Raw genomic sequence first — 60,948 nt, 5'->3', positions numbered from 1 at the left:
TTCATAACACATTCCTGCGGAGGGAGCTGGTAGGAACGTTGGGTTGCTCGGTCAATGGCCAGGGTCAACGGCGGCGTGGTGTATTCCGCAAATATGCCCGACTGAGGGCGGGCACAAGCCGGCGTGAGTAGGTTAAATGTTGAGTTTTATAAGGGCACCACGGGGTGACCAGCCCCTCGCCACCCAGCCCCACCCCTCCCATTTTTGGATGCACGACGGACGGACGGACACAATAATCCCGTGGGCTGGTGTAACCAGGAGGTTCCTACCAGTATTACACTCGCAGCTCTCAGCTTCGATGTACGTACTCCTGTACGTTGAACTTCTTTCGCACCGTACGTAGCCAACCGCGCTAATCGGAGATGCGGTGGAATAATAAACTGAAACACACACACACCAAAAAGCACTTCTGAAGCAATCGAGTTTTTCCAATCTCGACGATTTCATAGTTGGTGGCTTCCCCCATCGTCTCCCTCGCAGCCTCCCAAGGCTCGGAGCAATCGGAGCAAGAGCCGGGCGAGCAGCGCGGGCAGGAGCAGCAGGAAGAGGAGCAGCGGGAGACGCAGGAGCGCATCGCGTCCCCGGCAGGGCGACCCATCGTCGTCATCATCATCGTCCCTGCTGAGCCCCGCCTCGCTACTCAACTTGCACTACATCGCGCACGGGGTGCAAGACGGCCTCAACATGCGCGGCTTCGCGTGGCCCCAAGGCCCCGGTGCCAAGAAGGGGGCTCGTAAGGGCAGGAGGAAGAAGAAGAAGACGTAGCAGCAGCAGCAGCCACAACACGACGGTGTTTACGCGCGAGTGCAATAGCCGTGTTTATTTGCAGACACAGTAACAACGGAAATGTACTCGTCAAGATCCTCATGACGTGAGACGCTGTCGACGGGAAGTATTTCAATTTTGACGCAATCATCATGATAATTAAACATTTTCGGACAAATTGATACCCTCCACCTCTCCCCCCTCCCACCCCAAATCGCCCCTTTGCGCATTGTGTGACGCGTTTGATTCTTGTCCGTAAACAGAGGCATTGCTATTTAGTGGTTACACGCAAATGGGACCGGATTCGCTCCAACACGGCTCTGGTGTACACGTCGCGGTTCTTGTCATCGTCATTTTTTTTTTAGGAGCGAAACAATAAAGTCAGCGTCTCCTTTGCCTCGAATGCGCTGGAGAGCAACACGTTAAACGTATGTGCTGTGAAGGGCCACTGCCCGAAACGTCGCCTAACCTAGTACAGTATACACTTTTCATATTCAGAACCACGGCGCTATTGACGAGTATTACACTGGTCAACAAAACAAACATTTATTTATGGCCTGGACTTTTGCAGCTGTTTTAGACTGATTTCAGGGTGCTGATTCCAAATCTGGTCTCAGATTTGCTCTATCACATCTCATTTTTATGCTATCGGCATACCCCATTTTCATTGATTTTACCCGAAATTAACTCTGTCACTTATGATTGCAAGTTGTTGCGAGTCAGTGACTGCTTTAGTGTTAAAATATGGTGCTGTATTTTTAGGATAGTGTGTTTATAATATAATTTTATGTAGATATCCACATTTATTTAATATTTTTCTTCTGCAGCTTTTATTGAAAATGCAATATTTGATATCTCAAAAACCTAATATGATAGACAAAAACTGATGTCAAATTTGGAATCAGCACCCCAAAATTACCTTTACACCGTTGGAATACCTTATGCCAGAAAAAGTGTGTTGACCAGTGTTATCGAGCGTTTGTAATGCGAAATCCCCGAGCGTCGAAATGCAACCCACATCCCAGGCGCACCTTGTGACAAGCGCCGTCACGGCGGCCAGGACTCGGGGCCCACACGCCGTCCCCGTGGCACGCAGCTGTCCGCTACACGTCTTGTACAATCTTCACTCTCGACCGAAGCTTTGGAACCCGCGTCTCTGGTCGCATAGACGCCCGCGCAATCGCGATTCTGTCGCAACGCAAAGCAAGCCGAGCTGCCAAAGGTGCGTGCTCGCCCGCCCAGCACTGCCCCCACTGCGACACCACGAATTCACCATCACACGCCAAGCCGCGACACATTCGCAGGAGCCATACCCGATTTCCCCGAGTGTGTGCGCACGGCGATGTTATCCTACAATGTAATTTTCACGGTGGAGGGTTTTTTGTGCAGTGAATTACCGCAGGAGGCACAGAGCTTAGGTGTGAATTATTTACCAGATGTGGGGGCCTAGCAGAAGCGCTGGGTATATTGTCCGGTGCGTTGGGCCACGGTTTTGGACGTGTAGAATTATGCAATTTGCTGGTCATTGTCATGAGCAAGGTGGCTCACTGCGTGGCTCGCAATCTGAATGTTGCGAGTTCACACTGTGGTTCGGGTCTGTAAAACACTAACAACTGTGTTGCAAAGTCTACGAGTGGTTATCCTACGGAGAGACTCGCCTCCACCGTAGTAACGTGGAACTTCCACCACTGGCTCTGTAGGGCTGTAAACGAGTAGACGAGTACCAATGCCTCAATTGAGCTGCAGGAACTCTCCACTGGTAACCGTTAGTGTAGAAAGCATTATGCCAAGGTGCACACGCATGAGTTATGAGGCGCACCCCGAGTGACAGAATGTGAATGTTATTTGGCACTGGAAGCAAACCGGCGGATAACGCGTTACCAAAGCGCTGCGGATTGCTGCCTCTGCACACGTGGATGCTTGAAAGGGGGTTCCACTTTCATCCTGGGAATCTAGGACTAGACCTGGGTTTTCAAGCTTCAGTGTTGGAGCGCGACCGTGTCAGGGGCGCCCAGAAGCATGGGCCAAATATGAGAAATTACTCTGAAACCGACTCAACTGGGAAATACGGCGCGACTTTGCCCGACACTGCGAAAACACGACAGGACCCTCCTGAGGAAGTCTCGAGGCCTCAGTGAGGCTTTCCTGGGTAAACAAAGTGTCACAATTGATACGCTGTAATTATTACTGCATCCGGCAGTTTACGCGCGTTAAACAGTGGCGATTTAAATCCACTATGGATCGTGCGGAGCTGCAGCCAGGGGGCTGTGATAATGTTGGGGATGTGGCGGCGATCCCCTCGTGTGCGCGCACAACAGATGGCGAACAATAGACTCACGCAGGACCCTCATGCACGGACAAGGCTACAGCTGGGTACTGGCTGACGGGGAAGAGATGCGCGCAATTGCTCGCTCACGCCGCTGCTTGCCAGAATGGCCTCCACTCGAGGCAATTCTCAAGCGGTATTGATCTGCTTGTCCACGCCGACCAGACGTGTTTGGAAGAGGTGGGCGTGCCCACAATTTACCCCAACACACGCGACCTGCCAAAATCGACTGTGGTGCACCTATTTATACTGCTGGCCAGATTGAAACGGCCGTGGGAGGGATAAGAGAAACTTGCCACGTTGTTTCACCTGTCGCACCGCGAGACTGCATGGAAATGACGACAACTGGATTGCAATTCCAGCCTGTGGCTAACCAACGTGCAAGGTGCGATTTGATGGGAGGGGGGGGGAGAGGTGATAGTGGGGTGGTGATGGGGAGTTGGGGGTTGATGTGATGGGGTAGGGAGATCGGGGGTGATGTGATGGGGTAGGGGGATGGGGGTGATGTGATGGGATAGGGAGATGGGGGTTGATGTGATGGGGTAGGGAGTTGGGGGGTGATGTGATGGGGTAGGGAGATGGTGGGTGATGTGATGGGGTAGGGAGATGGTGGGTGATGTGATGGGGTAGGGAGATGGGGGTGATGTGATGGGGTAGGGAGATGGGGGGTGATGTGATGGGGTAGGGAGTTGGGGGGTGATGTGATGGGGTAGGGGGATGGGGGGTGATGTGATGGGGTAGGGGGATTGATGTGATGGGGTAGGGAGTTGGGGGGTGATGTGATGGGGTAGGGAGATGGGGGGTGATGTGATGGGGTAGGGGGATTGATGTGATGGGGTAGGGAGATGGGGGGTGATGTGATGGGGTAGGGGGATGGGGGGTGATGTGATGGGGTAGGGGGATTGATGTGATGGGGTAGGGAGTTGGGGGGTGATGTGATGGGGTAGGGAGATGGGGGGTGATGTGATGGGGTAGGGGGATTGATGTGATGGGGTAGGGAGATGGGGGGTGATGTGATGGGGTAGGGGGATGGGGGGTGATGTGATGGGGTAGGGAGATGGGGGGTGATGTGATGGGGTAGGGAGATGGGGGGTGGTGTGATGGGAGGGTGTGCGTTTCCCTCGTTGCTGCTCGTTACTGGACATTGCCGCCAGCCGTCGGGTTGAGAGCCTGGATCGTGGTCGAGCGCGAGGGTGCTTGGGACTAGCAGGTGCTGTAGTGTAGGGGCTGGCCAGAAGATGGCAGTACAGCAATGGATTATTAAATCCATCTGGGTGGAGCTTTGAGTGTGACCCACTCCTCTGTGCTGCCTTTTCTCCACGTTCTCCGGTTACCTCTCGCAAGAAGCCAAACTCTCGTTGCTGGAATTAACCGAACATCCCAATGTAGCAGGATCCTGCGGAAATTGTGTCTTGAGACTCTGCGAGGCTTCGCAAGCTAATATGCATCAGTATAATTAGTTCAAAGTGCGTATCCCACAGTAAGGCAATATAATTCACCTGCTATGTGTGTCATAATTAATATTGTTGCTATCAGTTATGTGTCAATCTATTATTGCACAAAGGCCTCCGGTCGTACCTCCGATGAGCACGGTTGGCTACGGAAGGTGCGAAGGTTCAGCACACATACGTGTTTAGTTTGTTGTCCTTCCCCGCACCTCTGATTAGCACGTTTGTCTACGTACGGTGCGAAAGAAGTTCAGCATACATACATGTTTAGATTGTTGTCCTTTCCCCGCACCTCCGGTTACCACGGTTGCCTACGTACGGTGCGAGAGAAGTTCTACATACGTACACACTGGAAATGTGACAAATTGCACCTTGTGTAACGTTGGTAGGGGAGAAGGGCAACTTGATTTGCCCTCAGCTTGCATTGACAGAAGGGTCGATTCGCTTCTCAATGCGAAACACAGCGCTAGCACTGAAGCGGAGACGCACGCTAAGGCGACACTACTCTCTACGACAACACGCGCACGTCGATGTGCTACATCTAACCGCGGAATCGTCAACGCGCGCGTCAGGCGTTTTCACTTTCTGAAAACATTCGATGATAAAATATTTTTCCCACCCCGAGGCATTTCTGCATATTCGTAATAGTCCCTGAAAATGTGATGAAATGTCGCTGTTTGAGTGAGAATAGGAATGATAATTGCTGTATTTGTAACGAGCGTCGTTACGGGTGCACACCGCGTCACGCCGCCGTGGAGAAACCCCAGACGAGCAGGAAGGCAGCCAGAATTGACAATTGCCCAAGCTCTGTGATCCTATATTTGGTTGTTTCGACAACTCCACGAATGAGTGTTGAGATAATAACAATATAATTCAACTTGGTTCAAATGTGTCTGGTGATATCCGGGCCACCCACTTTGTCCTGGCAGTAAAGATGAAAGGGTTTTCATTCAACACATATTCAATCGTATTCCACACACACACACGTCCTCTGTCCTGGCAAATAAAAAAACCTGAACACAAACCTCTCTATTGTACTAGCACAGTAGACGTCAGTGGTGCCCCGGGGGGGGGCCGCGGCTGCAGCAGGAAGGTGGCTACACGAAGCTGAATGATTGTAACCACCACCAGGGGGCTCATGATTACGGTCGCCGACGCAGCACACCGTGCCGTGGAGGTCGCCTCCGCTGCCCGGCCTGGCGTCAGCTCCACCTCTTGGTCTGCGTCAATATCTAGAGACGACAACACACACGTGACTCTTCCCATCATCGTCAGCCACGATCTATCCACTGCTGGATGAAAGCCTCACCTTGGGGAGGCTGCCAGCTCTCGCGATCTGGCAAACCAACAATTCACCCAGCACCTGTTACACGAACCTCGGCGGACACTCTCTCGGCCACGTTCCATTCCCCGGCACATAGGAAGAAAATGGCTGTATTTGTAAAATGTCCTTTGTAACAACTCCTAGGTTGAAAATGTGATGTTGGTAACCAATATTTGATATCTTGACTTAAAGCTTTCGTGACTGCAGAAATTCATATTCATTGGGTCTTTCGGTAAAGCCACGTAGACAGAAAAAATCATACAAATATCACCACGTTTAGATCGCAACACAAGCAATCGTCATCAGGTGAAAGAATAGCGGGAGAGCTGCTGAGGCAGGACGTTATCAAGGTTGTAGATGGGTGTAGCCCAAGGGTCATAAGCGAAGTGGGCGGGGCTAGTGATGAAATTTGCATGTAAATGTCAGATCGGGTAAATTGGAGAGCTACCTCCACTACGAAGCTGCAGAGGTGGCCGTTGTATTGTGAGAGATTAGCAAGTCAATGTTAGATCGTAGCGCCACCGCCACATCGAGGAAAACCAGCAACGGTGGCAGCTGTGTTAGTGAGACATTTAACCTGTTAATGTAAAACCAGAGAGTCGAAAATAACTACTAACATCGGCAGGTAGGATGGAAACATCACAGCCAGTTATGACTTAAACTGGTTAATAACGTCCTTCCAAGTGACCCAAAGAGATCACCAGCGTCTCTGTGGAGAATGTAATAAAATCACTTCGCAGGCGACATCCTGCTCCACCCGTCTGTCCCGCCAGGTAGACAGACCGATCAGACGCATAGCATTCTGGGAGTGCATTATTTAGGAGCATTGGTTCAACGCGAGCAGTGGTGGCAATGCTGTTACAAGTGTTTAAATTAGGGTTTAATATGTGTCCTTGTGAAATAAACGACGCTGACCTGCATCCAATGCATCTATCTGTATCCAATGTGCCCGCACCTCCGATTAGTACGGTTGGCTATGTATAAAAGAAGTTAAACGTACATACAGACATTAGGCCTAACATTGCGTCAGTCACATGGACAAGGCTGGCATCAAAGGTCAGCAGCCAAAGTGAGTGATGCTCATGTTTACGGCCCTGGGCCAAGTGACCGTGGAATTGACACATTCCTATGATGGGAGCAAGTCGATCCACAGGACACAATCACCGTTGATCTTCTTGGCAAAGTGGTACTCAATTTACAATCCCAGAGGGATGATGGTCTGAGTCACCCCCCCCCCCCACCCAGGATATGAACTAGCAACCTTTCGATTATGATCCACCTGGTCGGGTTCAAGGATAAAACATCTATTGCACTCCAGCGACTGTGTGTGTGTGTGTGTGAGACACGTGGATCCTTAGCAGTGGGGAGTGGTAGTGTAGCGATTAGCGCGCTGCGCTACAAACCGAGCGAACAGAGTTCGATTCCCGCTCACGGCCAACACCAGTGACGATGATCTGAACCGGTCCTGGGCCTCCCGTAGGTCTACTCAGCCTCAAATTAGTACCTGGTGCGGTGTGTAAACATTGCCACTTGGGACACCCACCCCTCGTGCACCGTACTGGCCTTCATAGGTGCTGCTCGCTAACAGCACTAACCCCAACAGTCTGTTAAGGCCATACGAGCCGATCTATGGTTCGTGCATGTGCTGCCCACCTGTAATAGTTTGGCTTGAAAGGACCATTCTTGCTCATCCCCAGATACTTGGCTTGGTCGTCTGTGAGCTCTGTGAGATGAGCATCAAATGTTGGCAGGTGCAGACTCGCCACGTACTCGTCTGTGACACGGACACAGGTGATACACACAGTCTGTTGAAGCACCAACAATAACGTGCTTCCAATAGAGACCGATTTTCCCTTCACTTGATCAGGCCACATATTGCAATGTCTGGAAATATATTGGGGACTAATGTGGAACGGTGGAAGCGTGCTTGGGGATTGTTACAGAGGTTCGCGGTGCAAATTCGGCAGGCCGCCCTGGATTTGAAAAAAAAATTACCTGCAAATTACTTCATTGGGATGAACATAGCAATCATTGCCTCCTACCACGAAAATTTAGCAGCACCCTCCTGAAAGAGAGTGTTGAGACTCAGTGAGGCTTTCCTGGCTAAAAAACATTAAATAATATTAATGTCTAGGACGACATAGAGAGCTGTCTTTTGTTCACAATGCGGTGCCCCGGCAACAGAGTTCAATCACCGCTCATGGCCAACATCGGTAGCAAATATGTGAAGCAGTCTTGGGCCTCCCCCTCGGTCGACTCAGCCATATATGAGCACCTGGTGCGATATGTAACAATGTGTAAACATCGCCAGTCGGGAAACAAAGGTGGCTGGGCATGGTGCTGGCCACCCACCCCATCATAGGTGTGCCAGACCGGCCCTCTTATGTGCTCACGAACAACACTTGTGCGTTTCTGTGCATACAATATTTTGTAGAACAGAGTACGCAAGTAACGGCATCCTTTGGGGCATAATGCGATGGGCGAGCCTTGAGCGCTTTGCTCTGATCCTCCCAGAGATCATAACGTTTTTGAACCGTCTTTGGGATTCTGAAGCTCTTTGTCAGCTTCCCTCACTCATGTCTGAGCGTGTCCCGTAGGTGCTGGTCTAATGGGAGTACTGGAGTTTATTTGCGACGAAGTAGAACCGTGACAACGGCCACCGTACGAACGGCTGTGCAGCGCGTAACAAACCTAACGGTATTATGAACGCTGCAAATGTCAAAGAGTGAAAAAGAATGCACAGCAGGGATGAAGTGAATGTCTCACCCATCTTCTTCGGCAGTAAATACACATCCTGTTTGTAGCGTCCGTCTGGAGCATTGTACAGTTCAATTAGAGCCAGCGCCTGTCACACACACGCGCAGAGAACAGACCGTTGGGGCAAGTGCTGTTAGGGAGCACCGATGAAGACCGGCATGGCACACGAGGGCGTGGGTGGCCAGCACCACGCCCGACCACCTTTGTCTCCCAAGTAGCAATGTTTACACACCACATCAGGTACTCATTTGAGGCTGAGTCGACCTAGGGGAGGCCCAGGACCGGTTCAGATAATCGTCACTGGTGTTGGCAGTGAGCGGGAATAGAACTCGGGTCGCCGGGTTATTCGCGCAGCGCGTTAACCATTACACACACGCGTGCACACACAAGCACGCATGCACACATGCAAGTATTGGGATCTCATGTCATCACACGTTTTTTACGTTTAGCATATGCACACGCACACTTTCCAGAGCAAGAGCTTGACTTCTGGTACAATCAGCACACATCTGACGTGAGTGTGCTGGTGTGTGTGAGTGGGAGTCTGCGGCTGTGTTTGCGTGGTTGGCGAGTGTGTGTGAGTGGAGAGTATGTGCGAGTCGTGCGAGTGGCATCGTGAGTAGTATCATGAGTGTCAATGGTATAATAAGTGTGAGTGATATTGTGTGTGTGGTATTGTGAGAGTGGTGAATAGTATCGTGGGTGGCGAGTGGTATCGAGGGTGAGTACGAGTGATACCGTGAGCGGTGACTGAGTGGCATCGTGTGAGTGGTATCATGAGTGTGAGTGGTATCGTGAGTGTGAGTGGTGAGTGCGTCTGGCATTGTACGAGTGGTATCACTCGTGGTCAGTGACTGGTATCGATAGTGTGAGTGGTAGGGCGAGTGGCGAGTTGCACTACCAAGCACCGACGCGCACTGCGTGTCAGTTCACCTGTGTGGTGGCTGTGATGGACAGCACAAACGAGGGCACACTCGAGCTGCTACGGTTCAGGAGACGGCCCTAAAAACGTTCAGCAAAAACAGCAAAAAGCAAAGGAATTGCTTAAAAAAAATCACCAGCAAAGGAACAAATGCAGAGAGCAAAATAAAAAAGAAAGCAACGATACGCAGAGACATCAGCGAGGTCCACCCTGAAAGTACGGTTACTGAGCATCATGTCGATTAGGTGAACATGAAGAACGACATCCGATGATTTTGGCCAACTTCAGCAGCAGGCCACTATGCCAAACAGTGTCATAGGTAGCACCACAGAGGTCAATCATTGCTGTGCCGATTTTCTGTTGACGCTGGAAACCAGCCTCTATGAGGGTGGTGAAGGCAACGGTCTGTTTCGCAGCAGCTAAGGCTAGTTTGAAAACCGATTTTTTTTTGGGGGTTTATAATGAGTAAAGTCTGGCAAACATGGCACGTTCCATCAGCTTGGAGGTGGAGGGCCAGAAGAATGGTGATGACTTTGACCTGCTTCCATTCTTTCGGGAGTTTGCCTGTCCATATAGTACTCTTAGGTTTTTTCGGTAAAGTCACGTAGGTAAAAATAAATTCTAAAAATGATAGAAATGATAATAGAAATAAAATAATAAAACACGACGTTTCGGAGGCAACACAAGTCTCCGTCATCAGGTGGGACCGTCACAGCTAAATTTACTTGATACAGTAAACTTGATATAGTAAATTTAGCTGTGACAGTCCCACCTGATGACGGAGACTTGTGTTGCCTCCGAAACGTCGTGATTTATTATTTTATTTCTATTATTTTTTTAAAATACATTTTTTTATTTTTACCTACGTGACTTTACCGAAAGAACCTAAGAGTATGAATCCTTGCAGTCACGAAAGCTTCAAATCTAGAATGTCCATATAGTCCCAGATTATGTCGAAACGCAGGACACAGACCATTATGTCCCTTGTTGGACCTTGTTGCCCTGAGGGTCTCAAGAGCCAGAAAATCCTCACCGAGTCTCAAGACTCTTCTTCACGAGGGTCCTGCAAAGCGTTCACAGTAGGGGCCGATGATTTATTGCTCTGCGTGTTTCCCAATTGAGTAATTTGCGGCGTGTAAAATTTGGACCGTGACACCTGCACACAAATTCCCCACTCTTGCAAATGACGTCAGCCACTGTGACTAGTTATCAGCCACTGTGAGTGAAACTGATGGCACGTGGTATTGTATGGTTCATACACTGCAGTATTAACCAGATAAACCTCTTGATTTGAACACCCACGAACCTCTGCATCAAAACTGTTCAACCACCACACTGGAGGTCACAACAACACACCTACTCATTTACTCACTGTCCCACTCACCAACTCACTCAGCCATTCGCTCACCCACTCACATCTTCTTAGGCAGCCTGCTGGGCTGTGTTACTGATGTGGTTGTGTGTAATATTTTATCGTCCTATACCTTGTGTCATTATTTATCTGATGGGATTGTTTTAATTAAAGATGGACCAGGATGATGATGATGACACAAAATGTGTGTGAGAGCGGATTGGAATAATATAGGAAGTCGAACGTGATAAGGAAACGTGGCAATGTGCCCAAGACATTTTTAACGAGTGTGTATGACCCACTATGGTGACTGGATGAGGCACGTGCAGACTGACAAGTACAATGAAACAAAATATGAAAAGTGCGCAAAAAAAGCAAAGAGTGACGCATGCTGGGAATGACACCGAGACACAGGATGAACATACGGATCGGAGAAAATGCACAAGTTATAAACATCATGGCTTAATAACACGAAGGGGACTTGGGCCGGCCACGTCACGGCAAGACGACTAATTACGGAATGGCGGCCAAATGAGAGCACGCACCGACGAGGATGTCCCCCACGCAGATGGAGCAATGAAATCAACTCGTGTCCAGGAGCTAAATGGCGTGCGCATCGGCCACGGATGATAAAGATGATCGTGAGTGGTGGTCACAGCTTGGGGAGGCCTTCATCCAGCAGTGGATTGACCATGGCCGTACCTCGGCCAGCAGAACGAGGCGCTTTCCATCGGGCCAAGTCACATGGTCCACGTGAGCTCGCACTCGCTCCCACGTGAGATCAGGACTGCGCAGGCTCGCCTGCTCAGACGCACGCACACACACAGACGCATACATCGGCAAGAAAGTGCGTGTGTCAGTGTGTGTCAGCCTGTCTAAACAAGCATTCCTGTATGTGTCAGCATGTTCCAGCGAGCGTGTTCCAGCGTGCGTGTCATTGCGTGTCAGTGCCTGTGTGTCAGCGTGTCTGTCAGCGCGTGAGCATGTCAGGGTGTCAGTGTGTGTCCGCGAGTGTCTCACTGTGTGTTAGCGAGCATGTGTCAGCATGTCAGTGCATGACGGTGTGTCTGTGGCAGCGTGTGAACATGTCAGCGTGTGTTAGCGGGGGAGCGTGTGTCAGCGTGTCAGCAGGAGCGAGCGCGTGTCAGCGTGTCGGCATGAGTTAGCGTGTCACAGCAAGCGATTGTGTGTTAGTGTGCGCCAGCGCATATCAGCGAGCAAGCGAGCGTCTGTCAGCGTTTGCGTGCCAGCGTGTGCCAGCTCGCGCTCACCACGTCGATCTCCGTGTTGGAGTGGCCCATGTTGCACACGATGCAGCCGTTCTTCAGCCGGTCCAGGTGCTCGCGCGTCACCACGTTCTTGTTGCCTGTGAACGGCGCGAGTGAGTTCGGAACGGGGGCCCTCGCGGCGGCGGTGGCGTGTGCCACCGGCCCAACGCAGCTCACCTGTGCAGGTGATGATGATGTCTGCTTGGCGCACGATCTCCGCGAGTTTCACAATCCGGTAGCCCTCTAAGCTGCATTCCCACAACGCACAACATGTGGCCTTTCGTTATTTTCATTTCGTCCTTTAAAACAGTTGGTGAGCAAAGGCCCAATATGTCAAACAGTCAGCCACAAACAGCACTATCGAAGTAAGAAAAGGTTTCTTGAATTGAGCAAGGGTACTAATAAGAGCTTTGGGAAAAGAGACGATGGGAGGGAATTACAAAGTGTAGCAGTGCGAGGGAAGAAGCAGAAAGAGAAGTGTTGTGACCTGCAGTGTGGTGACTGGTTGGGTGAGTGGGTGGAATGTGAGGGTGAGTGAGTGGGTGAGTGAGTGGGTGACTGAGTGCGTTGGTGAGTGGGACAGTGAGTGGGTGAGTAGGTGTGCTGTTGTAACCTGAAGTGTGTTGGTTGAACAGTTTGGATGAGATAAAAACGAGTCCTATATAGTCAGTGATTTCCTACTAAATTGAGCAGAGGCATTTTTGCTCATCTCCTGTTTAGGGCCCTGCAGAGACAGAAATGGAAATGACACATTCCTGTGACGGTGGCGAGTCCATCCAAAGAACAACTACTGTCGATCTTCCCCACAAAGTGGTACTCATTTTATTGACTCTGCAGAGATGATGGGCTGAGTGGACCCCAATCAGGATCTGAACTCGTAACCTTCCGCTCGCTCTCCAGCTGAACCACGCAGTATTATTGTTTATATGGAGACACAAACGTGTGCTGTCGGTGTATTTTGTTGACTAAGTGAAGTGATTTAACGCATAGCCCTCGCAGCCAGTATTAACGAGAGCACAGTAATGTTTTTACACCATTGGAACCTCCTTTGCCAGTAGCAAAATATAATTGTTTTTTTACCCTTTTATCTGGCAACAAAACTGACACCTTTTTTTACAAGGAGTCATGTTTGCATTGACCACAATACCTGCGGTCGGAATGCAAACAAAAAACACAACTCTGATAATGTATGCACAAATGTGAGACTAGGCTCTAAGAAAAGCTGTCTCGGGTGTGGACCAACCAATTTCAAGGACAGTGCATACATTATCAGAGTTGTGTTTTTTGTTTGCATTCCGACCGCAGGTATTGCGGTCAATGCAAACATGACCCCTTGTAAAAAAGGTGTCAGTTTTGTTGCCAGATAAAAGGGTAAAAAAACTATTATCATTATTATAGTAATGTTTTTGTAAAAGCACTGCCACTCTGTGAATGTATCGGTGCAGAGGACCCAACCACTCGACATGTTTACCAGGCCTGCAGGGCACATATTGGATCCATCTCCGTGACGTAAACCACGGCACCCAGCGCTTTCAGCGCGGAGCAGCAGCCCTTGCCCACCTGCACGCCACAAGACCAAGCGCTGTCAGCGAGCACCTCCGAAGGCGAACCAGGCATGGAGTGGCCAACACCATGCGCACTGATGTTCATTACATACCACACTGGTACTTATTTAAGGGTGAAACAGCCTGGGTAAACCACGGAATTATTAAAGATATTCGTTACCGACGTTGGCTGCCAGCAGAAATCAAACCGATTGACTGCCCAACTGCTGATGAGGCATGGAATATTGAAGACAATCCAAAGTTTGCCATTATGGGAACTTTAGGTGAATCACACAACAAGCAGCCAATAACATTTGCAAGATGGGGGGCACAACAGCCTGCACTGGGCCACAACACTCGCATTTATATATATTTTTTCTTAAACACAATTTTTTCTGAACACAGCCCCAAAGCCCTAAAACATCAAGGGGCCGGCAACAAACAGCACAATCAAAGTTGTGATTAGAGTTAACACGTTTCTTGAATGGAGCCAAAGTTATTGCAACAACTTGGGGGAAAAGAGACGATGCGAGGGAATAATCAGAAAGAGAAGTGTCGAGACCCACAGTGGGAGCATAGATCATTGAGTGGCTAAGTGGCTGAGTGGATCACCGAGTGAGTGGTTGAGCGAGTTGTTATGCCCTGCAGTGTTGGTTGCACACAAGTGTGGATGAGATGAAGCAGTCGGTGTGTGGGAGACCGAGTCCTCAACACGGGTGCAGGAATCAACGAGTGAAGTTCATGAGAACATTAACCACGACAATTGCATTTGCAGAAGAGTGACACGGAGGCGACTGACCACCGGTGAGCGAGCGATGGGAGTGAATCAATGAGTGTTGGATCATCCTTCACCCTGACTGCTGTTCTACTCTGAATTCTATTGAGTGCAGTTTCGGTAGGAACTGGGTGCTAGACCCCAGATAAGTTTGCATCAGACACAAAAGCTCACCTCTCCATATCCGCACACCACCACCTGCTTACTGCCAAACATGATGTCTGTTGTCCGTTTGAGACTGCACAAGACACGCGAGGTTGGGCGACATGAATATATAATAACCGGATGGGATTTTCACAAAGTAGAGACCAGCAGCGATGAAAACAACAGCGCGTGCTTGTAGCGCGTGCAGACGAAACCACGTGATTCGAAGCATCATTGTAATTGGGCAATAATGACAGCTCTGACCGGAGCGCATTAGAAGGTTCAAAAAGTAAATTAGCAGAGTTTTAGCCTTGTAGATATATTGATACAGTACATATAAGCTGGGCTTACGAAAATTTTGTTGTTGTTATAACTACAGGGATATTTTTTTATTAAAAAATAATACATTTCTGCTGAAACACTGCACAAAAATGTTATAGACAGTCATTGTGGTGTTACCCCCTCTTATGGTGTCACCCAGTACGGTCCGCACCCCCCACACCCCCCTAGTGACGCCACTGCGTATGTGTAAAATCATGAGCATATAATTATTATGGAAGACATAGTGCACGCTTCCATGCCTGTGAATTATTGCAATGAGTAGCAACTGTTAGGCACCCTTGTTATATATGTGGCCTGCTTTCGATTTCTAGGTATATGTGTAGCGCGCTATAAAGGGGCTACGTGTACTTACCTGCAGTAGCAGACAGGGCCCACCAGGGGCAGTAACTTGGACCGGCATAACGGTCGCTACATTCCCCAGCCCCAAAGCAGGGAGGGCTGCGGGGTGTTCTAGGATCCCCCGAGACCCCTCCCCCCCTGGAACTCTCTGGAAGGGAGGTGTGGCCAGGGGCTGGGAGGTGTATAAAAGCCGGACCACTGGACGGGTCTGGGGCCAGTTGAAGACTGAAGCCCGACTAGCTAGGACCCTGGGACCCACCTGACCCGCCGCCCTTGTAAGGGCCGGGTCTGAGTGGGCCAGTGGTGCGACCCTAAAACCCTCGGGGCCCGACGTCCTTGTAAGGGCCGGGACCGAGCAGGCCAGTGGTCGAAACCTGTACCTTGGCTGGGTCGGGTCAGAACAGCCTCCCCTAGGTCACCCCTAGCCGGAGGGCTCAGAGACCGTGGCCCCAGTAGTGGGGCACGTCAGTGCGCAGGCGGTACCTTCTTAGTCAGCGGGTGAAGGGGCCGTAACCCCTTCGAGTGTTAAGGGTTCGCTACGCGCTGTATCGTAGCCTTGTGTTAATAAACCGTGTTGCCTCCAAACGTGCGTCTCCACCATCGTGAAACCCACACTACATATGTACGGATGAGTGTGCATGTTTATATGTTGATGTGTGTCTTTGTCTTTCAATGGGGAAAAGTAGCATAGCGGTTTGCATTTGATTCCCACTCACGGTCAACACCAGGTGACGATTATCTGAACTGGTCCCGGACCTCCCCTGGGTCGACTCAGCCTTAAGTGTGCCTGGTTCGGTGTGTAAACATCGCCACGAGGGAGACAAAGGTGGAGGGTGTAGTGCTGGCCACCCAACCCTCTTGTGCTGTGCCAGCCTTCATTAGGTGCTCGTGAACAGCATTTGCCCCTACAGTCTGTTAGCACGGTTGGCTACGTACGGTGCGAAAGAAGTTCAACCTACTTAAGTATACGTGTATTCTTTAGGTGTATGTCTTTGACGTTTGCTATGTATGTGTGTATGGATATTTACGTGCAGTAAAACCTTTTCATTTGTGGAAGTTTTCACGAAATTCGATTATTCACAATTTCATATTTGTACAGTAAAACCTTGGATTGTGAGTAACTTGGTCTGCGAGTGTTTTGCAAGACGAGCAAAATGTTTAAATAAATATTAATTTGATTAACGAGCGAGGTCTTGCAATACGAGTAGTACGTGCATACGCTTTGTCTGCCGAGCGCCACGTGATCACAACTGATATACGAGTGCTTTGGATTACAAACACATTTCCGGAACGAATTATGCTCGCAATGCAAGGATTTACTGTATACTGGTTCACGTTACGCACCTATCCACCTCGACTATTTGCGATTTAGCAACGTGGCATCATGGCGGAGTGATGCTTGCACAGTTGTGGATTGTGGCCCCCATGTGGGCGTACCCAAGCCGTTGTGTAACACACACACACACTCGACGTGCTCACACAAATGTGCAGTACACACATTGCCTTGTGCAGTACACACATTGCCTTGTGCATCTAGCCGTCCACTCGTTGAGGTGCCATACGGACGCCTAGTTGGTGTATCGTTAACGTTCAAGTGTTGAGGTAAATAATGTATTATATTTTGTTGTATTATTTGTGTTATGTTCTATTTGTATCATTGTACAATTTAATTAAGTATATGGATGCTATGTATGTGTCGAGTACAGGATGAATATGTTGAAACGTTTAAATTCTCTCTTGTATGTTGTCGGACACGAGAATCTAACCCCCATTTTTCCTTTCTAAACATACCGTATCTACAATCGCGAATTCTACTATTGCCAGTTTTTAAAGAACAAGGCCTTACCGTATTTACCATATTTGTCATTACGTATTTGCTATGTATGCATCCCTTGACACCCTGGACACCCTTGCAAACGAGCCGTTCCATCTCAAGGGATATTTTCCAGGTTAGAGATATATATATACAAATACATAGAACACACAACACGCGTTAACATTTATCAGTGTGAGTTGCGCACAGAGGCCCTACGCACCCATCAAGAATGGACTCCCGGCAGCTGTACAGGTTATCAAACTTCTGCTTGGTGACTGAATCATTAACATTGACAGCTGGCACGCACAGCTTGCCGGCCTTGGACAGCTGGTAGAGCCTGCACACAAACACACGGCAACCACCAGAAGGAGCATTCAACAATCGCGTGCAATGACACGGTAGCATTCAGCCAAGTTCAAGATGGCGTTAGGGGCAACGTCGTTCTATGGAGCAGCAACATAGCCCAGTGGAAGTGCTTTCACCTGCCTGTAGCAGAGATTTGTGGTTTGAATGCGGAAGGCTACTCTGGTTAACACTTAGGATCAAGTTGTCATGGTGCACGAAGACGCTGACGCCACCACACCTCTCTGGCTACCGACGCTTTCTACTCAACGCCAAATCTCGCAGCCGCTGCACAGTAGATGCGCAGAAATCTCCAATATCTACCCAAACCATAACGCACCTGCCGTCCACTCGCAGTGGACGTTAACAATCCGGTGACGTCATGCGAATAAGAGGAGGCTGTTGTGCGCCGGCGTCAAGGTCCAAAATTGTCAAATTTGAAGAATTACACTGCAAATTACTCAATTGGGATGACACAGAGAAGACGATCATCGCTCTTGACTAGCAGAATAAAGCCCAATTACAGGTTGCTGCAGTCACCTTGTGCGGAAAAGAGACAAACTGCAATTAGGAGGGAGGGGCCTTAGGCAGAAAAAAATACTTAAAAAAACACAGAGCAATCATCGTCCCCTACCAGATACAAACTTAAAGAGGACCCTCCTGAAATTGAGTCTCGAGGCTTGGGCGAGGCTTTCCTGAATAAAACAAGCGTAGCAGTCGTGATGGTAATGATCTGTATATTTCTATTGCAGAGGCAAGTCTGCCAATAGGACGGCCACCATTGATCTTCCTCACAAAGTGGTACTCGTTTTTATCTAACATGCAGGGATGATGGAATGAGTCAACCCCCAAACAGGATTATATATTGTAACCTTCCGATTGCGAGCCACTCGTTCTACCACTGAGCCAGGCGGCTAAAACACAGCACAGTAAGGGGCACAGGTGGTGCATCGTCCAGTCATCTCAGTCATTCAACCCATGGCACCTGGGTCTGTCCCGTGAAGCCCTGCCAGCGGGCATTCGACACTTAACGTGGCCTGAAAGTGCAAATAGCCTGGCACAAGCGCCGTGTTCACATCACCGCCACTTAGTGGCGAATGGCGGTTGTTGTTGTTGTGCATGAAGCACCTGTGCACGCCCGTGACACTCTCCTCCACGATGCCCCGCACGGTGCGGAACATTGACGGGTACTGCTTGTACATCCAGTGGGTGAGGTCCCCGCCGTCATCCAGGATCTGTCGGCACAGGCGTCGCCATCTCACCGTCACCGCGCGGTAAAATACGCAAAAAAACATCGCTGTCACACCCAACCAGTTGGCAAGTTCCTGCTCAAATGAGCATTTGAAGGTGGAACTCATCTCCTGTCCCTCAGCCAGCGGTGAAAATTTCACATTTCTATTGCAGAGGCAAGTCTGCCCATAGGACAGCCACCATTGATCTTCCTTACAAAGTGTTACTCGTTTTGATCGACCATGGAGGGATCTTTGTCTTTATTTTGTCTTTCTGTGTGGGGTGTGTGTGTGCGGCATGTGTCGTGGTGTGGGTGTGGTGTGTTGGAGACCATGTTCGGTTGCCAGCCCTCGACGTTAATGCAGCGGTCGATACACCACCAGAAGTCATCCTCCGCCTCTCCCTTCCAAGCAAACACCGAGAAGCCTGCGAGAGAAGAACATGCCGAGTCACTCTGGTACCCAACTCTGTTCCCCCACTCCCTTCCTTTTAAAATAAGAAGTTGCCATGCCAATGCCATTAAGGCTGTCTTTGTGTTGTATAAAATAAACATTTGTAGATTCTCATGGTACAATATTCCAAAAAGTTTGTGTTTTGTTCATAAACACGTCAGGACAACTGATATTAATCAACCTAAAACAAACCTCGTCTGATATTTCTATACTTTTTTATGGGGAGTGACTTTGTACAAGCTACTCTTTTACCAAGTGTTTTTGTATCAAATAATAATAATACAAATAAACGTGTTTACACAAGCCGCACCCTTCGCTGTGGCTGTAAAGTTCCCTTGACGTCATTCAAAATGAAAACGCCACAGCAGAAATCATCATCGCCTAATGGCAGGGTAATGCCCACATGGTGCAAGGTGATTCGGGCAAAGAGCGAACATGCACACAAAAGAAGCATGGAGAGATGCACGCACACAAAAAAGGAACACGTGGATTAGAGAAACGTACACGGGTTAATGAGATCATTAAAAACTGTGAAGCAAAATGGGCTCCGGCAGGACAAGCTAGTCGCGGGGTGACGGTCGATAAAATAACAACGAAATCGGTTAGTGTGCAGGTGCTGGATGGACTGTTGCATCGTGGGAGGTGGCGGCGGCTTGCAGAGGCCTTCATCCAGCAGTGGATTGACCATGGCTGATGATGATGAAAGGGAACAGTATAAGATTACACCCAAGTTCACAGTAGCCACTGGCGAGCAGGCCATCTGGCTTTTGCTAGCAGAGTGATGATGATGGAGCCCGTGGGGGTGAGGACAGAGGAATCGATTAATGTTGTAGCAGGGATGAAATTCTCCCAATTTGTATTACTGTTATTCTTACATGTGAAGTATTGGAAAATGACGGCAGGAAACTCCTTGACGGGAACACACTTCTTTTATTAAATCTTGACTTGTAACAATACAACGCGTGGCCTCTCTTCTTCACAATGCGCTTCTCTTGACTCTGGATTCTGTGCTGCCGGCTCTCTGTGCCTCGTGTAGACTCCGCGCCTCGGCTACACTCCTCTCTCGCCTCGTGTAGACTCTGCGCCTCTGCTACACTCTCCACTCGCCTCGTGTAGACTTTGCATCTCTCTCTCTGGCTACACCGTATGCATACTCGGCTCGTGTAGACCTTCCTCTCTCGCTGGCTACACCGTATGCATACTCGGCTCGTGTAGACCGTTCTCTCTCGCTGGCTACACACTATACATTACTCAGCTCGTGTAGACCGTTCTCTCTCGCTGGCTACACACTATACATTACTCAGCTCGTGTAGACCGTTCTCTCTCGCTGGCTACACACTATACATTACTCAGCTCGTGTAGACCGTTCTCTCTCGCTGGCTACACACTATACATTACTCAGCTCGTGTAGACCGTTCTCTCTCGCTGGCTACACACTTATACCTTACTCTCCTCTACTCTCCATTACTCTCCTCTCCGGGCTCTATCTCTGCACCTTCGTCTTCATTCTTAGATGGTTCCACTTCCCCCCTGCTCCTCTGTGCATCACCTTATATACCCCTTCTTCCCGGGAGACGGAGCGGATGCGGACCTCAACGTCGGCACCGCTCCTCAGTTACCCAATCCCCACGCGCTATCCCTACGATCCGGTTCCGCTCAGCGCGTGTTTCCACTCCCCGACCAATCACACCGCGCTGCTACCCGATCACTCCCTCTGGGCGCGTCACCGGCACACAGCCAATCAGCAGCACTACCCCCACCCGCGCACTGACGCCTGCTCCTCCCCGTCAGCGCGCGTCACCACACACACACCCGTACATACGCGCTGGCACACGACATATACACCCAGCGCGTATCACCACTACATCACCCCCTCCCACATAGCTCGCAGCCGGCCCGGCTGCTAACAACAACCAACCGCGACGATAAAACGACAACCAACAAAAAAAAACCCCGTAACTCCCCGAGTGTGCCCCGTAACATAACACAACAACAACAACAACAAGAATAACTATGTACAGATTGACAATGAACCCGAAAAGTCGACAATAACACGATACGAGCAAATTCGAAACGAACGTGCCCCACGTCCCTGCGACTACACGCAGTGACGAGGCGCTCCAACTGCCCCGACTCCTCACGAGGCAGGTCATGCAAAGTAGCACGACCTGGCGCGAGTCCGTCTGGCTGGTCCATCGTATGGGGCGGGACACTGACGACCGTCCGGCGGTTCCGGCTGCTCCAGACGGCGCGGAACGGGCCTGAAAGGGCCGGCCCCGCCGCGGAGATCCGGCCGCCGGTGATCGGCAGCTGTCAGTTCCGAGACACCTGGGAGCAGATCAGGCGAAAATACGTGTGGATCAGGCAGAGACATTTCCCCCTCTGGGTCGCCGGTCACGTCACACGCCCGGCCATCACGACACAAGGGGAGGCCATATGGAGGCGAGAACGGTTTCAGTCGGGAGGGGTGAACGTACCACCGGCGCTTTCCCCACTTTATCTGAACGCACTGGGGCCGTGCAACGCGCACGACCTCCACGGGTCCCCTCCACGGTCTCAACAATTTAGGCGACGTAGCCAAGGGTGCCTGAGGGCAATGCAGCCAGGCCCTGTCACCTGGTTTCCATTCGTGCATGGACACCTTCCGTGCCCGCAACCGTTCATTAGCAATTTGGCGAGCCCGCGAATTAAGCCGCGCGGCCTCCCTCGCCTCTGTCAGCTTGTGAATATTAAACTTAATATGTTCTGCCAAATTAGAATTAGTTCGTGGAGCGGACAGGCCAAGTTGCGTTTCTATTGGCGGGTCAGCTTCCCGACCGTACATCAAATAGAATGGGGAAAACCCCGTAGCTGCATGGGGGGCCATTCTATACGCGGCAAGGACTCCCGGGACCTGCAGGTCCCAATCTACATGTGCCTCGCACACCTGCTGGCACAGCATGGAAGTCAAGGTTTTGTGGAGTCTCTCCACCATCCCGTCAGTCTGCGGGTGGTACGGGGAGGTACGCACCTTCTTGGTACCCAACAGATCGCACACCTCTTGCAACAATTTACTCGAAAATTTTTTACCTTGGTCGGTCAGCAGGCGTTCGGGAGCCCCCTTGTCCAGGACATAGCCCTGGACGAAGGCATCCGTCACAGCCGCTGCCGACTGGTTAGCGAGAGGCCACGCCATAGGCCATCGGGTAAAGTATTCGACCCCCACTAACAAATATTTATTCCCTCTCGGCGTGACTGGGAAGGGCCCCAAAATATCGAGTGCAACGAGCTCGTTGGTACGCGAGACCTGAATAGATTGCAGCGGTGGATTAGCTGCCACGGCCGGTGGTTTACGCCTGGCGCACTCAACGCACCCCTTCAGAATATGCACCACATCACTTCCCATTCCCGGCCAGTAATAGTCACGCTGAAGCAGGGCAAGCGTCTTGTTAACTCCCAAGTGCAAGAGGCGTTCGTGTGCCGCCAAGACAACCCTCCCCCTCACAGCGGAAGGCACCACGAGTGCGTTCCGCCGGGACAAACTGTCCCATTTCAATAACACGCCCCGCTCAAGTACATAGGAGCCGGTACGCTCCTGGTCCCCCTCGGGACCCCCAACCTTGCGGCGCAATGCTAGCAGCGAGCTGTCCGCCATCTGGAGGCGGCCCCATTCGCTGAGCGACAGCGAGAGCAGCGAGTCCCGACCCTGAGAGGCAGTGGAATCATCCCCGATCGGTGCGCCCGCTGTCGCAGCCAGTGCCCCCATCTCCCCCGCAAGCGTCGGTTTACAGCGCGCCGAACCCGACAAACACGCGCATTCATCACAAGGCAACAACCGCGACAAGCAATCGGCATTCGTGTGTCGCAACCCCTTACGGTACGTAGTCGTAAACTGATAGTCCTGGAGGACTTCCAACCAACGCGACAACTGGCCCGAGGGCTGGGCGACCCTCAATGAATACTGTAGCGCCGCGTGGTCCGTTCTGACTGTAAAGTGACGACCATAAAGATATGGCCTAAACTGCTGCACAAAAAAAACAATGGCAAGCAGCTCGCGACGGGTGACACAGTAGCGCTGCTCCGCCGGAGACAACACCCTACTACCGTAGGCGACAACTCTTTCGACACCCCCAACGACTTGGGATAGCACCCCCCCAATGCCCGTGTTGCTAGCATCCGTGTCCAGCAAAAAGGGACTGGCAAAATCGGGATAACACAAGGGTGGGGCACCCACCAAGGCGTCCCGGAGGGAGCGAAACGCGGCCTCCTCCTCCGGTCCCCATTTGAACTTCACTCCCTTCGCCGTTAGAGCGTGCAAGGGTTTTGCAATAGTGGCGAAGTGCTCAACGAACCGCCGATAATAAGAAGCAAACCCGATGAAACTACGCACGTCGGAAACGGACGTAGGTGTCGGCCACGAACCGACACAATCCGTCTTCGCGGGATCGGTGGAGATCCCCGAAGAATCGACAATGTGACCCAAGTATCTAACGGACCTACGAAGGAGGTGACATTTGGCCGGTTTAAATTTCAACTTAGCCGATCGCATTCGCAAGAACACCCCTCTCAATCGCCGGAGGTGTTCCTCAAACGTTTTACTGAAAACAATGACATCGTCCATATAAATCAAGCATGTATCCCACTGCAAGCCCGACAAAACCAGCTCCATAAGTCGCTGAAACGTCGCTGGAGAGGAGTGAAGTCCCATGGGTAACCGGTTAAACTGGAACAGCCCCCCTGGAGTCCGAAATGCTGTCTTAGGTTTCGACTCTTCGTCGAGCGGCAACTGCCAAAACCCCGATAACAAATCAAGAGTCGAAAAATATCGCGCACCAGACAATGCATCGAGGGACTCATCCATCCTGGGGAGCGGATACGCGTCAGCCACAGAGATCTTATTCAGGCGACGGAAATCAACGCAGAATCGCAGGGACCCGTCCTGCTTCTTAACCAGCACAATAGGCGCTCCCCACGGGCTAGAGGAGGGCGAAATAATATCGGCTTCTAGCATATCGTTAACAGCCGACTGAACATGTTCCTTCTCCACGGGACTCAGTCGGAAGGGATTTAGCCTGACCGGCGCCGCATCGCCCGTTTCAATGTGATGGTGCAACAAATCCGTGCACCCAATGTCATACTTATGTTTACTGAATACATCAGAGAATTCAATGAGCAACTCGCGCAGCGCACCCAACTGCGCCGCCGACAAATCGTCCGAGGCGGCACATAACGAATGGACCCACTCAAGGTCTTCCCTTGGCTCAACGTTCCGCGCGGGGCTCGAGCCCACCTGCGCAACCAACCCATCATCCCCAGGGACCTGCGCCGCGTGAGCCAGCACGGTGCCCTGCGGAATGACAGCTGGTCGCGACCCCGCGTTCAAAACCATCACAAACGGATCCCTGTCAGCCCGCACCAAAGTGTGAGCCACCGATAAATCAAGACCCCCGACAGCCTTGTTAGAAGGACCCAAAAGCATACTCTGTCCCGAAGCCTCCCTCACCCATGGTTTCCGCAACCGGAGGGGAATCAACATCTGTGAACCCGGGGGCACTTGCACTGTCTGCGTCGCCACCGCTTGTATCGTAGCGCACGCCGTCCGAATGTCAGTAGGGCCCGTCAAAAATGAAATCCGGCGACCCGATGGCAGTTCAATGCATCGTTGATCGATAAGAATTTTAATGGGCATTTTAGCCAAAAAGTCAGTGCCCAAAAGACACGGAACTGCCAAAGAAGACGAAACGAAAACGGGTCCCGACAATTTGATATCTCCAATGCAAATGGACGCCCTAACCTGACCGATAATGCCCAACGATCCCCCATTAGCGGCGTAAAATGGCACATCCACTGGAAGCAGCGGACGACATTGGACCGGAAGAATATTATAAATGAGGTCCGATATAATAGTTGCCGATGCCCCCGTGTCCACTAACACCCTAATCTCAACCCCATCAATAGATCCCGTAACAACGGACGAACCCGCCGAAGCAGCCACAATTCTATGCCCCAATTCCGCCCATTCAATGTCTCCCTGGTCCCGGCCGAACCCCCCTCGCCGAACCGAATCCCCGAACCTTAACCGGCCCTCCTCCGCCGCAACGCGGCGTCCCATGTGTGCCGAATAAACAGGCCGAGCGTGTGAGGTGCCGCGACTTGCCGGGGATTGTAGAGATGACTTGGGCTCTCGGTCGTCGTCCAGCCGAGCTCCCATGGCGCGCTGCCGCGGAGCGCGGCACCCGGACGCCACGTGGCCCCGGAGGCCGCAGTTATAGCACGTGACGAGGGTCGGAGTAGATCTTGGTTGCTCCGACTTTCGGCCCGATCGCAGAGGCGACCGGGCCCCCGGCCTCCAGTCCCCTGGTCGTCCCGTGGCGAACGCCTCCTCTCGTGGGCTGACGACTTGGGGTTCGGTGACCACCAAACCCGGGGCTGCGACGACAGCAGCGTTGCAACCAACGCCTTGCTTCCGTTGCAGGGCCTCGTGCGCTTGAATACTCGTGGCGACTCTCAAAGAAGAAATATCAATCTCGTCAGCTGTGTTGATAGGGACCCCCAGGTCCTGCGCCAACTTGAGCAGCTGCTCCAAAACCATCGCGTCTTGGCCCTCCTCGTCCATCCGAGGGAACGCAGCATCAGCAAGAGCCAGCAACGCCGTGCGATAGGCCAGCGCGGTCTCCGTGGCCGCTTTCCGTCTTGCGTAGAACTGATGGCGGCACGTAGAGGGAGGCCCGTAGACCCTGGCCAACAAACCCAGCGCATCCTTCAGCGTGGAGCGGTCCGACTTCCGTGCAGCCCTGAAGGCCGCGAGCGCATCGTCGTCCAGCATGGCGGGCAATGCCCGCAGCGCCGTAGCATCGGACCACGCTGACATCTCTTGATGCGCCAAAAACCTTCGCTGAAATTGGCCCCAGTCTCCGCCTTCCGCCTTGAAGGCTGACAACGTGGGCAGGCGCTGCTGAAAAATGAAGTCATCCGCCTCGTGGTTCCTCTCCGCCTGTCCGTCGGTGTCTAAGATGGCGGCTCCAGCAGCAGACGTAAGATGGCGGACCCCCTCGCGCGCTGATGACGTCGATGCGCGCGCTTGGGAACCCACCACCACGTGGCGCTCGCCGTTCCCGCCAAAAGTAGGCCCAGGCGCAATGGCGGGAATCCCCCATTCGTTTTGGCGGGAATCTGCGGGGCGACCTTGTAAAATGTCCCCCACCGTCCCCGCTCCTCCCGACGAGCTGATCTCCGCCAAGATGGACGCGGCGGCGAGCAGCAGCTCCGCCAGTCGGGAGTGCGCCTCACGAAGCCCGGCGTCTGTCCCCGGTCGCTCGGCCGGCGCCGTCGACGGACCCTGCAGCGTGAGCAAGTCCTCTTCCTCACCCCCCGCCACCAGCGGCCCCGAGTCGTCCAGGTCTTCCTCGCGGTCAATCCCGTGGGTCCTACGGGTCTTCCTCGTCTCCATACTTGGAAGCCCGTTTCACTTCTGACGCCAGATGAAGTATTGGAAAATGACGGCAGGAAACTCCTTGACGGGAACACACTTCTTTTATTAAATCTTGACTTGTAACAATACAACGCGTGGCCTCTCTTCTTCACAATGCGCTTCTCTTGACTCTGGATTCTGTGCTGCCGGCTCTCTGTGCCTCGTGTAGACTCCGCGCCTCGGCTACACTCCTCTCTCGCCTCGTGTAGACTCTGCGCCTCTGCTACACTCTCCACTCGCCTCGTGTAGACTTTGCATCTCTCTCTCTGGCTACACCGTATGCATACTCGGCTCGTGTAGACCTTCCTCTCTCGCTGGCTACACCGTATGCATACTCGGCTCGTGTAGACCGTTCTCTCTCGCTGGCTACACACTATACATTACTCAGCTCGTGTAGACCGTTCTCTCTCGCTGGCTACACACTATACATTACTCAGCTCGTGTAGACCGTTCTCTCTCGCTGGCTACACACTATACATTACTCAGCTCGTGTAGACCGTTCTCTCTCGCTGGCTACACACTATACATTACTCAGCTCGTGTAGACCGATCTCTCTCGCTGGCTACACACTTATACCTTACTCTCCTCTACTCTCCATTACTCTCCTCTCCGGGCTCTATCTCTGCACCTTCGTCTTCATTCTTAGATGGTTCCACTTCCCCCCTGCTCCTCTGTGCATCACCTTATATACCCCTTCTTCCCGGGAGACGGAGCGGATGCGGACCTCAACGTCGGCACCGCTCCTCAGTTACCCAATCCCCACGCGCTATCCCTACGATCCGGTTCCGCTCAGCGCGTGTTTCCACTCCCCGACCAATCACACCGCGCTGCTACCCGATCACTCCCTCTGGGCGCGTCACCGGCACACAGCCAATCAGCAGCACTACCCCCACCCGCGCACTGACGCCTGCTCCTCCCCGTCAGCGCGCGTCACCACACACACACCCGTACATACGCGCTGGCACACGACATATACACCCAGCGCGTATCACCACTACACATGTATTCACCCAGAAACGCCCGAGTGTCAAAACTTTCTTTGAGGAGTGTCCCGCGACATTTATCACCAGTCAAGTAATTGTGCGGCTAATTTTTCAGCATTAGTATATTTTTATTTTATCTACGGGAGGAACCAGAGAACCCGGAGGAAACTGATGCAGAACAGAAATGCATGCAAGCTGGGAGCGGAATCCAGGCACTTTTTGCTGTGAGGCATGAGTGTCAGACACTGCCACCCTGTGTCGTGGTACCACGGTAGCATTGAGATGTTAACTACCTCGCCTGGCAAACAGGAGGCCATGGGTTCGATGTGAACCCTGATGCTTGTATATTTGGTCGCGTGTATTTTCTCTGGGTCCTCCGGTTTTTCCCTCCATATGTAGAAACGTGCGTTTAGAGTATTTGGCTGCTATAAATTCCCACAAAGCCACTTCGTTGAGCTATCATTTGTGATATCCAGGTCACTTCTGAAAAAGAGCTATATGTGGGCCTTACCTGGTAAAATATAAATAGTTTAACAGTCTAGTTGAGTAGTATGGGAGAGTGGGATTTGCTCGCATTCCCACCAGACTCGGCGAGTGCAGCCGCCACTTCATCGTGGGTGGAGAAGATGTTGCAGGCTGCCCAGCGACACTGCGCCCCGAGGGCACACAGAGTCTCTATCAGCACCTGCACATACACACGACACACGGTGTTAGTGTCTCACACGACACGCCATTCGCATCGCACATGACACGGCATTAGCATCACAAACCAAACTCTTTTAAGTACAAAAGTAAAGGTGCGGCCCTTAATTGCTTGCTCACGCCATTGATGAAGGAACTTGCGGTACTCTTCCACGTTGATCGGATGTATTGAAAGTGGGCACACCCATACTAAACGCAAACTGCTAGGTGGACAGAGGTGGTGGTGAGGTAATCAACTTATCCCCCATTGCTTCAACTGCCAGGGCCAGGCAGAGCCGTCCGATGGCAGAAGGTCGTGTCAGACGGAGCCGTCCGGTGAGTCATGGCGACCGCCACGGGCCCCGCGTTTCGACGTCACGGTATCAGATGTAATACTTCCAATTTAGTTTGAAAGGGTCGAGGGGCCCACACCTGCCTATGGACCGCCCTGCGGCCAGGAGATTTAAATCGAGCCAACTACTCTGGATTGCAAGTCCAGTGTCCTGACCGTTGCACTGCGGTGTTAGCTCCCGAGCGACCTAACTGACCATGGCAAACGTCCCCACTAGAGTAATCAGTGAATCTATAAAGCACTATTTTTTATATGAATGAACTCATTAAAATCAGTAACCAAATGCTCTTTTTGTAGGGGAGGGGTTTCATTCTAGAGCAGGACATTTGATGAAAGGTTTGGTTTTCAATTTTGGTTCGTGCAATTACTGGTTTACTCCGTTTTGCCATTTTTTTGGTTCGACCCCCTGCTGCTGCTAACTGTTCCACACCACTGTGGCAGCGTCCCTCAGAATCGGAATATACCACAAAACCAAAGACTCGACCACGGCCAACCTGAGGCCCACGGATGCCGTGTAGTTCACGTGAACTTGACGGCGAGGGTGTGGGCTCACCGCCGCCTGCGCCGTGATGTGTGTGCAGCCCACCACCTTGGCTCCAGCCAGGGGCTTGTCCCCCTGGGCCCGCTTCCTCAGCGCCATCAGAGCCGGCATCTCTGCAATGGTGCATTCATTCATTTTCATTGGGTGACAGGATGGCGGCAGCACCATGGTAAAACTTGCAGCAAGCAGCAAGAGGCGCTAACCATTCCGCCACTGACTCGGCCGCCTTTATGCATGGAATTTGTATGTCCTCTTTTTATTCTGCATGGGGTTTTCCTCCAGGTTTCTCCCATAGCTAAAAAGCATCTACACAATGTAACTGGTATTTGCCAAAACAGCCAAATGTTTAAAAATTACCTCCAAATTACTCAATTAGAATTACACACGGCAAATCATCGCCCCTCCCCCCTCCCCTACTGGCAGATACATACTCACTTGCTGATCAGGATCCGAGTTTACCTTGTGCCCACCGGGGCAGCTGCCATTGTGGGGGTGCCCTTTATTGCGTGCAAAGCGCTGAAACGTCCCGGCACGAAGGAGGGCGGCTCTATCAAGCACAAATCACCGTTGTCACTCTCGCTACGATTATCATTCCCTACCTTGCTCGGCAATCTCGATCTCTCTGCGGCCGAACTCGGCTTGCTTGATGTTCTTCACACAGAAGTCTGAGCTGCTCTTGGAGTTCGACTGTCGCTTCTCCCTCGGGGAAACCTCATCCTCGCTCTCCGAGAAAGACGCTGCAAATACAGGAACCAGCAATGAATCAGTCAACGCAGATGTTTCATCATTAATATTATCATGGCTTCACCTGACACACGTCATAGATTTTTGGGTTAGGCCACGTAATGATCTGGGCAATTTTTTTTTATCACGAAACACTCCACCACCAAACACAGCCAAACAAATTAAATTGTCACGTGTAGAAGCGTTTAATATTCCAAATATTGTTTCAATTCACTAAGTTAAAGACCAATTATCACAGCCATATTTTGCAGTGTGATACGCGACGTTTACTTCAAACTGCACCAAGCAACCTCAGAAGTCAGAATAACCGTGTTAATGACCTTGGGTTCTTAGACAGGCATTATGACATCATGGTCAATATCTGGCTTGAATCCGATTGGTTGTTCCTGTGATGCCATGACACCTATTTAGGAAGCCGGGCCCGGTTGCAGTAAACCGTGGTCACCGTTGGCGGCACAGGTTCGCTGATCGAACTCTGCAGGCCATCCTGGTTAATACTGCGAGTGGGTGTATTCACCTTTTCCTGTTCCGAGACGTCTGTAAGTTGCAGGGTGGGTCCCTTTTACCACTGAATCTCGGAATGCTGTTGTTTTTAAAGGAATTGTACTCGTCGCAGAGAACTGTAGTGACACGACTGCACTCTATGATAGCTAGCGCCAAACTGAGCCACACGCACTCCCACATGGCCTTGTGAGAGCCTCGATACCGATAAAATAATAAAAAACAATTCTTCCAATTTTATTACGATTCCGGAATCTGAAGAAAAACTGAAGACGGGCACGTATATCATCGTAAAATCGTAAAATACTACGTGCCGCTGTTTGCTCCACTCGCAGTGAACTGAACGCTTGTGGTCGGCATCATTAAACACAAAACTCCCCGTCCATTCATTCGCTGCCGTACGACTCGTGTGTCTCGCTGTGCGGAAGTCACCGGAGCTGTAGCTGTCCGCCGAAGACTGCGAGATGGAGCGTGAGTACGCGGCCACTCCCGTCTTCATGGGCCGCTTGCTCACCTCCTGCAGTTGGTCCGCGAACTGGATCTTCTAAAAACAGAAATGACGGAGGGCAAGAGGGGCCACATCGCACGGGCACGCGTAAGCAGTGATGCAGGGACGCAGCTCATCCTGACGTGGTGTGACGACGACGAGGTGTGTGCGAGTTACCTCAGAGCACAAGGGCAGAGGGGGTGGCAGAAAAATGCACAAGCGCCACTTGCGGACTGCACGCCACAATTTTTATATTTTACCAGGTAAGGCTCACCAAGCTATATCGCTCTTTATTAGAAGCGACCTGACCGCAAATAATAGCTCAACGAAGTGGCGTATTACGTGCCAATTTATAGCAACCAAGTACTCTAAACGCATGTTTCTAAATGTGGGGGGGGAAACCCGGAGGACCCAGAGAAAAATCCACACGACTACGGGGAGAACTCCAAATATACAGCGTCGGGATCGAATCCACGACCTTCTGTATATCAGGCGAGGTCGTTAAAATCTCGCTACCGTGGTTTGCTGCTTGTGAGCTGCTAAACACGTTGGCCGGGTGGTTCACGTATCAAATCACAACAATCAATGCAGAATAATCCCCTTGTTACGCAATCCCTCACTACACAAAGACCCCCCCCACCCCCCCGTAATAGCCTTAACATACTTTTTAGGACAAGTGCTGTTAGCGAGCACCTATGAAGGCCGGCACGACACACTAGGGGGTGGCCAGCACCACGTCCGGCCGCCTTTGTATCCCCAGTTGGCAATGTTTTACACACCGCATCAGATACTAATTTGGGGCTGAGTCGACTTAGGGGAGGCCCAGGAGCGGTTCTGATAATTGTCACCGATGTTGGCCGTGAGCGGGAATCGAACTCGGGTGGCCAGGTAAACACAGCTAACCGCTGCACCACCGCTCCCCACACACCAAAGACAAAGATCCCCCGTGTAGCCTTAACAGACTGTTGGGGCAAGTGCTGTTAGCGAGCACCTATGAAGACCGGCACGGCACACGAGGGGGTGGGTGTCCAGCACCACGCCCGGCCGCCTTTGTCTCCCCGAGTGACGTTGTTTACACACCGCACCGGGTTCTCGTTTGAGGCCGAGTCGACCTAGGAGGAGGCCCAAGATCGGACCAAATAAACGTCACCGTGAGCGGAAATCGAACTCTGCCCCGCCAGGTTCGTGGAGTGCAACTCGCGAACCACTGCGCCACCACGAGTCGCTCAGCCACACGGAGACCACCACCACCACGGGGGGCAGACGTCTCGCTACGTCTCCCCTGCGAGGCCTAGGAGCCTGCCCAGCCTCACTGACCACAAAGATCCCCCCCCCCCGTGTAGCCTTCACAGACTGTAGGGGGCAAGTGCTGTTAGCGAGCACCTATGAAGACAGGCACGGTTACACGAGGGGGGTGGGTGGTCAACACCACGCCCGACCGCCTTTGTCTCCCACAGTGGCGATGTTTACACACCGCACCGGTTACTCATTTGAGGTTGAGTCAACCTAGGGGAGGCCCGGGACCGGTTCAGATAATCGTCACTGGTGGTGTTGACCGTGAGCGGAAATCGAACCCGGGTCGCAGCGTAGCGCTAACCGCTGCGCCACCGCTCCCCTCATTGACCACGGCCACTTCGCGTCTCGCCTGCCCCGCACATCTCCCTCACCCCGCGCCGCCTTCTCTCCCGCCGCTACCTTGGGCCGCGCTTTGGCCTGAGCGGCTGCCCGCGCCGCCGCCGCCGCCGCTGCTGCTGCCGGCGTCGTCCCCTCCGCCTCCTCCTCTCCCCGCTGCTGCTGCTCCTCGTCCGCCATCTTGAGCAGGGATGAGGCCGACGACGACGACGACCTTTGACCCCTTCACCCCCCCCCAAAGGTCACCGCACCCCCAACCCCCCCTCCCCCTCCCGCCTGCTGCAACAGACTGCTGGGGCAAGTGCTGATAGCGAGTAGCGCCCGTGAGGTTCAAGCTACAAAGACAAAGATCCCCCAAATAGCCTGCAATGGACTGTTTGGGCAAGTGCTGTTAGCCAGCACCGATGAAGGCCGGAAGGGTACACGAAGGGGTGGTGGGTGGCCAGCACCACGCACGAAGTCAGACAAACGCCACCTAGTGAAAGACCCAACTCAGAAGATCACCTGGGGTTTTTTTTTATCTTCCACGAAGTTGCTCATGGTCCACCCCTACCGAAACTGCACCCGCTTGCCCAAACCATGGCGGAAGATGCGGATACCTGATACACAAATGGGAAATAAAAAAAATAAACTCTCCAGTAGTGTTAGCGACTGTGGGCATCCAGAACAGACCGTATCAACATATAACGACGCAATGCCCGATCCACAAACGGACGAATTGGCGGTACGCCTGTGCAACGTCACACACCGGTCCTCATAAAACACTTTGAAATGGAAATTTGAATCAGTAAACCTGTTTATCAGCCTTTCATCGACCCTGTCGCTAAGTTCGACGCGATTCGAAGGTGTATTCAGTATACGGAGACTTGTTTAGAAAAGGTCAATATTGACCATTGGCTTGGGTCCGAGGGATGCGATTTTTTGGGTCGACTTGTAAGGCGAGCGCCTGGAGCAGCAGCAGCAGCTTTCTTGCGTTGCCTTAGGAGCCTCAGGTGAGACTGGAGCATCATCTTCGTCGTCATCTTGACCCGCCGATGATAGCATGGCAACTAGGGATCGTTAGGGTTATGGTAATGGCAACAAATGAGGTCAAAATATAAAACTCGTGGAAAAAACCAAATGCTATTTAAAGACAGGGTTTTCCAATATAGGCAACATTGTTCATGTTTCTCTAACCTAACCCTCGCCAACCGACTAAGTCTCGGGCACGATTCAAAGCGCTGAGCCAAACGTCATCAGGCTGGGTGCTATACTTCAACAGACTGTGAAGCTTCGTGTCCAGCTGCTCATAACTTTCGTCTTCCGACTGCTTCGAGAACTGATTTTGACGCACTACCCCGCGAGATGTTCTAAATATAGTGAAAAAAATGTGGTAAACATTTGATTTTTTATTATTATTCCATACACCTTTGTACCGCCAATACGTCCAGATGCAGTTACCTGGCTTGACCACCTGAATGTGAAATTACAACTTAAAACTTTTATGGCTGCAGGAATTAATATTCTTGGATCTTTCAGTAAAGTCACGTGGATAGAAAAAGAAAAGGAAAAAATGCATTTAATTAAACATAAAAGCAAAAAACCCACGATGTTTCGATCGAAACACAAGCGTTCTTCATCAGGCCTTCATCAGGTGACTTTACCGAAAGAACCAAGAATGTGAAATTGTAGTTGTTGCTCTGCATCTACATCAGCTGTACGAGAGAAGAAGACGCCCTGGTGCGGTGGTCGGTTAGGGCAGCCGCTCTGGGATCGACCCATGAGCGTAACGAGTGTGGAGGCAGGGGTGCCTTGGCCAAGGGGGTGGCCAAATGTACGAGTTAGGGCCCTCTTGACAACCACCGTGAGATTTGTTTTCAGCAACAGTGGAAAAGAACACAACACTTTTACAATGATGAGGGTTAGGCAAGAGAAGCCACGATGTACAATATAGCCTTGGTGTGACTGTGCGAGACAAATCAAAGATTGGGGCCTCGCCTGACCGATCGACATACTTCCTGAGCTCATAATGTAGCTACTACGCCACTGGGTCGAACCGTGACTTTGTGCGCCCATGTGCTGCCACTCGGGCTAGGCAACCTTGCGGCTCTCAAAGGACCGCAGTGCGGCCCTTGAATTTCGAACAAATATGGCTCTTCTTGCTATTTTGGTTGCTGACCATGGAAGTCCAGTTCATCATGGAAGTCCGGTTTACCATGGGAGTTCGGTTTACCATGGGAGTCCAGTTATTTACTCAGGACCGTCTCGTATTCACCACGTCCATTGTGGCTCTTCAAATATTATTACATTACATTTACCCAATTCGAAAAAAATGGCTCTTCTTGTTGATTCGGTTTCCGACCCTTGCACTCGGCCGTGTCGCCGTCCTGATGCGTGGCTTCATCGTGCCACACCGCTGCTGAATATTACATTTGCCACAATTGAGCCAAAATACCTTGCTGATCTCGCCACGGAGCATAAACAATCACCCTTTAACACCTTCACGATTACACCACAATGTTATTAATAATTTCGCAATGTTTATAATATAATTTCATACATTTTGTTATTACACATTGAATATAACACTGCCAGAGGTCTTCTAATCATTAGCACTTTACAATCTGTGACTCCTGTAAACGCACATGCTGTAAGTTAAGCAACACACCACAAATATTTAAAAACAAAACATGACGTCACATTATAATCACTGCAGAAAACGTATTACAAAGCATTAATTTAATGGGTAATACAACTTTAATTCGCGTGTTTGTTCTTTCATAAATATTGTCAGGAAATTAAACGTTTGTAACCGTAAAAAAATATTTGAGCGGCAAATCACATGCATTTTTTTTGCATAAAGGTTAAAATACGATTATCGTTCATGTTATATCCTGCGACATATCGTAATATCGCAGTAACCGAAGTAACTAATGTTGCCAGAGGATCTCTTGTCAAAGTGTTTACTGCTGTCGATGCACTAATCAAGGCCCAGTTGTATCCATGATCAGATAACTATGGGGCATCGATCATCTCTGTTGGAAGCCACAAATCAGTCTTTGAAATTACACATTACTATAAAGTAAGTAAGATTTTTTTTAAAATTGTGCACCCTTATGAGTCCAGTCCATCACGAATGCGCATTGATCACACGTTGAAGTAGGCTCTCTGAAACAACAACAACAACAACACCGCTTTTGAGTCTGTTGCAGAACTGCAGAACTGGCTCAGAATTTGGGATGAATTCCGAACATGACCTTGGCAGCGTGTCCCAGCATCTTTGGGCCGGAGACCCCGAAACTGTGCTGACCAATGGGGCAGTGCCGGATTCAGCTCGTGCGGGGTCTGTAGCATTTTTTAAACCTATAAATGTCATTCTCTTTAGGTCTTTCGGTAAAGTCACGTAGATAGAACGTAAACCTCAATAGATCACGACGTTTCGATCGCAACACATCAATCGTCTTCACCTGAAGACGTTTCGATCGCAACACAGGCAATCGTCTTCACCTGATCTATTATTTTTCTATCTACGTGACTTTACCGAAAGACCCACAGAGTATGAATTCCTGCGGTCACGAAAGCTTTAAATCAAGATATAAATGTAATTGTTTGTCTGTGTGTCTCTCTGTGTGTGTGCGGCCGGAAACTTGCAAAGGATTTGGCTCTTAAACTGTGGGGTTTACGCTAAACAAAAGTTGCCAGGTAGCACGCCATAAGTCCCGTGTTGAGTCAGTGCTATTCCGATTTCGCGTCAGTCACCTTTAAGGTAGTTTAATTAGCGATTTACTGTTGTTTTCGGTTATTTATTTATTAGCTTGCGCGCTCGACCATACCAACTCACACGCGTTCGGTAGGGGGGGGGGGGCCCTACCAAGTCACACGCGTTCGGTGGGGGTGATGGGCCATTTATTTCTCTTTTGTGTTGACACTGCGCGAGATAACACACACGAATTCACAGCTCCCTTCAAACATACTGTTTTTGCATAATACAGTTGTACACATTAACCAATGTTTTATGACCGTAAATATACACAATTTAAAAGCTTTTTTCCCTGGGTACTAGCTGTTACATTTAATTTCCGTAAGGGGCCGTCCATAAATGACGTGACGCGATTTTGGACGATTTTTTACCCCCCCCCTCTTCGTCACACGGCGTCACAAAAAGTCAGACCCCCCCCCCCCTCAAATATGACGTGACAAAGCTCTGCCCCTCCCCCCAAAAAATAAAACATGCTTTAAACTATTGTCATTGTAGGAGAAAACATTTATCAAAAAGTATATTTTATTAAGTAGAACGTGTTGTCTATATTTATTCAAAGTTGCGCATTTTGATGTGACTTCACATTTCCCAAACCTCCACCCCCGTCACACATCGTCACAAATGTCTGACCCCCCCCCCCCAGGTGCGTGACGTCATTTATGGACGGCCCCTATGAGGTAGGGTGAGTGTATGCCAGTCTATAATGTGCACTGTTGCATGGTTCTTTACCTCGGTCAGTGTACTGCCAGTCTTTCATGCAGATTGTAACCTGCTTTTTAAGCTGCTGACCGTATTGCCAGCTTATTATGTCGACTGCAGCAACGCTTATGTAATTGAGTCAGCGCAGATTACACGCACAGTACACACAGAGTACACACACAGTACACACAGTACACGCAGAGTACACACACAGTCCACGCAGTACACGCAGAGTACACACACAGTACACGCAGAGCACACACACACAGTACACACAAAGTACACACAGAGTACACACACAGTACACACAGAGTACACACACAGTACACACAGTACACACAGAGTACACACACAGTACACACACAGTATACGCAGAGTACATGCAAAGTACACACACAGTACACACAGAGTACACACGCAGTACACGCAGAGTACACACACAGTACACACACAGTACACACACAGTACACACAGAGTACACACACAGTACACACAGAGTACACACACAGTACACGCAGAGTACACGCAGAGTACACACACAGTACACACAGAGCACACACAGAGTACACACACAGTACACACAGAGTACACACGCAGTAAACACACAGTACACTCAGAGTACACATACAGTACATACACAGTACACGCAGAGTACACACAGTACACACACAGTACACGCAGAGTACACACACAGTACACGCAGAGTACACACAGAGTACACACAGAGTACACACGCAGGGAGGTTCAATGCCCCAACTTGTGTTGAGGTTCCTGTTCTTACGGTGGGTGAGAAACATGGTAAGAGAGACATTGTGCTTCAATACCAAGACAGGACCATCAAACGAATTCCTGAGACAAACAGAGCATATGATGTCCTACAATATTTCCTGATACTGTGGCAAGTCCAAGATGGGTAGCACGGCCAGATTTCTCAAATTATCAAAGCTACAGGACAAAGACATCATCACAAAACTGTCTCCTCTAAAGACTTCTATTCCTTCATAATCATGGACAGACAAGGAGGAAACCCCATATTACGGTGCGCCAACCTCTTTCACCAGTATGTTGTTGATGACTATGCCAAAATTGAGAGTGAGCGCCTTCTTTACATTCAACTTCATCAAAAACGCCTGCGTTTAGAACAGCATGCTCATCTCAGAAACGCTATTAATGCTGACGTAGATGCAAACGCTCAGAATGTGGGTAGATTAGTTGCACCAAGATACATGCATGAGAAGACTCAGGATGCCATGACGTACATCAGGCAAAATGGCAGGCCCGATCTCTTTATCACCTTCACTTACAATCATAGATGGAAGGATATCCAGGTTGAGCTTTATCCAAACCAAAAGCCAACAGACAGACATGACATCATTGCAAGGGTCTTTAAACTCAAAGTTTATTAACTCATGAGGCGTATTACGACTAAAAAAGGCGGCATCTTTGGAAAGACAAGATGTAACTTGCACACCATTGAGTAGCAAAAACATGGTCTTCCTCATGCTCACATTTTGCTATGGATGAGGGAAAAAATTCATACAAGTGACATTGACACATGTATCAGTGCTGAGCTACTTGACCCCCATCAAGACCCTGTCCTATTTGATGTGGTCTGCAAGCAAATAGTCCATGGCCCATGTGGGGAGTTCAATCCTAATTTGCCAAGTATGCAAGACCGCAAGTAAGGTGCATTAACAATTGTTTGCATTTCCCCTCCTCCTTGGTTCTTTCCCTAACATGACGTACATTGAAAACTAATATTTAAAAGCTGAGTTAGTAAATAGAAGAGTTCAAATGTGTGTAAGTGGATGTCTGTGTGTGTAAGTCCATATGTGTGTGTTAGCCAATATGTGTGTAAGTCCATATGTGTGTGCGTGTAGATCGATGTGTGTGTGAGTCTATGTATGTGTGTGTGTGGGTCGATGTCTGTGTGTGTAAGTCGATGTGTGTGTGTGTGTCTTTTTTGCCCGGGCAACGCCGGGTACTTCCCGCTAGTATGTTATAAAGGGGCGCTAAAAACATAAATATTAAAACACACGTTTTTTACTTGCATTGTAAAGTAATTGTATTTTTTAAATTGCTATACAGCCAGATAATACGAAAAAATCACTAAACTTGAACACCTAGTCGTTCATAAAAGTTGAAGGCAGTATAATACTATAGTAATAGAGGAAGTGCAAAATCACTGAACCGGAATTGATAACTTGAAAGCATTTAGCGTGGGGCCCTTGAAAGTGCGAGGCCCATAGCATATGTAGCTTCTTTTGCTACTAGGATAATCCGGCACGGCATATGGGTAAGATGACTGTTGGCTTCCCACAGTGGCACTCGTACGTTATAGCTCATCGGTGGGATGAAGGGTGGATTCGTACTTTGCATCAGCTGGCGTTGCTATCGAGTGTGCAGGCCCTGCAACTGCACCGCGCTCACACGGGTCGGAGAGACGCAGACGCTGGGTTACAAAGAGAAGGGGGACAAATTCCGCTCCCACCGACTGAACATCTGTGAAAGAGAGCTTAATAGCTCATCGGATTTCTCCGGGATAAATAAAGATCCTGCTTCTGAATTGCACTGGGGCCCCATTTCATTCCTTGCACTCGGGGCCCGTGCATTGTGGTCGTGGCTCAGCACGACCAGAATGTGACCTGAAAGTCCATCGCTGTCACTGCAGCGCCTACTCTTATACACAACATCAACCGTCACGTGGTCACATGGAGAACACTCGATTCACGCGTTTCGGCCCCGAGGGTTTCAGTCCGCGTATCAGGATTAACGTGGCGTTTGTTGTCCTTGTTTACCCCCTGGTGGCGAATATTGGCACAGCAGACACTTCTTCAAAAGCGAGGCTACCTCTATGTTCGACAGTGGCTCAGGCAAGAAGCTGCCAGATGGTGGCAGAATTGTGCAAGTTTTTTAAGGTACACCAACACCAGTTGTACTTCGGGTTAAATTATGGTTATAAGGAAATGGCAATGATGAGGTTGGTTCTCAACATTTGTAGGAACGGAGAATGGTTAATACATTTTTTCCAGTTGCCAGGCTACATATTTGTAAATTTGCTCTGTTTATGATATGTTTTACCGTCAACGTATACAATTAGCAGTAATGACCAAATTACGTAAAATGTTACTAATCTCAGCGGATCTCGGAAGCTAAGTTAGGCATCCTCCTGGAAAGTGCATGGATGGGGCGACCACGTGCACAAAACGTGTGCTGTAGGCTGCTGCGGTGCTCCGCTGTCGGCAGGGGGCGGTGCATCTAAAGCCACTGTTGCACTGAACTTTGCTACAGGGTGTGTGCTTCACGCCGCCTTCACAAAACACGCGCTGACTGGCATGTTAAAGTCCCGTATGGTCTGTAACCCCATGACAGGATGACACGTGGGGAGGCCTTTATTCAATTGTGGATTCACATAGAGCTGTGCAGGTGCATTCTCCTTAGTCAACAGTATTAAGAATGTTTACAAAGAAAAACAAGTTGAAATATTTAGCACCGACATTTTTTGGGAGGGGTGGGGGGGGCTGAATCAACAATTTTGTTTTTTGTGGATCTTGCATCTGATGTCACTTTCACAGAGCTCGGTTGAGAAAAAAGTCTAAAATGTTTTCCCATCTCACCCTTACCGCCCCCCCCCCTTGTTGAGGATGGTTTACCAGACTGACTTTCACCTCGTCCACACAGTGTGTTCAACCACCACGCGTCAGGTCAAAATCACTTCTCTGTAAATAAAACTGTGCTTTGAAATTCTCAACATTCGCTGCATGCACCAACATTTAAGTCATACATTCATCTGATTACGTTACATTCGTTCTAATACCTTTGGTAATCGGGGATAAACCGTCCGTAACTTTATGGAAGTAACCTCCCAGTACTATATTTGTTTTGCTTTCATAAGGACTCATCAATAGGCATATTCAGCTGAGAACTGCTGTTGTGAGTTGTTCAGCATGTCGAATATTTGGCTTTCAGGATGTGGAGTGAACCATCATTCACCGTGCTGAACAGCTACGACCTGAACACACAGGTGAGAGCTGTACAGCACAATCACGGACACCTGCGTCAACAAATTATTTGGTGACGCTGTGTTAACTGTAGTGCAAACGCACAAATAACAAAACGTTCACCACATTCGTCAATAACATCGTGGCCTCCAAAAGGAAAATATATCATTGGCAATCTTTCAGGCAATGGCCCTTCATATCACATGCATAGAGAAGCCAGGGAGATAGAGTTCTACTTTGTAAACTCTACGCAGTAGAACTGCCAAACACATCCAAAGCATTTTATTGCAATGGGACGAATGGCAGAATTTAAATGCGATTTCCATTAAAGCACTACTTTGTATTGTCCTTAGCCGCTCTGATGTGGATAGCTGATGCACAAATGGAAAATAAAATAAGTATAACCCGTAAAAACAAAGTTTTTCACTATAAATCCTTTATATGCGTGGCAGCGAACTTAATATAAAGGATTTAAAAATATATTCGCCTGTGGAGGACGCGGGGATCGATCCCGCGGCCTTTGGCATGGGAAGCGAGGGCGCTACCAACTGCGCTACTCCGCCACGGCCTGTGGAGGGGTTACGCTCTGGGCTCTTACACTGTGACGTTCAGCCAAAGCTATGAATGAGTTCTATTTGAATATATGTAAAATAATTTATTTTGCCTAAAAAGTGTAAAATTTTGGGAATTTTTCTTCACGAACATTAATTGTCTCGCACAACGAGTCTGTGTGGAAAATGTCAGCTCGATTGGATCACGGGAAGTGGGTTAAAAAACGACCAAAAGATTTGCACGGTCGTAAGCAAGCAAGCAAGCACGCAAGCAAGCAAGCACGCAAGCAAGCAAGCACGCAAGCAAGCAAGCACGCAAGCAAGCAAGCACGCAAGCAAGCAAGCACGCAAGCAAGCAAGCACGCAAGCAAGCAAGCGAACTTAATATAAAGGATTTAAAAACGTTCCAGTGTGCGACTGTGGTCATCCAGAACAGATCGTACAACGTATAATGACGCAATGCCCCGATCCACAAACACGAAGGAGACATCACGGCGATACACTCCGCTGCTCCTGACGCGGTTGTTTGGGCTTGACCACCTGAATGCGAAATTGTTGTTTTTGCTATGCCATGCGAAAGAAGAAGCCGCTCTACGATGCTGCGTGACACGCGGTCACGTTACGCAGCTGGGAGAATGCAGTATAAGTTCAGTACCGTGTGAGACACATGATACAACGTCACAGCGTGGTAATTGTGGCAGGGGGCCCTTTGCAACGCTAGCCGTGGGACAACACTACGTGCCTAGGTAGGGTGGAATGCGATGCGTAACATTGAGGACATCAAGGTAGCTGAGAGACATCCTCAGCCGAAGACTTTTAGAAGTCACGCAATCTCTGGCCACGGCGGTGATGATGATGTTGGTGGTGGTGGTGGTGTATAATTGTGGCACTAAGTTTAAGGGGACCCACAGTAGACATTCTGAATGAGTGTATTGTGGAAAATTCTGAAAAACTTTTATAATTAACGTTGTATTATAAAGAGACGATTTTAATTTCTGCAATTTGTTTCTCAGTGAGGAACGCGTCTGAGAGGACATTCAGGAGATGAGGCGGCTACATCAGGTCGCGTGCAGGCTCAACAATCCTTCATCCAGCAGTGGATTAAGCATGGATGGCGCTGACGATGATGATTGCAGGTAACATAAAACGCGATTAAATGAGGAACAGACTGTATGGACAGTGGTGAATGTGATATGCCGATGCAAGGATAAAATAGACACTGTAATATGAAACTGCGGTTTTTAATTACACTTAAAAAGCCCCGTGTTTTATTGTACATTGTCGAAGCTTATCACAAAGGTGAGAAGTGGAATTTCCAAAACATGCTGTGCAGTTTTATGTCAAAAAATGCGCTGAATTAATGAGCACCAAGGGAAAACGAAAATCGGTGAACACATTTACGCGAAATGCACACATTGTGAGGCAGTGGTCTAATTTGATGTGAACGTTACAGAATCATTCAATCCAGAACAATATACACAGGGCTTAATGTCTCACTTGATATTTTTATTGGAACGCGGCTAAGTTGGCTTGGGTACAGGGATTATTGGCATAAGACACTGTCACTGAAGTGCAAGGTGTGCCTATCCATACTAATCTTAGATTTATTGAACCGTATATTTATGTAATCATATGAACAGCTGTATAAAACTTGGAGGGCAAAATAAAGCGAGATGGATGTGGCATGCCAAAGTAATTCCTGGAATAGTGTGCTGGACCTTTCCGGCTGAAATTGAGCACCGCAGTTCAGTGCGAAACACCCAATGTCTTCATACAGGAAATCAGTCAAATTGTAAGTTATAAAGCAGATTACAGGGCAACTACATGCAGGCAATAAAAACGCGAGTCACATTTGTCATTTACAGTACCATCATTCACTTCAGCATTGCCTTATAACGGATGTTAAAATTCAACATACCAAGGGAAGCATCACCATCGGCCATAACCAATTTCGCTGGTGGATAAAGGCATCTCCATGCCATTAGTGAGTTTTTTTTTATAATTACTACATTATTAATGTGTGTTGTATAGTCGTAAAGGTACGGCTGGAACTCGAAAATATTAAAACGATAATCGTAGACGAAACAAATAACTCCAATTAATAAGACTAACCATGTGGTTAGAATTATAATGTACGTGGAATAAACAATGTTGCATTCACACCTGTGTCGCAGCTGCCTGTATGTTTCCGATATCTAATGATGAATGTCTATTTATAGAGCGTCTTTACTCAAGGCACCGGACATAGCTTACAAAACGATGACATAATAGAATCATGTAGGAGCGAACGAGCATTGAGGATTGAGTGACAGCAATAGAGAGGGACTTGGGGATCACGGAAGGGTAGGGGAGGGACGGGAAGGAGTGGTGGGGCGAGGAAGGGAATGGGCAATGGGTCCTTTTGGTGAATACCGGTTGATGTCATCGCAAACAAAAGTTCCTGCAACTGATGCACGCACAGGTGACGTGGGCTACTAAAGGTCCGCAATTATCCCTGGGTCTCCAACTTGTGTGCGCCACTCAGGTGCCCGTCTCGATAAACCACTTCCAGCCTTGCGTTCCTTCCAGTGGTGTTGGTGGCACGGCCCCAGTGGGGGAATCTGAGCAGACATTGTTTTTGGGAACTTCCTTTCAATCGAATGTTTAATATCCTAGTGAGCTGACAGAAGAAAAACTATTGGGCAAGAAATGACACGTTAAGTGCGACACAATGAGAGCAATGCGGACATGGCAGAGACGTGAGAGACTAATTGGCGCGTTATATTAATTCGCTTGCTGCGTTTATTAGGCTTTTAACGTGAGGCTGTATTCGATACGCTGATTTTCATCCACCCAGGAGCTCCCCCCCCCCGAGCTGCTAGGGGCAGCAGGGTAACGAGCGTGGTAGCAGTGGGTGCCTTGGCCCCACCCCCGGTGGCCAAAGCTACGAGTTGGAGCCTCCTTGACGACCACCACGAGTGGCATTTTCAATAACAGTGTCAAAGAACAACAACGTATTTAAAACGCGGTTTACATTTATTTTCATGAAAATGCTTTCATTTACCTTCCACGTTTTGTTTTCATTTAATTTAGAGCAGTCACGTTTGGCTTCCGAAAATTGTGCAAGATCCAAATATTGGCGGCCCCCACCTGACCGATTGTCGCACCCCCCTGAGCTGATAATGTCGTCACCGATAATGTCACTGATAATGTCGTCACAGAATTGATAATGTCGTCACCGATAATGTCACCGATAATGTCGTCACCGATAATGTCACCGATCATGTCGTCACCAATAATGTCACTGAACTGATAATGTCGTCACCGATGTCACCAATAATGTCTCTGAACTGATAATGTCGTCACCGATGTCACCAATAATGTTACCGAACTGATAATGTCGTCACCGATAATGACGTCACCGATGTCGTCACCAATAATGTCACTGAACTGATAATGCCGTCACCGATTATGTCATCACTGAGATGATAATGTCGTCACTACGCCATTGGCCAGGGTGCTCTGCATTTCTGCCGGGTTTGCTTGGGCCGAGCACTGCCACTCACTGCGCCTCCCCCTCGCTGGAGACACGTGTCCCACTCAGCAGCACAGAGGTCGCCATGGCGAGGAAGGTGCTCTCTTGCCGTATACTGGTTCTCAAACCCAGAGGCAGATCTAGAAACTTATCAAGCGAGGGAGGCAGGCGGTGGCTTCCCCCCCCCCCCTAACATTTCGTTTAAAAAAGGTATTAATATGGCCCTGCATTAATGAAATGCAAACAACTGCATTTTCACTTCCAGCTATAAATACGATACAACTTCCCGGCGTTTCCATCTTCTTCTCAGTCAGCCCTGCCGTGTCCCATCCTCTTGCACGCGCGCCCCTTTCCTACCGTTTCCGTTTGAACTCCAGCCGTGTGATCCAAAACAGCGACACACATTACTCCACACACCCCCTAGTGCCGGATTATCCTAGCTTCAAAAGTAGCTACATATGTAGTCGCTACGGGCCCCGCATTTTCAAGGGCCCCGCGCTAAATAATTAAAGCTATAAATTCCTTTTTTTTCTCTCCGCCTGATGAAGACCGCTTATGTAGCGATCGAAACGGCGTGGGTTTTTTGTTTTTATAATTTTCTATTTATTTTTATTTTTTCTTTATTTTTATTTTCTATTTACGTGACTTTACCGAAAGACCAAGAATATGAATTTCTGCAGTCACGAAAGTTTAACATAAAAATGTAACTATCAATTCCGGTTCAGTGATTCTGCACTTGCTCTATTATCATAGTACTATACCGCCTTCAACTTTTATGAGCGTTAAGGTTAGCGATTTGTCGTATTATCTGGCTGTATGACAAATAAAAAAAAATGCAATTACTTTACTATGCGAGTAAAACAATTGTGTTTTAATATTTACGTGGTTTATTTATTTATTTATCTTTATAACATCATACGCTACAGGCCCCGCACCGAGCTTCATCCGACACTGACCGCTCCCATCCCCTTGCTCCCCCACCCCACCCCCGTGGCTCTACACCCAACCTTGACCTCTGAGCTCTCGCAAAGTCGACTCGAAAATTCTAAATTTGAAGCTTTCGTGACTGCAAGGATTCATACTCTTTGTTTTTTTCGGTAAAGTCACGTAGGTAAAAATAAAATAAATGAAAATTCTATTAATACAGTGATTTTGGCTGTAACGGTTCCACCTGAAGACGGAAGCTTGTGTTGCCTCCGAAACGTCGTGATTTAATTTAGTTTTCATTTTCTTTATTTTTTACCTACGTGACTTTACCGACAAAACCAAAGAGTTCCACTCGAGAAGTCCGCTCAGGAGGAGCGGCACGCGGTGTCCTCATCTCGGGGTTGTTATTCTGCAGCGGTCCGAGCGACAAGACGGCGGTGAAATCGCGCTGCTTCCAACCAACGCAACACAAAAAACACACACACACACAGGTGGATTAATGTACCGCGCAAATAAGCCCTAAGCGCTAACCAAAACCAGATTTGACTGGGAGGAAATTGGTGAATATAAACTATACTCGGGGTTTCCTGTGCATTGGTGGATGGGCCTATAAAACAAGTAAATGATGACGGATGATGATATCGGGTTTTCTCTGCGCACTGCGGGGCGAACATAACTCACGGAGAGCTCAAAGTATCCCGCTAAAATTAAGCGATCTTCGAACCATCGGCCTCGCGACGCCGTTTCTCCCCGCTCGCGCAGATGCTGCCACACACAACCACCCCGCTCCGGTGCCACATGCAGAGACGACGGCTGCCTGCTGTTCAGGGACACGCGCGGAGAGACTCTCGCTAACCCTACACCCCATTGCTGCCACGAACGAGTGCAGTACATTTTGTTTTCGTCGATTATTGTGAAAATTCGGTCACAGTTCCTATGACCACTGTTTCATTGCTTTTATGGCTTTATTTTGGTGATTTTCGAAAAGTTTTTTTGGTTTGGCCGTATTTTGTTTGTGGTAGTACAGAGTTAGACTGATGCCTTAATCTAAGTTGTCTTGTGGTTGTTGTTGTTTGACTTGCATCCCACTGGGATATTTGCACAGGGTTGGTGTACGGTGATTTTTCTGCAATATTTTGCTGTCTTTTCTTGGATTTTCTGTTTGCACATAGTCACTTTAAGATGTTTTCTTGTTCATGTTTTAGTTTTTTGTTTGCGGTTGCACCCGATTCAAGAGCCGAATGGCTGACAGGGCTATACCTAATAAATGAACTTTGAACTTTGAAGAGAGCTGTGGCACAATGTACCGCAGACAACAGCCCCCCTCCTCCCCGCCATTCGAACCGCTGCAGAGCCTCCACTGAAACAGCAAGGGGGGTGGGGGGTGGGGGCGGACAGGTCGTATACTGAATGCACGTTTCACGAACGTGCTTTGACATGCGCACAGCCCTCGTCATCATCTGCTGCTGGACGAGGTTCCTGCCCACGCCGTTTCGGGTCGCGGGGCATATTCGTGGGTGCACGGCCTGTAAGCAACCTGCGCTGTCCAGGCTCAACCCGTCTTAGTTCCCGAGATCAAGATGAGATCGGGCCGCCATTCCGAGTGAAGGAATACGCGACACACAAACAAACCCCACAATGGGCACGTGTTTGTAGATGCACACCAAAGGGGACGGTGCATCGTGGGGGATGTGTATGGCGGGGTAAAGGTGCAGCCCTGCAATGTCTTGATCGCGCCACTGCTGGCGGAAGAGCCTTCAAGAGGAGGAGCGCTCGGGGGCCTCTCTAGCTGGCCAGACGTCGTAGAAGGAGAGGTAGGAGTAGCCACGATTCACCCCACCGCACGCGAAACTTGCCGATCAACTAACTGCACTAGCGGGTGTACAGAGGCGGGGGGGGGGGATTAATAATAACAGAACACCCCTGCCAACTATTACGCCTGCCGCGCCGGGAGATCGAACCGAACCGGCGACATCCGTCTGGATTGCAAATAGAGCGAGCTCACGGCTACACCACCGCAGTTCCCACGCGTGGCTCTGTGCGTGCTGAGATGGTGGCACCACCCAATAGTACTGGCCTACAGGCAAAATCCTGCCGATGTTAGCTCGTGGAACAGGAGGAGCTCACGGCTCCAACCTGCTCCACCCACGCACCCGTGCCGCGGAGCGCACGGCACTAAAACCAGCCAAAGATGATCCTTGGCATCGCTTCGTTCACAAAGTCCGACTCTGAAATTCCCATCCCCCCACCCTCTCGCGCCCAAGACCGCCGATGCCGTGGCATGCCCGCGCCGGTCCTTAAGCATCTTGGCACTCGATGTGAACTGTAACGGTGCCCCAATTAAGCGTTGCGCATTACGTGATTTGGAAAGAAAGAAAATGAGGACGTTAGTGAGCGTGTGACTGTGTGCGTGTTGGCGAACCGAGTTCGATTCCCATAGCCAACACCTGTGACGATTATCTGAACCGGTCCTGGGCCTCATTTAGGTCGACTCAGTCTCAAATGAGTGCCCGGTGCAGTGTGTAAACATCGCGACTAGGGAGACAAAGGCGGCCGAGCGTTGTGCTGGCCACCTAGAGGAGTTGTCCACCCCTAGCTGCCACTGCAATTCAGTGGCCTAAAATACAATGTTTCGCTCCGGATGATCGCTGCAAAGTATGATCTGTGTTTCGATTTAGTGTGCTAATCTTAAAGGTGCATTGAAAAATGTTGGTACTCCGACTGATGCTCCTACTGTTGTGGAGTGACTCATGCAGCCAGCTATGGCTGCAGAGTTTGGTAGAACATGTTGGTTACGTTTATTGTGAAAATTCGGTCACAGTTCCTATGACCACTGTTTCATTGCTTTTATGGCTTTATTTTGGTGATTTTCGATAAGTTTTTTGGTTTGGCCATGTTTGTTTGTTGTAGTACAGAGTTGGACTGATGGCCTTAATCTAAGATGTCTTGTGGTTGTTGTTGTTTGACTTGCATCCCACTGGGGTTTTTGCACATGTTAGTGTACGGTGCTTTTTCTGCAATATTTTACTGTCTTTTCTTGGATTTTCTGTTTGCACTCAGTCACATATTCACTTTAAGATGTTTTTTGTTCATTTTTTTGTTTTTTGTTTGTTGCGGTTGCACCCGATTCAAGAGCCGAATGGCTCACAGGGCTATATCAAATAAATGAACTTGAACTTGAACCCACCCCCTCGTGTGCCGTGCCGGCCTTTACAGGCGCTCGCTAACAGCACTTGCCTCAACAGTCTGTTAAAGGCTATACGGGGGATCTTTGTTGCTGCTGGGGTGGGGGAGGGTGGAATTTGTGCTCCCGGAGGGTGGTGGATAAGTGGAAGCGACTTCCATAAACTCATCAGTGCAGACACCGTGGCTTCCTCCTCCTGCGGTTTCGGTTGAGACACCCCAGGGATGAACACGTGGAGGGGGGGGGGCGAGAGAGAAACCCGTCGACTGTACTCGAATTACATGGGGCTTGGAGCAGTTGTGGTCGTGTGGGGTGGAGAGAGAACGGTGAAAGTGAGATCAAAGGCGCGCGCTGGAGTTGCTTCACGCGCACGCGCGCAGAGCACACCAATCAATTGCGTCACGGCCAAACGGACGCTACGGGTCACGTCCTTTATAATCACCCCCCACCTCCTCACCGCCCGCTTCTCGCAGGCAGATACCGATGGTGGCCTCCCGGTTCTACACACGTCCAGGCAGGGCCGGATTAAGATTTTGTAAGGCCCCCTGGGCGACAGGTACTGTGTGAGGCCCCCCCGTAATATTTTCCAAAGGAAAACAAAGTTGAAGAAAAATCTAACTTATTTTTGCAAGGCTAACAACAAATAAAATTCGGCATTCACAAGTGAAATCACTTTTCACTTCAATCTCTGGAGGCCCTCTCCAGCTGGCGGAGGCCCGCTGGCCTGCAGCTCCTAAAGGCCCAGTGCCTTAATCCGGCCCTGCGTCCAGGGACGAGCACGCTTGGCTACGTACGGTGCAAAAGGAATTCAACGCAGTGTGCATACATCAAGTTTCAAGTTTCAAGTTCATGTATTAGGTATAGCCCTGTGAGCCATTCGGCTCTTGAATCGGGTGCAACCGCAACAAACAGAAAAACAAACATGAACAAGAAAACATCTTAAAGTGACTAAGTGCAATCAGAAAATCCAAGAAAAGACAGCTAAATATTGCAGACAAAGCACCGTACACCAACGCTGTGTGCAAAAATCCCAGTGGGATGCAAGTCAAACAACAACAACAACCACAAGACAACTTAAATTAAGGCCATCGGTCTAACTCTGTACTACAACAAACAAACATGGCCAAACCAAAAAACTTTTCGAAAATCACTAAAATAAATCCATAAAAGCAATGAAACAGTGATCATAGGAACCTAGTCGCGGCGCGCCTCTTACAACGAGACTCGGCTCACGCTTGTGCCGCTTGGAGCGTGCTCAGAGCCGGCGCCAGTCGACTCGCAACCTGAGCCTGAGCCATGACGGAGACCACGGAGGAATGTCCTCTTAGCAGGGCGCCACGGTGCTGAGATGTTAACTCCCTCGCTCGGTATACAGGAGGTCGTGGGTTCGATCTCGATCTCGATCCTGATCCTGACCTGACGCCTCTATATTTCGAGTTTGTGTGTGTCTCTCCTCTGTCTCCGTGGTCGCGTGGATTTTTCTCCAGGTCCTCCGGTTTTCCCCTCCACGTTTAGAATCAACATCACGCACTTAGAAGTTTTTGGCTGCTTTATGTTTCCACGTGATAAGCCACTTCGTTGAGCGATCATTTGTGGCCAGGTCGCTTCTGAAAAAGAGCTGTATAGCAAAGTGGGCCTTCACTGCTAAAATAAAAACATAATAACACACGTGTTCAGATGTTAACACACCAAATAGAAACCTTTTGCAAGGAATCCCGTCTGCATTGGCCACACGTACTCGTGGTGAACACACAAACAAAACATATCTTTACTCTTTGGTTTTATCGGTAAAGTCACGTACTGTAGGTAAAAAATAAAATAAAAATAAATTAAATCACGACGTTTCGGAGGCAACACAAGCTTCCGTCTTCAGGTGGCACCGTCACAGCAAAATTACTGTATCAAGTGTGATACAGTAATTACATTTTTTTTTACTTACGCGACTTTACCGAAAAAAACAAAGAGTATGGACCCTTGCAGTCACGAAAACTTCTAATCTAAAAATATATAAATATCTTGTTTGGTGTTTTAACATCCTCAACACCTGTTTTATTGCCAGAAAGGTTAAAACCTCTTCTTATATTTTGATACTGGCAAGAAAGATCCCATATTGAAATTAAAACAGTTTACTTTAGTTTTTTTTTTACAGGATTTTAAGCTCAAACACGTGCAACTGATTTGTCGGGTTTTGTCACGGCTGAGCTGCGTGGCTCTGCTGTGTGGCATTCGGCGTGATGTTCGACCTGTCGCTGCCGCGTGCCTGGAAGCTTCGCGTGGTGCCAAACAGTCGGACACAACTAGGTGTGAAGCTTTCGTTACTGCAAGGATTCATATTCTTAGGTTTTTTCGGTAAAGTCACGTAGGTAAAAAATTAAAATTAATAAAAGTAAAATAAAAATAAAATAAAAATCACGACGTATCACTTGATACAGCTATCGTGCTGTGACGGTCCCACCTGAAGACGGAAGCTTGTGTTGCCTCCGAAAGGTCGTGATTTTTATTTTATTTTACTTTTATTAATTTAAATGTTTTACCTACGTGACTTTACCGAAAAAAACCTAAGAATAGTCGGACACAACGCCGAACAGGACGCGGCCGACACGCGGTGAAGTTGAACCGTCACTGGTCTACAGCCCGTCTCGGCGGTGCGTACATTACCCACAGCGCGGCTATCCGTTACGATATCTTCGTGCTAAAAGTAACAGAGAAACTCCGTTTTCCCGGTGTGCGATACCAATAGTAACGTTCATGTAGTTATCTATCTATATACAGAAAGGCCTCAGTGAGTCGCATGACTTTTGTTCGGGAGGGTTTGCGCTGCTATGTTTGGTCGATATTTTACGCTTTCTAAACGAGGTTGAAAGCGTAAAATGTATTAGACTCTGCCTTTCCCTAACAGGAGGGTCACTATGACGCTCGTGACGATTATCTTCATTGCCGAGTCTCACCGGCGTCAGACCAGAGAACGCAAACATGCGAACAGTTCAAAGCAAATTCAAGAATCAGAGCTTTTATAGCTCGGGTTGAGCAGTGAAATATATTTGGTGTTTGAACATCTTAACACCTGTTTTATTGCCAGAAAGGGTGAGACCTATTCTTATTTATCATACTTATCGGGGGTTTATCCGGCCCATCAGCCCTCTGGGGTCGATCAAATTAGTCCTACGTTGTAGGATAAGTCAATGGTGATTGCCCTATGTATGGTGAAGTTATTTCGCGCCATACACACAATCGGAGGTGTGGGGTCCTTGTCGTAGGAACGTGGAATTTCCACCATTGGTTCAGAGCTGTAAAAAGGAGATGCACATCGCTTCAATATCGCTCATTTGAACAGACACTCACTGTGACTCTGAATTCTCATTGAACTCTGCCTGGGTGCCTGAGATTTCCCATCGTAATTCCATCGCTTGTCAGCTGTCTCACATCTCAGCCGCCGCCTCGTTGTCACGACGAGAAAGTTGTCCTCGCTCTACATGCCCAGTCTCACGGAATGATGGTGCCAAGCTGGGGCGCTTTCTGCGTGAACTTTGGGTGTAAAAATGTTGTTCAACCATAAAAGTAATTTGCTTTGATTCCGTGTACATTGAAACAACGTGCAAGCAATTCTCTCTTCGCCTCCCAATAGGAGCGTTGTTGTTTCGGTCAGTTGGCTTTTGAGGTTAACCCAAGACGTGACTGCCTTCCGGGAGTCCAACATGAAGGAGCTCGGTTCATGCGGCGAAGTCAAGGTGTCACACGAGCGTTGCGGTTGCTCACGCATTGCTAGCCCTCAGTGGAGCAGGGAATCCCACATTGCCAAGGCAGTCGCTCCATATCACAACCACCGTTGACGTCCATCAAGGCGCAGCTCTCCGATGTGATGTTGGGTTGCACCGTGTGTTGGTCAGCACGATGTCCGACGTTTTGCTCCACAGCCACACCAAAAACACAACAACAAAGCAGTGCACAAGACAGCCGATGTGCAGACGCCCGCGGCATTATCTGCGCAAATTAGATTTCATTTTACGGATCTCAAGGCTGGTTGGGTGGCCGCAAGTCAACCCCAAGACCAGGACTTGAACTTTTGCCCTTCCACCGATGGCAATTCAAGTGATCTAACCGCAGCGCCACCTGGCCAGATTTGGTTCGTTTATCAGAGCAATCATCTGCCAATGTTGTTTCCTACTCTCGCGACACGATCGCTCGTTTCCGTGACCCGACGGGGGCAGTAGAGCGTGAAATTAGAATGCTTCACTGCGGCACCACACCGAGCCACCGGTCTAACGTATGTAGAGGTGGCATCGTGCTGCACGTCACGTGTGGGCTTGTGCGTTGCTCAGGGTTGTGCACTGATGGAATGAGGCAATGCCCATATCTCAGAGGTCGCAACCGGGTACCCGATACCCGTACCCTACCCGATACCCGGCTACCCGTACCCTGCTGGGTACGGGTAGCCATTTGCGACCCTGGTACGGCCGGGTACGGGTACGGGTAAGGAATCAAAACCCGTTTGCGACCTCTGCCATATCTACGGGGGGGGGGGGGGTGACTCAGCCGTCCTGGGCCTAAACACTTCGCAGAGTAACTGAGCCACGGTGATTAGATGACGTCATCATTTTAGTGGCAATTTTTATTATATAATTCGCGCTTGTGTAACTGAGAGCTTGAGCAGATGGTAATTGTTGGAACAACTCATGGCAGGCCGACGTTGAGTAAACTGCAATTGGATAACTTTCAAGTGACCTTTATATCTGTACTCCCGAGTACATCAAAGCACAACAAAACGATACGGTACGATGCAAAGAGGAAATATCACCGTGGAAAAGGGCACCGCTGCGACCAACACCGCCAGATCTCACGGCAACAACACAAATGTGAACTACAGTTGCACAGTTAAAGGGAAACTGACGCGGTGACAATCGTAACATCGCCAAATTTGAAATCGTAAATCGTAAAAACCCTGCTTTGCAAACACGCATCCCCAGCGCGCGTGGGCAGATTCAAACTCTGCGTTACGAGTGTTCCCATCGTACGTAATGGCAGCACCGAAGTAGAAGCTTCCCTGCAATTCACGAGTTCGATGGGGAATCGGCATTACAAAAAACAACCAATCGGCTGCGAGTTGAACGTTAATAAGTGATATTTTTTTTTTAAACGCGCTTTAATGAAATGTACCGTACGAGTAATGGCAGAACTCCACGACTCCAGGAAGTGACCCCGAAGTTTGCCATAACGTAAGGGATCGTGGTATTTTACAGCCAACGTGAGTTGAGCGTGAACAATTAGACCCAAGCTGAAACATAACATATACAAAATATTGTTGAATTTAAAAAGAAAGTTTAATGATAGAATGTAGTATTGTCACCAGTATGACATACGTATACCAAGTTTGCAGTCGATATCACATTGGGAAGTGGGTTAAAATTGAGTTACAAGATTTGAGGATACGACAACAGACAGAGTGAGTTAAATAAAAGCGTGTAAAAGGCGTGTAATAAAAAGTGGTCACAGCGGTCACAGCCGGCACCACCGAGAACTTCGAATCCAGGCAGCAGCCACCTGTGATGAACCAAGGGTCTCAAGTGGAGGTGATGGCCTCAGCCAAGTCACCAATGACTGCACATTCAAAAAAACGCAGTGAAGCTTGAACCGTCCTTCAAGCTTCCCCTTGCAAACGAGTCTGACGTCTCGATAATTTCTGAGGACAAACACCGAGGGAGAGCCTCATTCGATGATCATGCATTGTTTAGAAATTATTGCAGTGCATGGTCGGTCGTAATGATGATAATAAACAGCGTAACATTGTAATTTATATGAATACATTAAGCACCCCCACCTCCCCCGTCTGGTCTTGACACACGATTGGCTCACAAGTGACAACATCACATGTATCCCTCTATCTAAGACCGAAGCAGGAGGATTTCTCCACAGCTCTGGCTGTCGCCTGATGAGACTGGTTGTAATTACCGACGAAACGTCGTGATGATGTTGTGGGTTTACTCTCCAACATACCGGTGTGCTGAACTAGTAACTAATTGGCATGTTTTGCTTACGTGTCAAACCTTGCTACTTGGCTGTGTCGGGTGGTGGCGGGTTTAACGGTACATTTGTATTTACGTGATCTAACCCCCCAAAAAAACCCCTCTTATGGAGCATTACATTATTTCGAAATATAAAACTTGCACAAGACCAGTGTGTTGTCGTAGACAAGCGATCGCTTAACTTTTAGCAGTTCCTAACAACCCCAAGTTTTCTCAATGTCTGTTGTGTTGCGCGCACACCCATTCTGCCAAAGTTTTCTCGATGAGACACTGATTTTGTTTTTGTTACAGCATTTACGAACCATTCACCACCGTACGTTGTCATCGTTCATCAGCATCGACAGTCGCCGAGGTTTCGCAGTTCGCATGGGCGGCTGTTTGAACGGGAGAGTTAAAACGTTGACAATGCCGGACACGAGTTCCGTGGCGAAAGAGGCACAACGATTTTGGCCCTCTGTCTCTCGACTTGGAGTCTTGCATTGTGGTCCGTTTGGTCAATGCCATTAAGTTATGGGTTTTCTAAACTTCTGGAATTACATTTTCTTAAATAATGTTATTATAATTAATCATATTCTTGGTTCTTTCGGTAAAGTCACGTAGAAGGAAAATAATAAAAATATAAAAAAATTCTCACGATGTTTTTATTTTATTTTCTTGCTGTGGATTTCACACCTGATGATGATTGCTTGTGTTGCAGTCGAAACGTCGTGAGAATGTTTTCTATTGTTCTATATTTTTATTATTTTGTTATTTCCCTTCTACGTGACTTTACCGAAAGAACCAAGAATATGAATCCCTACAGTCACGAAAGCTTTAAATCAAATTATAATTAATCATGTTATATTATCATGATTATTATAATTAATAATACGAATGTATAGTAATAAAAAAACGATTGTAATAAGATTATTATATATATTAAACAAAAAAATGTGCTCCAGTTAATTTCCACGAATGCGGTGTTACCTGGAAATGAAAATGTGTTGTAACAAAACCCCACGATAAATAGCTTTGATATATATATAAACGGCAGAAGAACTGCATCGCGAAAAGTGTCGTAATAATTCATTGAGGGTGTGTAGATATATTTTTTTCAAAAAGGGCATCACTCTGTAAGACGCGTGCAATAAAAAGCGATCACCAAGCTTCTGTCATAAAACCAGAAATATATCCCCTTTTTTAATCTTCGGTATGTGAACACGTTCATACGATTATTAATTAAGTTGTCACTGCATCTAATTTGCAAGAAGATGGGGAGCGTGTTTCTGTCTCAAGGGGAACATTTCAACAGTCACTGGAAATTATTGTTGCCAAGTTTGAAATGTATAAAACCACCGAACGCATGACCGAATGTGCATGCAATGAATGCCATTTGGGTTTTTGATGTTCAGAAGCCCAGTGAAATGGTAGCAATGCACGCCCTTTTGATGTCTACATGTCAAATTTAGAGTTTTATTCCCAACGTACAAATCTCAGATCTCACGTCTCTGCCAAAGCCTCTGGCCCGTGGAACTGCTGAAACTCTTAGTGGATTGCAATTATCTATTGTGTAATGCAGTTCACGAGTAGTACAGGTTTCCCTCGTTTTATGCGGTGAAAATCGGGCGCACGAGAAGGCAGCTGCTTGCTGAGTAGCACGCACAGTGCACATACACAGTACAGACACAGTGTTGTCCCACGTCCGACCGCATAGCCGCATATGAGCGAATTCAAACCGCATTGAGCGAATTTTGGTAAGAAACAGGCGAGCTGCATATACGCTAAATCGCACAAATCGAATCCGCATAAAGCGAGGGAAACCTGCAATCGCATCTCGAAATGTTTCCCAGCTTAAACAAACGCACAATTCGTAGCGTTCATCTGCATTGGTGGCCCTGAACCAGTGGTGGAAATTCCACATTACTATGACGGGGGGCAGTTCTTCCATAGGACAAATACTCTTAACTTCTTACAAAATGGTACTCAATTTATCGTGAATGAAGCTTGAACCAGAGCACATATTAAACCCTGAGTAAGAGGTTTTCGGCAAGTGTATCAAGCTATTTAACAATGCATTTTGTTAAGCGCATACCCTTAGTTATCTAAACCACTTTATAATCGTACTAGCATAAGTACCCGGCGTTGCCCGGGTGAAAAATATATTTCTTAATAACCTTACATATATACACACCCTCACCACTCACCCTCACCATTCACCCTCACCACTCTCCCTCACCACTCTCCCTCACCACTCTCCCTCACCACTCATCCTCACCAATCACACCCTCACCACTCTCCCTCACCACTCTCCCTCACCACTCATCCTCACCAATCACACCCTCACCAATCACCACTCACCACTCACCCTCAACACTCACCCTCACCACTCACCCTCACCATTCACCCTCACCACTCTCCTTCACCACTCTCCCTCACCACTCTCCCTCACCACTCATCCTCACCAATCACACCCTCACCAATCACCACTCACCACTCACCCTCAACACTCACCCTCACCACTCACCCTCACCATTCACCCTCACCACTCTCCCTCACCACTCTCCCTCACCACTCATCCTCACCAATGACACGCTCACCAATCACCACTCACCACTCACCCTCAACACTCACCCTCACCACTCACCACTCACCCTCACCATTCACCCTCACCACTCTCCCTCACCACTCTCCCTCACCACTCATCCTCACCAATCACACCCTCACCAATCACCACTCACCACTCACCCTCAACACTCACCCTCACCACTCACCCTCACCACTCACCCTCACCACTCAACCTCCCCTCACCACTCACTAATCACCACTCACAATCGCCACTCACAACCGCCCTCACCATTATATTTTTGCCCCAGTCAACGCCGGATATTTCCCATTCGTAGCAGTTCATATCAACTCTATAAGCAACTTATATTAAACAGGAAGCGCGATCCTAAAGTAATTTACAACCTTCAATTAGTCCTTTGTGCGATTCAAAGAATCGATTCCTGGCATGTTGGGGGTTTACATTTTGAATGATAGGATTTTCATTTTAATTGTTTTTTTATTTTTTCAGGAGTTTTTAATTACATTTTTGGGCCGGTCAACGCCGGATATTTCCCGTTCGTAGCAGTTTATATCGACTTTAAGCAACTTATAGTAAACGGGAATCGTCCGAATGTAAAGGAATCTACAACCTTCGATTCCTTTGCGCGATTCAGAGAATCGATTCTTGGCGCGATTCAGAGAATCGATTCTTGGCGCGTCGGGTTTAAAAGTAATAACACAGTTGTTTTTTCATTGGTATGTAATGTTTGAAAGTTTTCATAAGATTTTAAATGTATTTTCCCCCCGGGCAACGCTGGGTATATCGAGTTTATACCACAAATGCGTGCGCATATTTTTAAGGTGAATTAAAAATGGCGTCCACCCGGCAGCGAATGCGTCGCTACCCGTTGCCAGGGGCAACCGCCGTCCAATGAAACTGCGTATGGTCCGGCGACACACAGACACACACACAGACAGACAGATTTGCGATTTTATATATATAGATTCTTCTGCGAGCAATGGACGTGAGCCGAACACTTTATAAAAAAAAAAATCACAAATCCTAAAACCACTGCGTGAGCACACATTGCTCTGCGAACGCTGCGAATCTTCTCCGCGTTTATTGGCGTTTCGACGCCGTACAAATGGCACTGTGCTCCTTAGAACACGAATTCTATCGTCAGCCCTTGTCCGTCCACTGCTGGATGAGGGCCTCCCAGTACGGTCAATCATCCCTCACGGGCCAGGGCTGCTGCGGAATTTAATCACTCCATCTCCGTGGAACAAAGACAAAGATATAGATTGTAACAGACTGTAGGGGCAAGTGCTGTTAGCGAGCAGCGATGAAGGCCAGAACGCCACACGAGGGGGTGGGGTTGGCCAGCACCACGTCCGGCCGCCTTTGTCTCCCCAGTGGCGATGTTCACACACCGCACCAGGTACTCATTTGAGGCTGAGTCGACCGAGGGAAAGCCCAGGACCGGTTTAGATAATCGTCAGCTGATTTTGGCCGTGGGCGAGAATCGAACTCGGTTCGCCAGGTACGTAGCGCAGCGCAGCGCGCTAACCGCTGCACCACCGCTCCCCATCTCCGCGGAACACACACGCACTCCCTCTCCGGAGAGCGTTTTCTCCTTTTCGATGAGCGTGCCTTCACTAACGAATGGGGGTGGTTGGGGGAGGAAATCTTCATCTCATCAGCGGCTTTGTTTACCAGCATGAGACACGCGGACGCCCTCTGTGCCCACCCCCTCCCCCCGTGTGGAACACGCGAACCAGCTGAGCGCCGCAGCTGCTGTACGCGGTGGTTCTTTGTTTTATTCGCTCGCACTTTTCAAAACAACTTTCTGTCCGCACCGCGCGCCAATTCTGATCGAGCAAGCGCAGGGAGTTGGGGGGGGGGGTCCTATAGTCTACTCACAACAAATATTTAACAAACAAAAAAAACCCCGCACCGCAAATGCGGGGGCCCAGCGTCCCGCATCACGAGACTCGCACTTGGCCTGACATCTGACGCGGCAGAGCCACGAGAGAGCGAGGAGAGCGCTGTTGTGGTCCCCCCCCTCCCCTCTCAGTCGAGGCGGAGGAGGAGGAGGAGTCGTGGCTGGCAAGAGGACTCACGCCGCTCGCCACTCACTGGCTCGCCACCGCCGACCGCTCGCAGATGTTGCGCGTCGAATCATCCACCCCACCCCACCCAGCCACCACGCAAATCTCGACTTGCGTGGTGCAACAACAACGCAACTCGCCTCCACCAAAAGACAAAGATCGCCCGTATAGCCTGTACAGACCGTTGGGGCAAGTGCTGTTAGCGAGTAGCGCCTATGAAGGCCGGCCACGGCATACGAGGCGGTGGGTGGCCAATACCACGCTCGGCCGCCTTTGTCTCCCCAGTGACGATGTTTTTACACACCATATATGGGTACTCATTTGAGGCTGAGTTCACCTAGGAGAGGCTCAGGACCGAATCATAAAATTGTCATTGGTGTTGGTCGGGAGTGGGAATCGAACTCGGGTGGCCGGGTTCATAGTGCAGTGCGCTAACCACTGCGCACCGCTCCCCACTCCACCGCACTCTTCCCCACACACCCTCTTCATCCGCTTCACGCTGAATCCCGTCTTCTTCGCTGATGTAGACGTAGAGCAACGACTGCAATTTGACATTCAGGCGGTCAAGGCAGACAACCGCGTCAGGAGCAGCGCAATGTGTCGATGCGATGTCTCCTCTGTATTTGTGGATCGGGGCATTGCGTCGTTATACAATGTAAGGTCTGTTCTGGATGACCACAGTCGCACACCGCTGGAGACTTTTTTAATTTTCCATTTGTTCATCAGGTATCGCATCTGCACTGGTTTGTTCGTATGCGATTTAGTGTGATCCTGTTATGTCCTGTTATATTTGTAGAGGGTTATCCATTTCCTGCATATAAACTGGATCCAAAGATTGACTAACGTGGAAGTAAAAAAAACATATGAAGAATACATGATGATGATGATGCAGGCAGTGATGAGAAGGGAACTGGCACTAATTGGACACATTTGTAGGATGGACAACAACATGAAAATTAAAAGTGTTGCTGTTGTTCGATAAAATGGAAGGAACTGAACAGAGAGGAAGACCTACCAGAGATCGTCTTGACGACGACATCACAAGAGATTGGTGCATGAAAGATGCGGCACGACTTGAGAATTTTGGCACGAGACGTAGGAAAGTGGAAACAAATGACGAAATGCGCAGTGGGCACCCGCGGGCTATCTGCCCGTGGATCGTGAT

General features: G+C 49.2%; 1 protein-coding gene across 1 annotated transcript; it reads right to left on the bottom strand.

The window, feature by feature from the left end:
• Window positions 1–4,069: 4,069 nt before the first annotated feature.
• LOC144943625 (S-adenosylhomocysteine hydrolase-like protein 1) lies at window positions 4,070–32,734 on the bottom strand. The gene is made up of 17 exons (XM_078871256.1): window positions 32,580–32,734; window positions 30,830–30,941; window positions 29,752–29,889; window positions 29,165–29,265; window positions 28,161–28,263; window positions 19,025–19,119; window positions 18,592–18,698; window positions 17,342–17,458; window positions 14,655–14,718; window positions 13,633–13,721; window positions 12,339–12,409; window positions 12,165–12,259; window positions 11,596–11,694; window positions 9,554–9,622; window positions 8,630–8,708; window positions 7,517–7,637; window positions 4,070–5,771 (listed from the first exon to the last, which is right to left on the bottom strand). Exons 1-17 carry the CDS (start codon window positions 32,694–32,696, stop codon window positions 5,765–5,767), a joined length of 1,584 nt encoding a protein of 527 aa, XP_078727382.1. The 5' UTR covers window positions 32,697–32,734; the 3' UTR covers window positions 4,070–5,764.
• Window positions 32,735–60,948: the final 28,214 nt, after the last annotated feature.

The sequence above is a fragment of the Lampetra fluviatilis genome, chromosome 32, assembly GCF_964198595.1.
Source record: "Lampetra fluviatilis chromosome 32, kcLamFluv1.1, whole genome shotgun sequence".
Lineage (NCBI taxonomy): Eukaryota > Metazoa > Chordata > Hyperoartia > Petromyzontiformes > Petromyzontidae > Lampetra > Lampetra fluviatilis.
This window is presented reverse-complemented; position numbering and strand designations above follow the sequence as displayed.

Bases quoted from the DNA above. Each gene is read 5' to 3' on its own strand.
- LOC144943625 (XM_078871256.1), bottom strand. From the start codon at position 32,696: ATGGCGGACGAGGAGCAGCAGCAGCGGGGAGAGGAGGAGGCGGAGGGG. The intron at 13,722-14,654 runs GTGAGCTTTTGT...TGTGGCGTGCAG, and splicing joins TGGTGTGCGGATATGGAGAG to GTGGGCAAGGGCTGCTGCTC. The intron at 7,638-8,629 runs GTGAGACATTCA...TCCGTGTCACAG, and splicing joins TTTACTGCCGAAGAAGATGG to ACGAGTACGTGGCGAGTCTG.